The sequence below is a fragment of the Tenrec ecaudatus genome, chromosome 18, assembly GCF_050624435.1.
Source record: "Tenrec ecaudatus isolate mTenEca1 chromosome 18, mTenEca1.hap1, whole genome shotgun sequence".
NCBI classification, from domain to species: Eukaryota; Metazoa; Chordata; class Mammalia; order Afrosoricida; family Tenrecidae; genus Tenrec; species Tenrec ecaudatus.
The window spans coordinates 12,717,264-12,787,340 of record NC_134547.1 but is presented as its reverse complement, the minus strand read 5'-3'; the positions used below and the strand labels follow the sequence as shown (position 1 = coordinate 12,787,340).

The following is a 70,077-nucleotide window of genomic DNA, read 5'->3' as shown; positions in this document are numbered from 1 at the left end:
TGAGTCCACACTCTGCAGAGACAGACCATGTGCAGGAAACATAAAGGGTCTCTTGCACGGTGGTACGCTTCATGGCCAAGCAAACCATGGCCGGGAGCACGTTGGGCTGTGGTTTTAAGTCGGGTGACCAGGCTTCCCTAAGGAGGTGACCTCTGAGCAGAGACCGGAAGGAGACCAGGGAGTGGGCCGTGCAAGGATCTGAGAACAGAAGGTGCAAAGGTCCTGGGGCGCGGGGACATCCCATATCACAGAGACACAGCAAGGAGCCTCTGGAAGCTGGAGAAGAGTAGGGGAGGGGGAGGGTGTGAAGGAGGAGAACAGAGATTCAAGCAGGGAGCCGCTTGGATGGGGCCTTGTGGGCCACTACAAAGACTTGGCTTTGACCCAGGATGAGATGGGAGCCATGGAAGGCTTTGGAGCAGAGGAGGCATATGCTCTGACGTAGCCTCATCACAAGCTCTTCTGGCTGTGTGTGAAGGACACGCTGTCAGGAGCAGGGGACAAGTAAGGGGACAGCAAGGACAGCTAGGTCAGGGTGACAGAAATGGATGAGGGACACCACTAGAGCCCTGCTTCTCCACGGACTTGCTTGCCAAGCCCCCTCCCCTGCCAGCCAAACTCACTGCCATCAAATCCATCCTGACTCCTAGCCACTCTGAAAGACAGGTTAACACTGCCCTGTGGATTTCCCAGATGGTCACTCTTTACAGGAGTAGAAAGCCTCATTGTTCTCCCTCAGTGGGACTGGTGGTTTTGAACTGCTGACCTTGTGATTCATAGCTCAACACATAACCACTTGGCCACCAATGCCCTGGCTGTATCTCCATCCTCTATAGATGTGTGCTGGTGGATTACTTCCTGCCAGTGCAGGTGGTGCCATGGATTATACGTGGGGCTAGTAGGTGGAAGGACAGCAGTTCTAACCCACTGGCAGCTCCTAGAGAGGAGAGACTAGAGGGATAAGACATTACAGAGGGAGGGAAGTCCAGGAGAATTATGTCTCCTGTCTAGCTGCCCAGCAATGGACTTTGGGGAGGGAGGTGTGGAGAAGCAGGTAGGATTTTATATAGTGGCTGGATGTTGATTTGACCCTGGAAATAATCAAGTCAGAGGATCCTGCAGCAAAATTGTCTCCAGGCTGAAAGGGCCTTTGGGAGTCACTGGGTGGTCCACACACTTGGAAGAAAGGCCTGGTGATCTCCTTTCACATACCAGCAGAAGCACCCATTGAAGGGGGCGCCCATAGCCAGACGGAATTCCGCAGCCTCCGGTTTTCGCTTTGGTTTCAGTGCTTGGTGCAGCTCTGGGAGGAGCCTGATGGCGTAGTGGTTATGCGTTGGGCTGCTCACCACAAGGTCAGCGGTTCGAAACCACCAGGAGCTCCTGGGGAGAAAGACAGCGCTCTCTACTCCTGTGAAAGTCTCGGACACTCACAGGGGTTGGGTCTACCCTCTCCTACATGCTCGCCTTGAGTGGGGACGGACTCGGGCAGTGAGTTTGGTTTGGCGTGGAGAGGAGTCTCGTGAGGAAGCCTGAGCGGGAGGGCTAGTGACCGGCTGCTAAGCCAAAGGTTGCCCATTCAGATCCACCCCGTGACGCTGCGGAAGAAATGCCTGGCGATCTCCTGATGTCAAGACGGCCGCCAAGAAAACCCCAAGGGGCAGTTCTACTTTGTTACACAGGGCCTCCCCGGGAGTCAGAATCGACTGTGATGTACAAAGAATTAAAAACATATATATTTTCTCTCTCTCAAGACTCTTGTGTTCCTAACAGTGAGGGGACGTGGAGGTCCAGGGAGCTTTATTCCCAAGCTCAGAAACTCACCCGGAGTTTGGGGTTGAGCCAGGTCTGGTGTCCCGTCTCTTGGCCTGTGCTCCCTGTCCGGGCTACCTCCTTGGGGAGCCTGGCGTCTGACTGTATCGGCACCCCCACCCTCATCCCGCATCAGCCCCGACATCCTCCTTGGACTCCCTGTCATCTCTGGGATGCATTCCAAACTCTCTCAGTGGCTCAGGCCAAACACCTTGGAGCAGTCCTTGACGCCCAAGCCCAGGCACATCCATTAGCAGACACTTCCTGCAGACCCAGCTCCATCAGCACCACCAGGTCCCCTCAGCTCCCCCGCCCTCCCCCAAGCATGAATGCTGCCGTCTTCCCTGGGGGGCTCCCTGCTTCCACCTCGCTAGGCCTTCCCAACCTGCAGATGGAGGCGTACCTCATACAAGGAAACACAACCTTTTTAAAATTGTGAACCGGGTGACGGTGTACAGAGCAGGGCTGGGTTCTATATTGGACCATGCACCTGCATTCTGATTGGACCCAGCCTGGGCCATTCCTTCTGTGGGTCATTGCGTATCCCGCTTCCTCCCTGTGTTTCCGGTTTCCGGCCTGCCTTCTTTTTAAGGGGGGCTCTGGGGACACAGCGGGAGAAGCATGGTGCTGAGAACTGCAAGGCCAGCAGTTCGGAACCAACGGTCGCTTCCGAGGGAGAAAGATGAGGCTCTCTGTTCCCACGACTGTCAGCTTTGGAAACCTGCCTGGATGGTCAGGTGGCTTTGAGTCAGAATTGACTTGATGGCAGTGAGTTTAGTTTGTGAGTTTGTTCCGAAGCCCCAGAACTTTTTATTTGTAAGTGGTTGATTAATCTGACGTGGAGCCGAGATCAGTTCTAGGCCTGAAGGGGGAGTATAAGTCAAGTCTCCATCAACCAGGAAGCCTGGCCTCATTTATGATTTTTGAGGCTCAAGCCCCCCAGTTGCTCCCCAATAGAAAGACAGGGCAATAAGACATACAGCTTCCTAAATCCTGGGGAGCAGTTCTACTGGGTCTTATTGGCTGGCTCTGAATTGGAATCGACTCCATGGTAATGAGCAATTCCCACAAAAGGAGTCCTGTCCGCTTGATGGTGAAGTGCTTGGCTGCTATCTCAAAGGTGGGTGGTTTGAACCCACCAGCCACTCTGAGAGAGAAAGATGAGGCTGTCTGCCCTCACAATGATTTACTGTCTCAGAAACCCTTCAAGAGCCGTCCTCCTCTGTCTTAGAGCACTGGTTCTCAACCTTCCTCAGGCCGTGATCCTTTCATACAGTTCCTCATGTTGCAGTGATATAGTTAAAGTTTATTGTGCCAACCTGGCCGATAAACACATGTGGGGTTAATTGCAAGGCGGAGGGATAAATGGCTCTGTGAGCCTCGCCTTTCTAGTTCTCGGGTCTCGTGCTTTCTGATGGTCGGACCAGGGTACAGCTGCCTTAGCCAGGTCCCTGCTTCAGCTGGCAAGGCTCACTTCCTGCAAGACATTCCCAAGGAGAAGCTGCATGGACCTACCCTGATGCAGGTCTGGGTGCTGGAGCAGCCGTGTGGAGACCCCTGCCAGCGCTGAGATGCTTACACATTCACTCACTCGGCTTTCCTCCTGTAGTCGGCATCACTGCGTGTGTTTTGTGAGATGGAGGAGTTTGTGGATTGGTGTTGGACATATGGGTTAATGGGTTAATTGTTGCTTGTGGGCTTGGGCAGCACTGGGTTGGGATGTTTTCTTGATGTGCACTTAACCTTTACGTAAGACTCTTATACATGAGTTTCTGTGGATTTGTTTCTCTAAAGTACACAGACTAAAACATGTGATGACCCCCCCCAACCATAACATTTTCGTTGCTACTTCATCACAATCATGTTACTACTGCTATGAATCCGGCGATCCCTGTGAAAGGGTCGTTCAAACCCCCCCCCCCCAACGGGGTCACAACCCACAGATTGTGAACCGCTGGTTTAAAGGATAACTCAACGGTATCTCTCTCTCTCTCTCTCACACACATATCTGTCTATAATGTTGTCATTTCCCCCCTTTTTATATTACTGTGTTAAACAAAACAAAAGCCCCAACCTAATCCATGGCTGCCAAGCTGATTCCAACCCACAGTGACTCTACAGGACAGGTAGAACTGCCCTATAACTTCTCCAAGGCTGGCATCTTTAGACAAGTTGACTGGTCGCTGCATCATTCTTCTGCAGAGCAGCTGGTGGGTTCCAGAGACCCACTTTCTGCTTACCCACCGGGGGTCCCCCGGGCTCCTTACAGGAGGGTGGCTGTGTGGAGTCCCACTGTGTGGCTGTGTGGAGTCCCACTGTGCCAGTTCCTTCCAGCTCCCTGCTGCCTGGTCACGTCGATCCCGGCCTTCGCTTCGTTTCTGAGCTTGGTGGAGAGGGGTATAATCAGGTCATCGGATGTCCTCACAGTAAATGTAATTGCACCAAGCATTGCTCTCCAGAAAAGAGGCACCTACGTGCATACCCATCGCAGGTGCCAAGTGTCACCGGGTGCTTCTCCAGAAGCCTGTGTTGTTGTTGCTGGGCCAGTTGGTGGCTATGAAAAGGTTTGCTCTTTGGATCGCGGCCGTGTCTCTGGGATCCTCCAGTCTCCATCAGTGGCAGTGAGATGGGGTCTGTCTGCTCCTGTAAAGACCTACAGCCTCAGGAACCCACAGGGCCAGCTCCACTCTGTCCTGATGGTCGCTCAGAGTCGGAATCCAGCCGTGGCAGTGGGGCCGGTCAAGTCGCCGGGTAAGGTGGTGCAAATGGTGTTCAGCTGCTGACCGAGAGGTTGGTGGCTCAGGTTCCATCCTGAGATGCTTGTGATAACTGGCCATGGAGGTTGTGTGAGTCTGGGTGGACTGGAGAAACAAATGCATAGACATTCCTATGTGCCTAAGAAAGAGCTTTATATACAAGAACAATTGAATATGGAGAAAATATCCCAGCCCAGTCCAGATCAAGTCCTTAAGTCTAATATTTGCCCTTACGTCTAATCTATAAAGTCCTCTTCAGACTCACTCATGAAATACATGCAATGGCACCGCATGCAGAAAGATCACAGGTCAGTGGGCGCAAAGTCTTGTGGATCCAGTGGCGGTCGCTGTCAGTATCCCAGTACCGGCACGGGTCTCCACGTGGCTCCTTCAGCTCCCAGGGCCTGGGCTCTATCAGCATAGCGCCGTGTGTCTTGTCAGTAGAGCGTCTCTCAGGGAGTGAGTCTTGTTGGTTGAGAGTCCATGGAGGTGAGCAGAGAGGGCCTCCCACCTCCAAGGAGGAAAAACAGAAGTTTTCCAGAATCCTCAGGGGAAGACCATGCCCACACAGAGGCCTCAGTGACTTTATCCTGATGGACAGGGTAGACTCCACACCTTCACTCTTAATCCTCAAATTGACACCAGATTGTGTAACTCCCACCGAGGTGGACATGTCTGACCTCCTCTGCCTTCCTCCCTGGTCCATCCTTCATTACCTCCTCCCACACCGCTCTAAGTCTCTGCTGGACTCGGTTAGTCATTGCCACGGTCATACAGAACTCACGGACAATACTCTCAATCAAGGTGGTTTATTAGGGAAGTTCAGTGGCTACTGCAAGTCGGTATCAGCCAACAAAGGATGCAGTCATTCATCTGTGGGATTACAGAAAGGTTTTTCCCCAGGTTGTTCCCCACCCACCCAGATTATATAACACATGGTAAGTGAGTGTATACTTGGAGGTTATCACCCTGAGAGTATCAGCCATCTAGAGCAATCAGACTCTAGAGTCTGTCCCATCCCAAGTAGGACCCACTCCCTGCTAAGTATAGTGGCTTGTTCCCCTGAAGGACAGCCCAGAGACAAGGTCAAGTCAACTCAAGAAGAACCAAAGTTAGGCTGCCATCTTGAATTTAGGGTCCACCCATCTTATCACATGTGTACCCCTCGCGTCTCTTCTTCCTATTACATGTACACGCCAAGCTCATCCCCTTCCTGTCGACGTATGCCTATTGTACAACCCCTTCCCATTATAATATAATCAGGGGGGCTTGCATGTCCCTGGAAATGTATATAAGCCGTGATTGGAAATATATTCACTCTCTCTCTCTGTCTGTGTGGACCTGGCTGCTGAGCTCATGGCCATTTGGAAGGTGAGCAATTGCATTCTTTATCTTGTCTGATGTCTCTTTAATTTTACCCCTCAATTACACAACTGCCCCTTGGACCTGTTTGATTGTGGGGGCTGGTACCCCACGTTGGTCCACTCAATATTTCTATTCAGCCAGCAGCCAAGTCTTTCCCCCGGTCCTCAGTCTTCAGCCACACAGCCCTTGGGCCTTTGCCTCCATGGCCCAGGAAACCAGCCTATGGCCCTACCTCACCATGTCATAGTCTCAGGCCAGAGGAGGAGAAGATGCCCCACGGTCTCAGTGCTGCTCCTTGGAGACTCTGTGCCACAGACCCTGGTGCATCTAGTCGTGGGGTCTCCGCTGCTTCAGACCAAGATCTTGGACGTGCTTGTCCCATGATCCCAGAGGTTTCTCACTTCTCTGCTGCTGCTTCAAAGAATGGTTCATCCTTCCAGCCAGGGGGCTGGTAACAAAAACAGACCCCCCCGCACTTAGTGTTCTGCATGCCCCGTTTGCATGGCTCCACCCAATCAAGTGGTGGCGGGGATACAGCGACTTGAGTAGGAGAGCCAGATAAAGAAATGTGACTACACCACAGTGCTTCGGAAGAAAGGATTGGTGATCTCCTGAGAGCAGACAGTGAAAATCCTAAGGAGCATTCCAATGGTTGGAGCCCCAACCAGTCACAGGGGTGGGGAAAGACGGGGGAGTCTTGCGCACCATCGTACATTAGATCAACATGAGTCGGGGCCAACTTCATCCCCAGAAGCCAAAGAGAGCATGTTCCGGAGGAATCCCGAGTTACTTAACCTCCCCTCCTTGGTCCATCTTTTCCTTCGTTCTCCCAGCATTTTTTTTTTTGGGGGGGGTGTCCCATGGCTTCCGGCACAGCCCACTCAAGTGTGTTTCCTGCCAGGATGTCTGGGAGCTGCTACTTGTCAGTCTGCTCTGTGATCTTGTCCTCGTTTCCGGGCCTCTTGAAATGTCAGAGGCCCTTGGGGATGGTCAGTCTTGTAGCCTCTTCTCTTTGTCTTCTTCATTCATTCCTTTGGTGATGAACAGACCCCTCCCCCAATTTTGTATGTGTGGGCTGCATTCTAGCCTGGACTCTAGACTCACGTATTCAATTGTCGAACCAACATTTCCCCTCTTCACTTGCACGTCCACTGTTGGGTTGCTGTTATCTGCAGTTGGGTTGGCACTGACTCTTGGGCATTGCTGGGTCCTGTGCCACCTTATGATGGTTGGGATGGATGTGCCCCTGGTTGGGACCATTGTACCAATTCATTTTGTCGAGCTTGCCCCCTCTGTTTCCCCAGACCTGGTTTCCGTGGTAGTTACATAATTTCATGTCAACTTGGAGTGTAGCCTGCCAACCAGGTCCTATCCTGATGGTGCCTCCTTGTGGATCCGACTGTTCATAAGGAGCATCCTGGGAACCTCCCCCCCCACCTTCACCTGGCCTTTACCTTCCTGTTGGTGGAGCCACATGGCTGAGACCTGATGGAGCCCTGCGACGCTTCCACCGCCATTGGATCCACAAGACTTTGTACCCACCGGTCTGTGATCTTCCTGCATTCTGCACCATTGCATGTGGCTATGTGAGTCTGAAGATGAACATATGGGCTAGTTTTGCACTTGAGTTGGACCGGGCTGGGATGTTTTCCTGATACACAATTACTTCTCGATACAAAGCTCTTTCTTACACATCTATGAGTGTGACTGGATTTATTCCTGTAGTCAAACAGGATGAACACAGGCAACTTGAGAAACGAAACCAGAGACACTCATAGATGTGCAAGAAAGAACTTTGTATCAAGAAGTAATCATATAGCAGGAAGGCTTCCCAGCTCAGGCCAACTCAAGTCCAGGGGTCTGATGCTACCCAGCGCCCTCTTTAGACTCATGTAGCGGAAGGTTAATCATGCAAAGAAGGGCGAAGTGAGATGCAATAAATTCACAGGTCTGTAGGCACAGAGCCTCCTGGATCCAAGGTCGGTGGGGATATGGCAGAGTGCAGACAGCTCTGAAGTTGACGCCCACAGGCAGCGGCCCACATGGGGCTGCCCTGGAGGACAGACACAGAGTCCCATCAAGGATCAAGGTGAAGGGCAAGAAACAGGAAGAAGCAGTTCCCTTGGTCTCTTATAGACAAGGCCACCCCATCCCCCGCCCAAGGAGGCGTCATCAGGCTGTGACCTGATAGGTTGGACTCTCCACCCTTATCCTTTCACACAGGGTCAAGTTGACATACAGTCTAACTACAACAGAACCTTCTCCTGAGGTTCCAAGTCTTTTGCCATTGTCCCTTCTAAGGATCCAGTGATCCATTCAACACCTGTAGCTACACACGGCCCAAACCAAACTCTCAATCCCTGCCCCCTCTACACCTGCTATGGATCTGATCCAAATGGAAATGAAGGGGAATTGATTACAAGGATCTACATGTGACCTCCTCCCTGGGGGACAGACAACAGGAGAGTGGGTGAAGGGAGACATCGGACAGGGCAAGAGATGACAAAATAATAATTTATAAATTATCAAGGGTTCACGATGGAGGTGGGAGTGGGGAGGGAGGGGAAAAATGAGGAGTTGATGCCAAGGGTTTAGGTGGAGAGCAAATGTTTTCAGAATGATGAGGGCAATGAATGTACAGATGTGCTTTACACAATGGATGTATGTATGGCTTTGATAAGAGTTGTATGAACCCCTAATAAAATTATTAATAAAAGCAAACAAATGGAAATGGAGACACCATCTTGGCAGCTGCTTCTCAGACAAAAAATCAAAAACAAAAAACCCTCTGGATCTACAAGAGAGACGGGAAATCAAAGGGGGAGGGGCAGGCAGGACAAGCAGTTAGGAGGTTTGCTACATCATTTACGATGCCAAACACAAAAGTGAGGATTTGAAATGTACCACCCCCCTCCGTAATTCACCACAAAAAAAAGTTTTTCAAAAGCTCAATAACTTTGAAGTCATTTTTGACGCCTCTCTCTCTCTCTCTCTTGCCAACTCTTCAATCCATCAGCCGATTCTGTCAGCTCTACCTTCAGAATATATGCAGATAACCACTTCTACCACCCCCACTACCACCACCCTCGTAAAAGTCCTAATCATCTCTTGCCTGAATGACTTTTGAACAAGAAAATCTTTTCTTTCCTGAAATGTATTTTTTTTTCCTTATTGGGGTGAGATTCGCTTAGCCTATCGCTGACCACTTAAACGTGTATATAAACTCACTGCCATCAAGCTGGTTCTGACTCACGGCAACCCTACAGGACGGAGGAGAACTGCTCCTGTGCACGTTTGCGATGAGCACTCTTTACGGGAGTAGAAAGCCTCATCTTTCTCCCTTAGAGCAGCTGGTGGATTTGAACTGCTGACCTTGGGGTTACCCAGCACATTTTCATCATCTGGCAGCCCAAGGACCTTAGAGGGATCCTAGCCATGTGCTCCTGCAGACTGATGGCTTTGTAAAATGTGCATAAAGGAGAAACTTCAAATGCAATGGAATAAGGTCACTGTCTTATCTGAGTCCAACTCCCCCTCCCTTTTCTCGGCGCTCTGGTGGCATCGTGGGTTATGCATTGGGCTGCTCATCAGAAGCTAGGTGGTTCAAAGCCGTCATCCACTCTGAGGGAAAAAGATGAGGCTGTCTACTCCCATCAAGAGTCACAGTCTCAGGCACCCACAGGGGTGGTCCTACCCTGCTCTTTGGGGTCCCTGAGAGTTGGTATCACCTTGCTGACAGTCAGCTCGAGTTTTCTTTACTCCTCCACTCCCCACATTTCTCCCTTTGCCATAAGTGTTGTTGGAAGCTTTCCAGGCTCTCCCTGAAGGGGAGGTGACTTAAGGACGCATTCAGATCGAGCTTAGCGAAGCATTTTGTGTGTGTGTGTGTGTGTTTCATAAATTACCAGGTCCCAAACTCACTGCTATTGGGTCGAATCCTAGTCTGAGAAACCCTATAGGACAAAGCAGAAGCTCACCTGAGACCGGAACTCTATGGGAATAGCAGGCCTGTCTTTCTCCCACAGAGCTGCAGCTTTTTTCCAACTTCTGACCTTGGGGTAGCAGCCCCAGTTGTAACCCACTGTGCCCCTGGGTCCTTCTAACCTAGCTAGTTGTCCTGAAAGGAGACCCAGGGATCTAGTGGTTAAGCACTCCACTGCTAATCCTACGGGAGGAAGGTGCGGCTGTCTCTTCCCGTCAAGATTACAGCCTTGAGAACCCCATGGGGCAGTGTTTCTCTGTGACCCTGCAGGACAGGCTATAACTGGCCCTGTGAGTTTCCAAGGCTGTCATTCATTATGGGACTAGAAGACCCCGCCTTTCTCCTGAGGAGTGGCTGGTGGTTTTGAACTGCTGACTCCGCAGTTAGCAGCCCAGTTCCTAACCAAGACACCACGACAGAGCTCCTGCTCTGTCCTCCAGGGTTCCTACTGTACGATGGAATCCGCTGGACCGCAAAGAGTCGTTGCCCTGGTTTCAGAAACGGTCCCCTGGAATGCCTTCCCTGTCCACGGTGCTGAATGCGTCTTCCACTGGAAGACGCCCTAGGCACGTTAGTGACAGAGGTGGGATAGGAAATTGGAAGTCCACGTGTACAGCTGCCCGTTTGTGTTGAAAAAAAAAAAAATCCTTTGCAATGAAGACGTTGTTGGTCTTGCAAAATTCTGCCATGCAATCCCCAGCTACTGTTTCTAGCACGGAAGCCCTATTTTCTGACTATGGCTCCTTCCTTTTTGCTTCCAGCGTTTGCATGCCAATTGCCAATCATTATCAATGCATCTTGATGGTATGTTGGATCAATGTCAGATCGAAGGCATTGGTACAGTCCTTCTATTTCTGCATCACTAGTGTTAGTGGTTGGTGCATCAATTTGAACGATAGCTGTACCCATTGGCTTTCCTTGTACGCAGCTAGGCCTTATCCTATCAGGACACCGTTGTACGTCAAGAGCAGTGGTTCTCAACCTTCCGAATACCACGACCCTTTTATACTGTTCCTCATGTTGTGGTGACCCCCCCAACCATAGAATTATTTTAGTTGCTACTTCATCACTGTCATTTTGCTAATGTTATCAATCGGGCGACCCCTGTGAAAGGGTCGTTCGACCCCACTCCCCAAGGGGTCGCGACCCACAGGTTGAGAACCACTGGACAAGAGCGATCTTGAAGTGTCCTTTTTGTGTTTGGCAGGAGAGGTTGAGGGGAAATGAGCTGACAAGAAGAAGTACAATATTGAAGACCATGTTCTAAAGCCGGTGATTGTACAACTCGTCTTGATGTCATTGAACTACCGTATATTGAATTTTGCGATATGTGAATTCTATACCCATGAAATGCTTGTTTTTTTCTTTGACGGTGAATGTGATGCCGTTCCTCTTGAACTTGGCATTCCCATCATAGGAAACCACAGGATCGCCTGATTCAAGATGCCAATAGCAGCCTGGTTTAGCTCACGAATGCCTAGGAGATCGGCCTTGATGTAGTTCATTGAATATTTTTATGAATTTTAACATCCCTAGATTCATACTTCATGTACTCCAAGTCCCAACTATGGAGAGATGTTTGTAGCTGTTTCTTCTCAGTTTGAGTGGTGCCTCACCAGCCGATAAAGGCCCCGAAAGATTAACCCCATCCAGGTCATTAGGATTGACTCTACTTTGAGTATTCTGAATGCATTCTGACCTGAAGGGCTCATCTTCTGGCTCGACCTCGAACAACATTCTGCTGCTACTGGTGAGGTTTTTCAGTGGCTAAATTCCTCAGAAGTGGACAGCCTATTATCCCTGCTTGAGTCTGTGCTTCGTCTGCAAGCTCTGCTGAAACCTAGCCCCTTTGGGTGACCCTGCTGGTATCTGAAATACCAGTGACATAGCATCCAGCATTACAGCAACACACAAGCCATCATGGTGTGACACACGGGCAGAGCAAGTGGTGGGAAAGGTGTGGAGCCAGAAGCTAGCCTGTGGGGGACATTTCCCCTCAAACAGGTAGCTAACATATGAATGAAGTATCATGGACGTTTCCCAAAGGTCCTTAAAAACATTCAATGACCTCATTTATTCGGACATGTGCAGTGGATAACCTTTTCTTACATGATAACAAATAAAAACAGAATTTGGAATAATGTAATTTTCTACAATCCCTTTAGATATGATAAGTGCATGCACCCGAAACGAAAGAAACATGTCGGAGAGACTTTTTAGGTCAAGTAAGGAAAACATTTCGTTGTAAGATTGTGGTAAAACATCAACTCTTTTTCTGATTCACAGTCAAACCACATTCTCCTGGTCTAATTGTGTGCTTGTGGATTTTGCATCTTTTTTTTTCGTAAGGAGGGCCCCCTCATTCTTAAAGGTTTTTTTTGTTATTATTTTTTTCCCTTGAAGTTTTTCATGCAAAACCTGTATCGGCTCCTGTTGACTCCTTGCCTCAAAATACAGTTCGTCTGGGGGGCTGTACTGCTCTGAGCCTGAGCGGCACAGTCGGATCACAATAGTGCCTACTTTGCAAGGTCTCTGCGAACTTCAAATAAGCCAAGGCCTGCAAAGTGCTTAGTTCAGACCTGGCACGCGAGGAGCGGAGATGAATTTCAATCTTGTCTTTGCGCTGAGATCATTCCCGGAGCTTAGGCACCATCAGCCAAATCACCGCACGCACGCGCACGAGGCCCTCGACACCCCGCCCTCCTTCACGCAGGCGCGGCCTACCACGCTGCAGGGGGTGATAGGCGGGGTCAGGAGGCTACTTCCGCGTTTATCTGCCCCGCCCCCTCCAGGGACCACCCTCTTTAAATGACTGGCAGCATGCGTAGCCAGTAATCATTGGAGAGGAGATTGACGCCAGGGAACTTCCCGTACCCATTTGGGAACGCCCCTTCTGAATGAGCCAGTTGCGAGCCTGGGAGGGCGGGTTCTCTTCCGAGGCGGGACCGAGTGACGGGCGTCTACCTGGACTAATGGCAGCTTCGTTGCGGGGACGCTCAGGCCACTCAGAAGCGGGAAGGCCAGATCCTGGGCGGGGCTTCGGGTTTCGGCAGTTGAACCGCTCGAGAGGAGGGGTGGCCGTGGAGAAGGTGAGCGGCGGCGAGAGCGGCGGATGCGCGGGCTGGGTCGCCATCCCGCGGGGGAGGGGGCGCCCTGGGGGAGAGTGGGCCGCAGTGGGCAGCGGGAGGATGGGGGTGGGGGTGGGGGCGGCGTGCCCGTGCCCTTTAACTCGTGTAGGCGCTTTCAAGTTGGCCTGTGAGGCGTGAGGCTGGGGTCTGTGTATTTCCCGGGAGGCTCTTTAAAGGGGAAGCATGGGAAGACGGAGCAGGGGGTCAGCAGATGGCCAGACAGAGAGACGCCCTGGTCAGCGAGGGTTGCGATTTAATGGTGGAATTTTAATAGCTTAGCATAGAGAGTCGGTGTGTGTGTGGGGGGGTCTCTGCGCTGAATTATCAGCTTTGCTTTGGGAGGTGGGGGTGGGGCGGGGAGTATTGGATGGAGGGGCTGTGAATGAGCAAATGAGAGGAGAGGAGAGGAGAGGAGAGGAGAGAGAGAGAGAGAGAGAGAGATTGTGTGTAGGAGTGTGGGAATGGGGTTTCCCTGGGAATGTGCAGGTGAAGGCATAGGAGAAGTGGTGTTTCCAGGGGTTCCCCTACCGGTGGCCTAGCGTCATGGTCCTGGATGGCAGCTTGGCTCTGTCACTGTCTTGCCCATAGAGTGGCTTTGGGTGCGTGTCGCTCGCCATCAGTAGAATGATCTCATCTCGACCCCTCCCACTCGCTGGGTAGCCCCTTCTCTAGCGGGATCGCTCCCCTGCAGCCCCCCCCCCCACCCATGTGTTCAGTGGTCAACTCCTGCCTCTTTTCTGAAGCCCACCTGACATTCAGACTTAAACATGTTCTTGACATCGAACCTGGGGTTTCCACCTGCGGCTCTCTCACTGAAGTTGGTGGTGCAGTACGATCCTTGTGGAGGGATGTGAGGGACCCAGGACAAACATCTTGGCAGTTGACCTCTCCTCCTGACTTGGGTTCAGTCCGTCAGCCCTCCCTGTGACTCTGTCTTCAAAGCACCTTTGGACTCACATCTGGCTACTGCTCTGGGCCAGGCCAGGGCCACCTCACCACTCTCCCTGCTTCCCCCTGTCTGAGGGGTGGTGCAAAAGCCTGTGGAAATAAATATCAGAGGGGACTGACCCTCTCTGTGCAGACCCTGTCAGGCCTGCGGCTTCATAAGGCCTCACACAGCCCAGCTCCCCCCTCCTGGCTGCCCTTACTGACACTTTGCAGCCTACACCACATTGCTTCAGCCACACTGGCCATCGTGCTGAGAGCGGAGCATAGCAAAGACATTCCTACCCCAGGGCCTTTGGACCTGACATTCTCTGCCCCACCCTGTCCCTGCCAAGATGTCTGGGATGTGTGACTTTCCCCCTCACCACCCTCTGGCCTCTCTCTTCATGTGCCCACTCCTAATACCCTGGCTACCCAGCCAAGGCTCTCTGTTGCTTGCAGATCCCTCACTTGATGGCCCCTACCTGACACAGATGACTTCTGGTTTATGTCCACTGGGCTTCTAAACCCCTGCCCCAGAGAGTGGGTGCCATGTGCCTAGTACATCCCAAAATATAAAACCCAGTGCCAGCGAATGGATTCTGACTCATCACCGACCCTAGATGGGGTTTCTGAGGCTGAAGCTTGTAAGGGAGTGGGCAGTCTCTTCTTTCTTCTGCAGAGTAGCTGGTGGATTTGCACCAGTAACCTTGCGGTTAGCAATACAACACCTACCCTGCAGCACCACCAGAGTTCCTGCTTGGCACACAGGTGTTGAGGAAGTGTTACTCCTACGGCTACTGCTGTTCCTGCCCTCTCAGGGGTTCTCTGTGGCAAGGGGCAGGGTGTTGAGATGGGGAGATCTTGGGGTGGGTGGTGGGGTCATTTTGAAGTAAAAAACTGGACAGACCATATTGTACCAGAGTCAAGAGTGGGAGCCAGCTTACATCTGGATGGGTCCTAAATGGTGGTTGTGTAATTGAAGGGAAGAAATTAAGAGGCAGACATAAGTTTTAGGGATCAGGTCTGGGCAAGAAAGAGACTGTATTCTTAGAGGAGGTAACCCCCCCACCCCCCAAAATAATGGAAAAAAACTCCTCTAGGCGGAGCTTTCGTAGTGTGCATTTTTCCCTTTAGTGAGCATCAAACAATTTGCTCTGAGTTAGTGCATTCAGTGGCGTCACCTGGGAAGGTTCTCTCGTCACAGTGAATTTTTTTGTAAAAGCAGTTTCGCTGGAACCTTGTTTTTTGTGGTGGCTGATTTAAGAGATCAGCGGGTGGCTGTGAAATTTTGTTTCCTGCTTGGGAAAAATGCTGAAGAAACTAGTGATGTTGAACACAACTCAAGTGTATGAGTGGTTTTCTCCTTTCAAAGGTGAAATGTCAATTGATGACTAACCTTGTTCTGGATGCCAGTCAAGTTCCCGAACTGATGAAAATGTTGACTTGTAGTGCATTGGGAGTTTGTGCCACTAGGTCAGACTGTGAATCAAACTTTCTGTGTAGAGGTTCTGAAAAGATTGTGTAACCGTGTGCAACAAAGAAGCCTGATTTGTGCCAGACGTGAGATTGGTTTTGCCACAGTAACAATGCACCTGCTCACGCAGGCATCTCAGTGCGCCAGGCTTCTTACATATGAAAGAAAATAAAGAGCTTGTCTGCATGCAGTCTCTTCCCGGTCCTCAGTGTCTCACGGCCGAGGGTCTCAACTCTATTGTCTGGGGGAATCCTGGCCCCGCCCCACAGAGGTTCTGACCCAGTTGTTTTGGGACAGGACGCAGAAACCAGCATTTTCACCAGGCTTTGTTTCATCCTGATAGAGTAGGCCTGTCCCGAGGTTTCCCAAAGCCTTGGTGGTGTGGTGTAGTGCTTACCTGTTGGGCTGTTAACTGTCAGGTCAAGCAGTTTGAGACCACCACCAGCTCTGTAGCTCAGGGGCTTTCTACTCCTGTAAAGAGTTACAGTCTGGGAAACCCACAGGGGATCCCACCCTGCCCAGTAGGATCCCAGTGAGTCGGCATCAACTCAGTGGTAGGGAGGTTATTGCATTTTTAAAGTTTAATTTTCAGAAGCCCACGGTCTTGTCTGTTGGCTGGTGGGCTCAAAGCACCGACCTTTCAATTAGCCTTTGAACGCATCCAGCGGTCCTGGTGTCTGTGGCTTTCACCTTGGGAGACGCTGCTGTTAGGCGGGCTCAGAGCTCTGGCTGGAGGGAAACGGTTCCCTCTGCTGGGCGGTGCTGGCAACGCAGGTGGTGAAGGAGCCAGCCCACTGTTCCAGTTTGGGACACGCGAAGGGCGACCTGACGGGGACATGGGACCGGACACCTGGAGGATGACCAAGAGTGAACCGTGGGGAGGAACTTGGGTATATCCACAGGATCTGGATCCCCATTTGTCTGGCACACCCCAAACCACATCAATTCTGACTCAGAGTGACATTAGGACAGGGTAGAATTCTCCCTGTGGTTTCTGAGACCGTAAATCTGTACGGGATCAGACAGCCTCATCTTCCTCCCACAAGGGGCTGGTGGCTTTGAACTGCTGATCTTGCCAATAGCAGCCCAATGTGTAATCCACCACACCACTAGGGCTCCCCCATTTGGCGGCACCTCCCACAAACTCACCAGCAAGCCCTGATCTGTGCCTGGTCCCAGGTGCTGAATTGATTCCAGAGTGACCCAAGTGGCCCTGTCCTCACTGGACCGCAGGCTGGAGGACAAGGTTAACAGTCTCCAGTGAGCTCACAGTTGGTCACAGCTGCCCAAATGCTCCTGAGCCCTGGTAGCATAGTGAGTACGAATTGGGCTGCCAACTGCAAGGTCAACCATTTGAAACCACCAGTGGCTCTTTGGGAGAAAAATGAGGCTTTATAATCCCTTAGAGTTACAGCCTCAAAAACCCACAGGGTGAGTTCTGCCCTGCCCTGTAGGGTCACTATGAGTCGGAACTGACTTGTTGGCAGTGAGTTATTTGAGTTAATTGAATTTTCACCCCAGTCCTGTGAGGGAAGTGCTCTTATGCCTTCCCCCATTTACTGATGGGGGAAAGGTCCAGAGAGGGCAAGTGCCTTGCCCCAGGTCACACTGCAGTAAAGATAAGCCGGGGGATTTGAACCTAGGACCCAGCTTACAGGTGTGCCAGGCTGAGGTCAAGTCCAAACTGATGGCAGGAGGGTAAGTTGGGTGGCTGGGTGGGGTGTCAGACGTGGTCAGTGGTTATTGAGTAAGGGAGTCTTGTGGGACGCTGGACCAGCTTCTGTTTCAGTCTGCAAAAACGGAGACCCTGGGTGGGGCAGGTGATAGGTGCTCACTGCTGGTGGCTCAGGACCACTCAGGTGCCCTGCGAGAAAGGCCAGGAGATCTACTGAAAAATTGGCCCTGGAAATCTAGGCGGAGCACAGTGGGTGGAGCACCGTTCTACTCTGACTCACAGCGGGTGCTGTGAGCAGGACGCAGTGGAAGGGGCTTCTTGAATGCTGGGCATGTCTAGGGGTGGTTAAGGAGAAAGCTTTGTGGGCCAGCGGGAGGATACCCCAGGTGATGATGGAGAGAGGGCTTCCACGTGGATGCGTTGTGGGGTGTCCAAAAGGACGTTTTGTGTGTGGCTACATTCCAGGGGACAGCACAGCATGCTTTGATGTACTCTGTGAGTTGTGAGTGGTGTATGTGTGTGTGTGGTGTGGGGTGTGTGCGGGGGAGATGAAAGGGATGAAGTGAAGGGTCTTAGTGGGGAAGTGGGCCAAGGAGGGGCGAGCTGCGCTGGGGAGTCCACGTGGGGGTCATTTGTGATGGTAGTGGTGGTGGTGGGGGCTGCCCGCTAGGATGTGTGCTGTGGGTAGCGGTGGTGTGGCCCTGGCCCTGGAGGGCCCGGCCTGAAAGCTGTCAGCTCGCTGCGTGCAGTGCAGGGGAGGGACGGGGAGGAGCCACAGGCTGGGAATGGGGGGGGGGGAGGGACCGCCTGTGTGCCTACGCTGTGTTCGGATGGGATGTGTGTGGTGGGTCCCTGATGACATGAAGCACAGGCCCAGAATGGGACGTGGGTATGTTCGAGGGGTGACGTCACGGGCTGCCGAGGCGGGGCCGTGGAGGCCGGGCTGGCTCCGGTGGCCGAGTGTTGTGGGGGCCAGCTCCGAAGCTGAGGTGCAGAGGAGCTTAGTCCACACGGGCTGGACTAGACTGGCGGTCCCGATGGACCAAGGGTGCAGGGAGAGGGACTTAGCTGGCGTTGGGGGGTGGGTCCCGGGGAACCCCAGATTGGGGAGTGGCGTGTCCAAGAGAGCGCTAACCACCGGGAAGTGAAGTGGAAAATGCGTGTGCGGGAGTTTCACTGAATTGGGGTGGGGGGTGGCAGAATCCAGGTGACATGTGGGGGTGACAGGTACTGGGTGAAAGTGGAGGGCTTGCGCGGAATAGGAGTGGAATCTCAATGGACTAATGCGGGGCGGAAAGAATCCGGTAGAAGAATCTCCTGTAATGATGGGGGCTGGTGTAAGGAGAAGGGGGGCTGCGGCTGACTCCCCTGCCCCCCTCTCCAGTGTGGAAGAGCCAGATTGGGGGTGTGTGTGCAAAAGGGGGCACATGCTGAATAGGGAGGGCATGCTGCAGAAGGGAGGAGAAGTGAGGCCAGGATGAAGAAGAGGAGCGAGAGCCCCGAACCCTGGCAGTTTGAGGGGTGCATGGTGGGGAGCCTGGGAGGGGTGGGTTAAGGTGTGTTTGGGAAAAGGAGCCTGCGAAGTTAGCGGGGGTGAGGGAGGCACGAAGTTGAGATAGTGGCTCCCGGGAAAGATGAAGCTGAGACCCGGGCTGGGCTGGGGGTGGGGTGGGGTAGGGTCCAAGGGGGTGGTGGTGGGGAAGACGGTCTACGCGCTGGCAGGTGTTGCACCGGCCACCCCTGTCGCCTTGGAAACCAGGACAGCACGGCCTCCGATTGGCTGGTGGAGTCTGAGGGGCGGGGCTGAGCCGCTGGATTGCCCTGGCAGGGAGGGGCCGGTGCAGCCTGGCGCCGCCATGGGAGTCACTAGGTTTAGGGATACCTGGAATTCTGGGAGGATTCCTATGCACCAAGATCTGAGCTCTCTTCCTCGTCCCGCCCCCACGCGGAACCACAATCGCAAGGGTGTGAATTTACCGTGGTGGTGGGGTGGGGTGGGGAGGAGTCCCTAGATTTCCCTCGCCTTCCCCCAACCCCACTCCAAAGTCTCAGAGATCTCTCCCGCAAAATAAAGTTGACCGTTCTGGGACATAGTTCACTGTTAGACTCTAAGCAGGACTTTCAGGGGGAAATGTGCCAACTAGCCAAGGTTACGGGAGGAGAGGAGAGGAGAGGAGAGGAGATCCATGGTTGGGGGCAGCACTGGTGGTTCTGTGTAGAGCAGCTGTGGGACTTTGGCCAGGGCCCTTTGCCCAGCTGAGACTCAGTTTCCCCTTCTATCCACCGGAGAGAAGAGGAGGGGCTGCCCTGTCACTAGGGCCTCCTTTAGGGCTCTCACAACAATGGAGATCTCAGCAAGCATTGCGTGCTTGTTACGTGTGCCAGGCAGTGGGCAGTTTATTCAGGGGTGTTGGCAGGCCAGGGAGGTGGGCACTGCTGCCCACAGATCATTGTGCAGCCCTGTCCCCACTGCTCTCTCCCTTCCAGCCCCACCCACCTCCTTTTCTGTCCTCAGAACCAACCAGTGACCTTCCATCTCTGAATCTGTCCCCACTGTTCCTCTGTCTGCACATGGTCCTTCCACCCTCCCAGCCTCTGCTCCAATGGTCTCCCACAGAGAGGCTCCCTCCCCACTGACAGCCCTGCGCCCAGAATCTCCCTCCCCCTTACATTGATAAACTCCTGTCTGTCCCCAACAGTGGCGTAGTTCCGGTGTGCAGCTCCGTCTTTCTACTCCAGTAAACAGTGACAGTCTTGGAAACCCAGAGGGGGCTTGCTGTGAGTCAGCACTGATGTGATGGCAGTGAATTTGGTTATTGGGTTGTCCTCAAGGGCAGGGACATCATCGGATCCCCAGTCCCCAGGGCGGCATGTACTTACACCTGAGAAATCTGGTCCCCAGAGAGGTTCAGCCACTTGTCTGAGTACATACAGCGGGATCTGGACTCGAACCCAGGATTGGACTCCAACCCCGAAGAGTTCAGTCTGAAGGTGGAGGGCCGGCCCACTCGCGTGTCTGCCTGCCTGTGGAGCTCATTGTTGGCTAAGAGGATGCCCCTAGGCTTCCAACAAGCAACCCCCCAAAACAGCTATTAATCCCAGGTCAGTGTCTGGTGTGGGTGGTAGAGAATAGGGCCCTGAGCTGGAGCACTTTCCCCAGGTAAGCACCGGCTCCCTCCTCCTGCTACAGGCCTCTGCTCAAGTAGCACCTCCTCAGCAAGCCGCTGACCCCCCCACCCTGCCCTGCCCTGTATTTAAATCTCGGTCCCACCACACCCCGCTGGCATTTCCCCCCATGATGTTTCTTAAAGAACAGGCAATAACAAGCGTATTCATGAGTGCTGAGCATCTCAGTGTTGGCTACCAGAGGCGCCCTGGAAGACAGGCTCCTGAAGGTCATGGCCGGGCCTTCCCTGGAGCAGGCCTGCTCTGCACTAGTGGGGTCGCCATGAGTCAGATAAACACCAACATAGGTGCATCGTTAGAATGGTGAGTAGATGGGTAGAGAGATGGGTGGATAGGTAGACTGGTAGGTGAATAGGAAGGTAGGCAGGTGAGTATGTAGATAGGTAGGCAGATGAACAGATAGGTAAGGAGATAGGTGGGTAGGTAGATACATAGGTAAATAAGTAGATAGGTAGGTACATAGAGGTAGGTAGGTACGTAGGTGGATAGGTAGGTGGGCATATAGATAAGTAAATAGGTAGGTACATAGGTGGATAGGTAGGTGGATAGGTAGGTGGGTAGGTAACTAGATAAGTGAGTAGGTAGGTAGAAAAGTAGTTCAGTATGTAGATGGGTAGGTAGGTACATAGGTGAATAGGTAGCTAGGTAGATAGGTGGGAGGATAGCTAGGTAGGTGTATAGGTAGGTATACAGATAGTTGGATGGATAGATGTGTAGGTAGGTAGGTAGGTAGGTATATAGGTAGGTGGATAGATAGATGTCTTGGTAGGTATGTATATAGGTTGTTGAATGGACAGGTGTATAGGTAGGTAGGTCAGTGTATAAATAGGTCGGTGGATCGATTGGTATGCAGACGGCGGGCCGGATAGAAAGATAGCTGACTGACTCACAGCCACATGTGTATACAACAGATGCACACATTGCTCGGCTGCGCATCATCTGCACAGATGCTGGCATGTTGGGGTCCATCCCTGGGTGTCAGTCCGTCTCACAAGGGTCTCCCTTACCCTCGCTGGCCCCCTCCCTGAGCAGTTGATCCCTCCTGATGACATGTCCTGAGTAGGGAGCCGGACCGTGTTCTGTGGGACCCACGAGGCTTTCATGGACTGGGTTTTGAAAGTAGATCGCCAGGGCTGCCTTCCTAGTTTGGTTTAGCCCCGAAGTTCCATTGAAGCTGGCCACAGGTGAGAGTTTCACCTGTAACAGGTGGCCCTGCAGGTATTTCAGATACTGACGGCCTAGCTCCCGGCATTGACAACAACACACAAGTCACCACCGTATGACACACTGAAAGACTGATGGTGGCTGTATTAGGTTTTTTGGGTGAGAAATACCTCGGTCCTTGGTTTTGAGAGAGAAAGAATTCACGCCGAAGCCTGGTTGGTGATCCAAGTGAGTTTTTTATAGAAGCAGTTTCAGGCGTTAGAGTAAACTGAACACAAGCCAGAGAGAGAGACTGCGGCACAGCTGTGCGGGACCGTGGCCTGGCTGCGCTAAACTGTGTAGGAGCCGCTGGGAGATGGTCCAAAGTTTCTGGCTTTTCAGCCTCCCCCCCCCCCTTTTGGAGGTGAGGTTGATGGTACTGGTTGACTCCATTGGCTGAATTCAGCCCACCTGGCCTAGATGGGGCCAATCCAGGTGTACTGCCCATCTAGGTGTACCGCTCCCTGGCTCGGTGCCTGAATGTAAGCATGCCCTCCGGCCCCTATGGCTGGCTGGTTTTGCCTGATTCTCTGCAGCAACCTCCTGTAGGGGCACCTTGGCATCGAGAGAGACAGCTCTCTCTTGGGCTACCAAAAGACACTGTGTATAAGGGTTAATACATTAATAAGCAATGGGACTCATGTTTCTCACCCGTAATCTCTGTCAGCTGGCATGTCTTGAAAGAGCCTTGGTGTGATGACCCAATGGGCTAAAGCCTTGGACTGCCAGGTTGGTGGTTCAAGCCCACCAGCCTCTCCATAGGTGAAAGAGGAGGCTATCTGCCGCTGGAAAGACGGACAGTCTCAGAAAGAAGCAGTTCTACCCTGTCCTGTAGGGTCTTTATGAGTCGGAACTGACTCAGTGGCCGTGTGTTTGATTGTTTTGGAGCTTGAGCATGTATTGAACATCACGAATCCTCCGGAGGAAAGGTGGGCCATTTGCTGGTCATACAGACTCCCTTCCCCCCAATAACAGCATGGCGCTTAGTAATCTACACAGGATACAGCTTTTTCATGTTGGGTCTAGTTTAGTTCTCAGGGCCAGTGAGGCGGGTCCCACTCTTGTGCCCATTTTCCAGACGAGGAAACCATGTCTGCCCCTTCCATTAAGGTGCCACATCCGGTAGAGGACGAGGCCAGATCAGACGCCTTGAGAACCTAGATTCTCAAGCGCCGTGGCTCTCTGCTCCTGCTCCCATCTCCAGGGACCCCGGTCATGGACCAGCCGGCTGGCCTGCAGGTCGACTACATCTTCCGGGGCGTGGAGCACGCCGTGCGGGTGGGGGTCTCCGGGCAGGTGCTGGAGCTGGAGGTGGAGGACCGGATGACGGCGGACCAGTGGCGGGGGGAGTTCGATGCCAGCTGTGAGTGTGGTGGGCTCTCCTCCCCCCACAGGCCAAGGCCTCTCCCAGGGTGGGGAGGGGGAGGGCCTGGGGCTGGTCTGTTAGGCCCCTCTGTGGGAGCAGAGGAACAGGTTCTGGGAGTGGTGGAGAACCGGGATACTGTGGGGCTGGGCAAGGGGGTCAGATCACGGAGGGACTTCTCTCCCATCCAGTCATCGAAGACTTGACCCACAAGACGGGGAACTTCAAACAGTTCAACATCTTCTGTAACATGCTAGAGTCTGCCCTCACCCAGGTAGGGGCCAGGGCCGGTGCTGAGGGGGGTGGTGGGGGTGGGCCAGGTGGGCTGTGGGTTGGGGTGGGGTATGTGTGTGGGGAAAGGTCTAGTCCCTGTGTAGGGGGGCCACAGCTCTTCATCTGTCTGTCCCTCTCTTTGCTTTTTTCCCAAATGTAAATGACTTTCCTTGTTTCATTTTGCCTCTGGTGTCTTACACCCTGGAATGCGCACCGCAAGGTCAGCGGTTCAAATCCACCAGCCACTCTGTGGGAGCAAAACAGGCTGTCTGTTCCAGTGAAGAGTTACAATCTCAGACACACCCACAGGGGCAGCTCTACCCTGTCCGACAGGGTCGCTATGAGTCGGATGGCCAATGGCAGTGAGTTTGGTTTTTATAATAAGTTAGAAGCCAGAGTTGATCGACGCTATTGGCTTTCCCCCCTTCCGCCTTGTGGCACCTGTTTAACTGCCTTCCATGTGGGTGCCCCCCGACCCAGCCCGGTTCCCCAGATGGCTGGAGGGCGTGGAGGAAGCCCCCACCGTTACAGCTGCACCATGAGTGTCCAAGGGAACCGGCCTCCAGCAACCGAAGGGCCAGAAGGCGCAAATATACAGCGATGATATATAAAGATGAGGGTAAAGTCATAGAGAATAAGAAAGATAGGAGAGAGAGTGAAAGAAAGGAGGCAGACACATTTTATAGGATGCTCACCTCAGCTCCTCTGGATGGACCACGTGGAACTGGAAGAAGTGAGAGAGAACCTTTACTATCTTGGGACATTTATAGGTACCCGTCAGACATGCATATTCAGTGGTTACATGTGTCACAAGGTGGGGGGTATCTACATTGAGGGCCCTGAGCTCACAGGTGAGAAAACCGAATACTTGCATTGGGGGAAGGTACAAGGGCACGGGGTCATGGTCATGGCGGGAAGAGAGACAGGATGATGTCTGCTTCTCTAGCGCTCACTTTCAGGCAGCTTAGCTGTTCAGGGGAGAATCTGCGGGATGGTTTATGTACTTGGACTTGACCTCTAACTTACCCAAATGGAGGCTTTCCTACCGTGGAAGACCAGCTTTCCAGATTCCCTCCGTGATAGCTTAGGGAATAGAATCCTTGTCCTAGTTCCCTCAGACTTAGTTTCCCACACATTAGTGCAAATGCCAACACAGCTGAAAAAGGGAAACTAATGATTAATGTTAATTTGAAGAGAGTTTGATCTTGTGGAGCCCCGGAAGGGCCTCCGGGGATCCCCGAGGGGCCTACCCACAGGAGCTTCCCCCAAGGTTGGACAGTTAGGTCTTTCCCCATTCTCCTGCTCCTGTCGCTGCCCTGTGTCGGGTCCCCCCTCCCCCACACTCTGCCCCCCCCACCCCCCGCGTGGCAGCTAGGATAGGGCCTGCGGCTTGCCACGGGCCCACGCCAGCTACCAGGGTAGCTCTTCTCTCCGTTTCCTGACAGAGCAGCGAGTCGGTCACCCTCGACCTGCTGACCTACACAGACCTGGAGTCCCTGCGGAACCGCAAGCTGGGGGCCCGCCCAGGCCCCTTGGCCCCGAGATCGGCCCAGCTCAACTCCAAGCGCTACCTGATCCTCATTTACTCGGTGGAGTTTGACAGGTGGGGGACAAGGGGTTGTTGGGTGGGTCCGGCCAGAGAGCGGGAAGGCCAGCCCCCCCCAACTAATCACGGGTTTGATAGGCGAAATTGTACGGCTGAGATACATAAAGATCATAATAAAATCAGAGAATAAGGAGCGAGAGAAGAGAGATTGAAATAATGGAATCAGACACAGTGCCTGCCACAACGATGCTCTCTTCTCGCAGAACCAGATGTCTCTTAGGTGCCCTCTGCCCAGCTATTCCATGAAGGGCCCAGGCTCATTCTTCCACTCCCCCTGCCATCCTGAAGCGTGCTGCCATTTTATTTTTGCCCGTGTTAGCCCTTCATTGCCACAAACCCGGCTGCAGTGCCCGCAAGCTTTGCATCTGGGGCAAAGGCAGGAAAGGGGCCCTGGCTGTTTGTTTTTGGTTTAAATCTAGAGAATAAAAGCTTTCCCCAAGGCCCCCGAAGAGATTTCCTGTAAGTGGTCACATGGCCTTGCTTAGGTGCAATGAACATTTATCTTTCTAGCCAATCCTGGGAGGCAGCTAGGGAGGAGGGAGCTAAAGTTGCCTACTTGGTGGGCTGGGGGACCGTATCTGCCACACTGGCTGATAGCTCCTGAATTTTCTAGTGGGAAGTTCTCAGTCTTCTTTGGAATAGGCTTGGGGGACGGCAGTTAACCCCTTGGCCAAGGAATGACTCAGGCCAACTGGGGACACCCCCTTACCCCCCCACCCTGTCATGGGATCTGAATTAGGAGTGTGCTTGGCTGCAAGTAGGAACCCTGGGTATATAGTGCTTACAAGTTGGGCTGCTAACTGCAAAGTCGGTAGTTCGAAACCACCAGCTGCTCTGAGGGAGAAAGATGAGGCTTTCTGCTCCTGTGAAGAGTGACCGTCTGGAAGCTCACAGGGGCAGTTCTACCCTGTCCTGTGGGGTCACTGTGAGTCGGCATGGACTTGATGGTAGTGAGGTTGGTTTGATTGGCCAACGTTGATCTCTTCTAACAGCATGCGTGAGGAAAGGTTCTTCACACAGTGCTTCTGGGGTCAACTAGCTAAATGGTTCTGACACTACCAGGTGGGTGGCAGGCTGAGAGGAGGGGCCTGGCATCAGGGGTGGGGCTCAGATTGGAAGAACAGGGAGGGCAGTGGTGACCGCCTCATGGGCTCTGGGTCTCTGAGATGCTGAGGTTCTGCCCTCCTCTCCTCAGGATCCACTACCCGCTGCCCCTCCCGTACCAGGGCAAGCCGGACCCCGTGGTTCTCCAGGGCATCATTCGCTCGCTGAGGGAGGAGCTGGGCCGCCTTCGAGGGCTGGGCGGCCAGGAGACCCGAGACACCCGGGACTCAGAGATCTGGCACCTGCGGGAGCAGTGAGTGTGCTTGGGAGTGGGGTGTGGGGAGTGGCGGGTGGGGGGAGTCAAGGGGGGATATATCCCAGCATGCACTGTGGGAGACCTGAACCCCAGCCATACGATTGAGTCGATTCCCACTCAGTGACCTTGTAGGGCAGAGTAGACCTGCCCCTGTGGGGTTCCAAGGTTGTCAGTTTCCATGGAAACCATCTGCCTCATCTTTCTTCCAAGGAATGATGGGTGGGCTCGAACTGCCGACCTTTTTGCTAGTGGCTGAGTACTTAAGCCCGTGCTAGCAGGCATGCTGGCTGTGTGCTGTGGACGGGCTGGATTGGTGATTCTGCCTCCACCTGGCTGAGGCCCGGCTTCGGGGCACAGGGGGACTCATAATATCTTCAGTAATAGTAATACTTTGTTGTTGTTGTGTACGTGTGGAGTTGATTCCAACAGCTAGCCAGCCATCCAGTGACCGCGTAGAAGTGCCCGGGAGATCAGAATGGCCATTTTTATGGAAGCCAGCTGCCACACCTTTCTTGTGTGGAGTCACTGAGTAGGTCCCAGCCACTTACCCTTGGGGTTAACAGCCCAGCACTTCCGGGTGGCTCCACTAGGGTCCCTTCATGGTCATGGCCACCACCATCATCACACTGTAACAGTATGGCGCAGGCCCAAGCAGGTGCTATACATTGGGTTGCTATGAGTCGAATCGGCTCCATGCCAGCCACCAGCAACAATGTAGTGAAGGTAACAGTAGCACGTCTGAGCGTTTGACAGTATATGGGGACTCTGCCTGTGTCTATCATGTTTTCATCCATCCCCTTATCACCACCGCAGGCGGTGTAGGCACCGCTATCACCCCCACATCCCAGTGGAGGTAGCGGAGATTCTGAGAGGTTAAGGAACTGCAGCCTGTAATGTGGGCAGGCCAGACCTTGTATCCAGGCAGCCTGCGCGGCTGCTATGTGCTGTTAGCAGTTGCCAGCCCAGGGCTTAGTACTCACTGCTGATGGGGAGGACCAGTGCCTGTCCAGAGCCTGGAGAGCCCCACGGGTCCTGACTGCATGGGGAGGCAGAGAGGAGGGGAGGGGCTGGGCAAATCCCACTCAGGCTCCAGCCTCTGGTCTAGTTGCTCTCAGGCCGACCACAAGGTGGCGCCACCTGCCTTTCAGAACCAGCCTCAGATGCTACTGCTTGGAGGCGGTAAAAACCCAAAGCCCAAACTCCCTGCCACCCGGTAGATTCCCACTCACAGGGCCCTTTCAGACAGGACAGGACTGACCCTGGGGGTTCCTGCGACTGTACATCTTCACGGGAGCAGAAAGCCTCGGCTTTCTCCCGCAGAGGGGCTGGTGGCTTCGAACCACTCGCCTCTGTTAGAAGCTCCGTGGGCCGCCCATTAAAGCTGGTGCAGTGGGTCAGTACTCATCGTTTTCCTCCCACTCTGAAGTGTTCGGAGATTCCGGGGCCCATTCTTTCATGGATCTAGGCTTACCAAGTTCACACGGCCTGGCACAGACCGTGGGCCAGATGTGGGCTCAGCCCTCTTCAGAGAACCTTATCCGGAAGGGTTGCCCTGTATTCCATAACCCTCAATCCCAGAAGAGAAAACGAAGGCCCACAGCCCTTTTGGAAAGAAGACAGTCTTGGAAACCCTGGGGTCGCAGTGAGTGGGATTCAGCCCAACAGTAGGGGTCTCTTAGAGCTGGATACAGAGCTCAGGAGCCTGTGCACGCTGAACCAGAAAGTTAGCAATCCCATCCTTGCCAGGGCCGGGGAGCCAGACAAGAAACAGAGAAGCTCACAGATAAATGACAGTTCTACATGGGCCTCAGGAGCCCTGCTTGTCTAGTGGTTCCTGCTGGGATGCTAACTGCAAAGTCAGGAGTTCAAAACTACCAGCCGCTCTGCAGGAGAAAGAGGCTTTCTGCTCTTGTAAGGAGTCTCGGAAACACAGGGGGGCGTCTACCCTGCCCTATGAGGTCAGAATGGACTTGATGTCAGTGCGTCTTTATTTTTGAACCAGCCCCCTGGAGATGGAGTCCCAGGGGGACAGCTGGGGTAATGGGCCTGGTGCCCCGCTGGTGGGGGAGGCCAAGGGTGATGGGGTCAGACGTTCGTCCCTCAGGGTTGCACGCCTGTCCTCGGAGAAGCGGGAGCTGGAGCAGCAGCTGGGCCGCACCCGGGAGGAGGCGTTGGCAGGCCGGGCTGCGCGCCAGGAGGCCGAGGCGCTGCGCGGGTTGGTGCGGGGCCTGGAGCTGGAGCTACGGCAGGAGCGTGGCCTGCAGCACCCCCCTGCAGGCGCAGCCCGCCGAGGCCAGGACTGTCGCCGCCTGACCAAGGAGGTGAGCGGCGGGGCGGACTCCGGCTCTGGGCTGGGCGGGGAGTGGCCGCCTCTGAACCTCTGCACCCCTGTCCCCGCCTGGCAGCTCGAGGAGGTGAGGGCGTCGGAGCGGAGCCTGCGTGCGCGGCTGCGGACCCTGAACGGCGAGCTGGCCCAGTACAAGAGCGGGTGAGGCCCGGGGGCAGGGGAGGCCGGCCTGGGGCCCAGTGGGCGCCCCGGACCTGCCGGTGGGAGGGACCCTGGTCTGGAACCGGCTGGTGAGCTTGGCATAGGGTGGGCTTTGCCCAGGAGGGTGGGTAGAGCCTGGGAAGGCCGGGCTGAGCCTGGAGTTAGACGACTATTGGTTCCCAATAGTTTATGGAGATTCCATGATCCTTGCACCTTTTCATTGAGCGAGGGGGCGGGGCTTAGATGCGAACCTGTGGCCAATGGGGTTGGAAGCTGCGTGGGGCCGGGGGTGGGGGGGGGTGGGCCGTGCCTAATGGCAGGTGGGATGGGGAAGCACTCAGTGCTGGCGTGGGGGCGGGTCTGTCGGAAGAAGGGCAGGGCTTGGGGAGGTGGAGCCTAGGGAGGGGCTGTGGGTACCAGGTGAGAGAGCTAGGTGGCTTCTCCGCAGGTCAGGGGCTCCAGGGCCGGGAGTGTTTTGTAGGGAGCCTGTGGGTGGGGTACCTGGGATCGCCGCTGGTGGGCGTGAGCACATCTAGACTGCTAGGTGGAGACCGTGCCCTTAGGACCAGGCTTGAGGCTGGGGCTCCACAGGTGGGTGAGAACGTGACCCCGGGCCCTGTGACCCCCCCAGGAGGCGGACTCCGCCTGTGGTGCCGCCCTCGTCCAGGGACTCCCGGGAGCGTTCCACGTCGCGCGGCCGCGGCGCCACCCGCTCTTCATCCCGGGAGAGCGGCCGCGGGGGCCGGGGTCGGGGCCGCCCCACCCACCCGTCTCCCTCGCCCACAGGTCCGTGCCGCTCAGCCTAGGGTTGGGGTCTGCGGTGGGGGGGCGCTGGAGCTGGGAGCTGAGGTCCTGTGACTTCCTCCTTCTCTGCCTTAGGTGGTCGCATGACCCGTTTCGACCCCACGGCCTTTGTGAAGGCCAAGGAGAAGAAGCAGAAGGAACTCAAGATGAAGTTAGTGCCCACTGGGGTCCATCCCAGAGCCCCCTTATCCCCGCCCCTTTACCCAGACCCGCCTGCCACCGCCCCGTATCTGTGCTGGCCCTCTCCTGTCACCTGCTCTTTTCCCACCTTTCTCATTTCCCCCTCCCATTACCTATCCTGTCAGTGTCCCCAAGGGCACGCTCCCCGGCCTGGTGACCTCGGGTAGGGACCGGCGTTCCCTGGGACTCCGGTCATGGCAGTAATGGACGGGGCCACCCTCCGCAGTAGCTGACGCCCAGGCGGGTCTCATCTCCTCCCCAGGCAGCAGCAGCGGAACCGACTGGGCAGCGGGGGCAGTGGGGACGGCCCGGCCATCTCATGGTCTCGTCAGAACCGGCCTCCTCTGCCTGTGACTGGCCGTGGGGACGCGGCTAACCGCTCGCGAAACCGCAGCTCGTCAGGTAATGAACGGGGCTAGTGCGAGGGCCGCGGGTTGGGGGTGGGGGGGTGGGGGTGCCCCTGCTGTCGGGGGTCGCTCCCCAGCCTCATGCTCACTTCCCCCTCTAGTGGAGAGTTTCCGCAGCCGCTGCTCGACTGCCAGCTCCTGCAGCGACCTGGAGGATTTCTCGGAGTCGCTCTCCAGAGGGTAAAACTTGGGCTAGGGAGACCAGGACCACCTTGAACTGGGCATCTGTAGAGGCCGGGAGGGCTTTGAAACTGAAAGGCGGGCAGCGGCAAAGGCACCTCCCCATCTGTCCTTGTCCTTTCAGGGTTCGGCGCCGCAGGAAGCCTCCCAGCCCCTCTACCTGGAGTAGGTCGAATACGGTGAGCACCTTTCAGAGCTTCAGAGCGGGAGGTATGGCCGGGAGGCAGCCAAGGTCACCACCTCCCAGCCCTCCTGCGGGGTCAGGTTGCAGAGGCAGCTTCGAAATGCTTCCAGAAGGCTGAGTGTTGCCAGACGCAGTGGTGGAAGGGGCGGGGACACTGGCTAAGACTTTAAAATCTTACTAACCCTTCTATCACCCATGAGGTGGGGCCGAGGGCAGTTTCTTAGCCCCCAGCGTTGTTATCTATGCAATGGGAACGGGTGACCTCCGCCGCCTGGGGCTTGCTTAGTGGTCTGCTGCGACTCCCCGGTTTGTGTCAACCCCCTTGTTTCTGAGGACCTAGTTTTGAGCATCCAGTGGAGGGAAGGGGCCAGAAAGACGGGGAGGGCGTCTGATGCCCTTCCGTCCCCTCCCTGTCCCAGCAGCAGCAGCAACAGCAGCAGCAGAAGTCCACCGCCCTGGAACGCAGCGGCCACCGTCAGAGACGCCTGGGCAATTCCGGGGGCTGGGTTCCCATGAAAGGTGAGCCTGGGACTCCCTTTCTCCCCTACTGTCAACTTCCCTCCACCCTAGCACGCTGGGGTGGGGGCAAGGGCATCAAATTGGGTCCCTTACAGCCAGCCTCCCACCTGCCTGCCCATCCCCACAGACTACAGCTCAGACTACCAGGCGGCCGACATGGCTGAAATAGACGCCCGCCTGAAGGCCTTGCAGGAGTATATGAACCGGCTGGACACACGGTCATGACCTCACGCGCTGGGAGTGTGTGTGTGTGTGTGTGTGTGTGTGTGTGTGTGTGTGTGTGTGTGTGTGTGTGTGTGGTTATGACATGGCAACAGGGCTGAGCTGCCTGCCAAGCCCGGCCTCTCCTGGAGCTCTGGGCTGGTCAGGTGAAGCCCTGCCCACCTCTGCCCCCACAAAAATGTCTGTTGGGGGGGATTTGTGCCTTTTGTAAATAAACACATTTGTTCTTGGGACCCCTCAAGTTATGACTGAAGTAGGCGTGCAGAGGGGGAAAGGAAGACTTGGGGTTCAGGTGAAATCAGGCCCTGTGTGTCCGTCTGGGAGACAGGTTCAGGATCCCGAGAGAAGCCTGCGCTTTGAAAGGGGTGACCCTAGGTGTGGTGGTGAGCTGCCAGTCCCCAGGGGGATCCCAGAGTGGCCACGCAGCCTGGCGTATCCCCCCTGTCCCTGAGCTGCTGGACCTGATGCAGCTAGGCTGGCGCGGTGCCTAGCCCTGGGCTCTGACCCGAGACCTCTGGGTTCTGAGCTGTGATGTGGCTGCTGAGCTGGGATCTCTGGGGACTTGGTTCAGAGTCGGGGTCTCTGGGTTCTGAGTACCAGCGAGGACCATGTTTCGGGGAGGAACGGGACTGGGATGCAGTCAGTGCCTGGCGGACCGAAGTGAGAGCTGTATCTTTATTGGCAGAGAGGACAGCGGAGGGGCTCTGGGGAGAGGGGCACGGGGTGGGAGGCGCCAGTAGGCTGGGCTTCACTCGCCACGGTAGCGAGGCCAGGTCTGGATGATGGCGTAGAGCTGATCTCCGGGGGAGAGTGTCTGCTGCACGTCCCGGTGCCCCTTGACCTCGTACCGGGGGCTCAGGGCACCTCGGGCCACGCCGCAGGCCAGCAGGTTCTGGGCTGCCCGCAGGGCCCGGGCTGGAGGCGCCCGCTCTGGGGGAGGCAGAGACGGAGGTGAGGTCGGGCTTTCCAAGGAGGGTGGTGGTCGGCGTGCGTGCATGTTTGGTTCTAGTCAGGACCCAGATGGAGGCTTTGCCATTCTCTGGCAACAACAATCTCTCCGTGCCGCAGTTTCCTCCTGCGTGCCTGGCACTTAGGAAGCCCCCAGCAAGTGTCCACGTGGTTAATGCACATTCTTAGTTTGCCGCAGACGTCTGCGTCCAGCCCAAATGATAGCTGATGTTTTACGTGCCCCAGACTTTTCACCTCAACCCTCTGGCTGAAAATGACCCACCACGGATCATTTAGTGGGTTTCTATTGAGCTGCTAACACAAGGTCAGCTGTTTGAATCCACGGCCACTCTGGGGGAGAAAGAGGAGGCTGTCTCGTCCTGTAAAGAGTTGGTATCCTGAGAGCTCACAGGGACAGGTCTACCCTGTCCTATTGGGTCGCCATGGGTTGTAATCGACTCCATGGCAGTGAGTTTGGGGTGGTTTTGGTCCAAAGGAAAGGCATCTCGGTGGTGCAGGGGGTTAAGCACTGGGCCCATAACCCAAAGGCCAGCAGTTGGAAACCACCAGCTCCTTCCAGGAAGAAGGCTGAGGCCGACGGAGATTCGTGAGATTGACATTCAAAGCCAAACTCACTGCCTGCGAGGTCGGTGCTGACTCAGCGATCCTGTAGGACAGACTAGAACAGCCTCTGTGGGTTTCCAAGACTGTAAATTTTTTTTTAAAGGCTGTAATTCTTTACGGTAGTAGAAAGCCCCATCTTTCTCCTTACCTATCACACCCCCCAAAGTAACCACTAAGCCACCCCGGGGCTCCTTGGGAGAGATTCACAGCCTTTAAAACGGGAGGGAGCGTTTGCACCCCTCTCTTCTGCACCAGAGAGGGCGCTGTTGAGTCGGAATCGACTTCACTGGTCATCCACAGGAGGAAAAGTTTGCTGCGCTTGCTTAGGTGAAAGCAACCTTTTTTCTGATTTGTGAGAGGCAGGATTGGGGGAGGGTGCTTCCACCAGGCCTCCCCTGCCTTGGCCATGTTCCCCCACCCCCTGCTCAGGCCGTATGGAAGGCCTGTATCCTGCCCCAGTCACTCACCCATGTAGTTGCCCATGAAGGTGATGCCAATGGATATGGGGTTCCAGATGGATCCTGTGTGGTCGCCCTTGATGTTCCAGCCCCGGCCCTCGTACACCAGCCCATCTTCTCCGATCAGGAAGCTGAAGGGGTGGGGATGGGGGTGGGGTGAGGTGAGAGGAAGGGTCATTGATGAGCCCACAAGGGCTTTCTGGGGGAGGCCTCCAGCCTCGGCCTCTTCTCCTCCCCACCTTTACTGTTACACGGGAGCCTTGGTAACATAGTGGTTGTGCATTGGGCTGCTAACTACACGGTCAGCAGTTCAAAACCACCAGCAAGCAGCTCCTCGGGAGAAAGATGAGGCTTTCTACTCCCTCAAAGAGTTATAGTCTCAGAAACCCACAGGGGGCCGTTCTACCCTGTCCTGTAGAATCAGGTGAGTCAGAATTGACTTGAGCTGGCAGTAGGTGAGTTCCTGTTACACCCCCTTTCCCTCGCACCCCCTAATCTTCCGTCAAACTAGTAATGGCAAATAGTGGTTGTTTGAGCCCCTGCCATGTGCCAAGCACACTTGGCACCTCTCCCTGCAGCATAAACCCAGCATCAGCCGGGTCACCCAGCCAGGCAGGCCCAGAGCCGGAACTTGACGCCCACCCATGTGGTCTTTTATTTCTCTCTCCTGCCACCTGGAGGATCTCTTGAGCTCCGGTTTTGCTGAATCGCCACTTGGCAACCCCCAAAGGTAGGTACCATGGCACGGGTGTCTCTCTGTTAAGCTCGCGGAAGCAGAGCCTCAGAGAAATGAGGCGACTGGCCCAAAGTCACCTCACCGAGAAGCGTGCTCCCACCCCCGCCTGCTTTCTAGCCTCCAGGGTCACCTGGCTCAGGGCTGCGCTCACACCGACCCTGGAGCTGCCACCTTGGGCCTCCTGGGAGTTCCCCAGACCAGGAAGTCAACCCGTGGGACCTGTTCATCTCTCCCAGCCGATGGAGCCTGACTCGCCACTGGGCGATGAGCCAGGCGACCAGCCTCGTGGAGCTGCAGGTCTCTGACTCACAGGGTCTCAGGGTAGGGTGGCGGGGGCGGGGAGGTTATGCACCGGATATCAGAGGGCTCTCAGGACATGAAGCTGCTGCTTAGAGGAGACCAGACTATCACAGTCTGGCTGGGAGGCCTTGTAAGTGCTCACGTTGGCGGCCAGCGCAGGGCTGCCGAGGCCTGTCCCAAGGCGTGTCCCGCCTTTCTCCCCGCCCTCTCCCCCCCGCCCCCCCCGCCGTGGATTTGGTAAATGGTTGCAACCATCTTTAAAACGAGCGTGCCCAAGGCAGACGGCCAACAAGGAAGCGCAGAGAAGAGTCGCTGCCTTTGGATAATGGTGCTGGTGAAGTATGTGGACCATTCCAGAGATCTGCCTTGGAGAAGGACCAGTCCGAACAGAGTGCTCTGTAGAAGCCAGGACGGCGGGGCTTCCGCTCAGCCCCTGGAGAAGGACATTCTGCTCGGGAAAGCCGAGGGGCAGCGAACACTGAGGAGGGCCCTCGACAAGATGGATTGACCCTGGCAGCGACCATGGCCTCCGAGATGATGGTGCCAGGCTGGGCCGGGTCACGTCCTGTTGTCACGGTAGACTGTGACAGCAGAGAGAGAAGGCGACATTGACAAGGGGCCTCAGGGAACTTTACAGTGCGACTCAATCCTGAAGTCTGAGAGTCAGCTTTCTGGTGCACTGCATTATGGAAACACTGAGCCTGAATGATAACATCCCCCCACCCGGTGGCTAAGGGGTGTTGTGGGCACCCCTGAAGGACCCCAGTCGGTTGCCTCGGAAGCTGGTGACTATCAGCCCCCCAAAGCAGATCTCACACTACCCCCTTCTTCCCACGTTAGGCCCTGCCTCTGCCTCCAGGCTGTTTGCCCTGTAACCACCAGAGGTGCACACAGGGAAACAAGCTCATGCCCTCTCTGTTCGGAGTCCTTCGGGTCTCGGTCACCGGGTCCTGCACCTGTGGATGCACGTTACCATTCTCTCCCACCTCTTCATTCCTCCTCCAGCCATTTCTAAGACTGGTGGCACTGTGGGTTAGGTGCTGACACGCTCACTGCCAGGCTGGTGCAATCCCATCACCCACTCGGCCTGAGATAAGATAAGGCTGGGACCAGGCTGGCTGCTCCCATGAAGACCGGGCAGTCTCGGGACCCTGGTGTTGGGTCACTGTGAGTCGGGACCAACTCAGTGGCTGTGGGTGGTACAACCACTATCAGTCAAAGTCGACCTAATAACGTCCCCTCCTCTGCCGCCAGCCACACTGCCTTCAGGTGACCAGTCCACTTGACCTGCCCTGGCCCCTGCTTACCACGTGCTCCCCTCAGCCCTCTATCCTAGAAACTGGGGCTAACTCAAAGCCGCCACCTCAAGGAGGTCCCCCCCCCCCACTTGAAGAGTAATCCCGGTGGGTCCAGATCTCCCTTCCAAGATGACCATATCATTACCTTGTCCTGTGGGGGAATCCCCTCCCCCCAGGTTTCTAAGACTGTAAATCTTTGTTGATTTGCCCTGAAGGTGCAGGGGGTTACGAGTTGGGTTCCTACACCCAAGGCCAGCAGTTCAAAACCCCACAGCAGCTGCTGCTTGGGAGAAACGCAAGGTTTTATGCTCTTGTAAATAGTAGCAGCCTCAGAAACCGACGGGGGGCAGTCTGCCCTTGCCCCGTAGGGTCGCTATGAATGGGAGTCCACGGGATGACAGTTAATGGGTGGTGTGCCAGATTGCCCGAGTAGTACAAAGGGTTAAGTACTCATCTGCTACTCAGAGGTGCTTCCCAAGAAAGCCTGTCGATCTATTTCCCAAATCCCCACCATGGAAGACTCTGGCGTGCAGTTCCACTCTGACACACCAGAGGTCACTCTAAGCCATACGTGAGTGGACCATCACTAGAACTGGTCCGGAATGCGGATGCCAGGCAGGGCCAGAAGGGTGAGGCTCTAGTGATCAGGGGCCCACCAGCCTAGGGACTTGGCCTAGCAGGAAGCTGATGCTGAGAGCAGCCACCAGAGCACCCGGAGTCTCAGCCCTCCAATGCCCCTCATTTCCAGTCCTCTAGAGACCCTCCACTTAGAGAGACCCCACCTCCTCGTCCCCCTTCCCCCATCCACTTGGAGACACATGACAAACACTGTCAGCCAGCGGCTTCTGGCTTACGAAACTCAACCTCACTGCCCTGGGGTTGATTCCGGCTCACAGCGACTCTATAGAGGACCCAGTAGAACTGCTTCTGTCGGTTTCTAAGACTAACTCTTGGCAGGAGTAGAAAGCATACTCATTCTCCTGGAGAGCGGCTGGTGGTCCCGAGCTGCCGACCTTTTGGATAGCAGCCTAACATGTAACCACTATACCACTTCGACTCACAGTGACCTTTCAAGGGGTTTGCCAGACCTATCATGAGAGTAGCGATACTAGGAGGGGGCAGGTAAGGTGGGAGGAGAAGGGGAACCGATCACAGTGATACATATAGCCCCTTCCCAGGGGGATGGACAACAGAAAAGCGGGTGAAGGGGGACAGTGGTCTGTGTAAGACATGAAAAAAAGATTTTTAAATAAACTATCAAGGGTTCATGAGGGAGGGGGAAAATGAGCTGATAATCAAGATCCCAAGTAGAAAGAAAATGTTTTAAAAATGATGATGGCAACCTATGTACAAATGTGCTGATAACAATGGATGGATGGATGGATTGTGATAAGAGCTGTAAGAGGCCCTGATAAAATGATTAAAAAAAAGAAAAAAGAAAACAACACAATAGAATAAAAATTAAAAGGGTTTGCCAGCCTGCAAACCTTCCTGGGAGCAGGCAGTCTCCTCTTTCTCTCACAGAGTGCCTGGGGAATTTGATCAGCTCACCTTGGGGTTAGCAGGCCTCACCGTTAGCCAGCCTGTTTTTCTACCACCTCACAAGGCACCAGGGTCCAATCGGGCTCCTGCCTCTAGGGACAGAGTTTGGCCTTGTGCCCCTCCTCCACACACGGAGGCCCTGGGTGGCCACACTGGGGAGAAAGCCAGGCCCGGGAGCCCCGTGGGTGGCCCAGGTGGGCGACAGCTTGACTCCAGGGAGATACCTGCCCTCTTCCTTACCCCCTTCACCTCCTGGTGGGGACACTCACTTGTAGGCCACGTCGCACCAGGTCCGTTCCCGCATGTGGAACTGCTGCACGTTCCGCGCCTGCTGCTCGCACAGGGCCGGGCTGTTGCAGGTGCTGCCCGCCGTGTGCGACACGATCACGTAGCGCGCGGGCAGCTGCAGGGTCTGCCTGCACTCGGACGCCAAGGCCCTCCACTCGCGCCGGGGCACCACGAAGCCGCAGCAGCCATCGACCTGGTTGCTCTGGGCCGCCTCCAGGCCCAGCAGGAGCCCAAGGAGGGCCGCGGTGAGCAGCGCGCAGCGGGACATGGTGTGCAGGGTGGCTAGGAGCGTGCGCGCGTCGTGCTCGGCCGGCTGTCTTTTTTATGTCTCCGCGGGCCAGGAAGGAGCTTGCTTCACAGCGACCCCCACCCTGGGCTTCCTCTTGTAGCTGGGAAGGAACAGGATACCTTGCGGTTAGATCTGGGTTTGGGGCCCAGAGGGCCCTCACTCCGTGCCAGGTGGGTGTGGGTAAGGCGCCGGGTGGAGGACTGTTTGCTCGGCCCTGCGGTTTCTGGATTCCAGCCCTGCCTTGTTCTCTCAGGGGGACATTGGGCAAGGACCACGGGCTGACACCGCAGAGAGAGGCCCCGAAGCAGGCAGGTCTTGCGATGTCACTGCGTGCTTTCCTGCAGGGACCCTGGTGACAAAGGCTCCCTTATGCAAGCACGGGTTCAAGCCCGGGGCGGTGGAAGGGAAGCGCCCACAGCAGCATGAGCAGGGTGGGAAGGGAGAAGTCACAAGCCCAGGGGGACGGGCTGCAGGCAGGAGGCTCCTGGTAGTGCAGGGTCTGAGACTCTGAGCGAGGCAGGCAGCCTGCCTGCCTTTCAATCTGGTTACTTTCTCCTGGGTCGGGATGGAAAGTAACATATTATTTATTATACAGTGTCAACAGCAGTTATGAAAAGTAGCTAGATTAGGGATAAAAGGGGTGGGGGGTGTATGTGTGTGTGTGTGTGTGTGTGTGTGTGTGTTTCCAACGAATGCCTACTTGCTAAACCCAAATAAGCTGGCCCTGGCACAATAAAGGGGTGGGAAAAGAATCAGGTGCACCTTGAACACCTATGGGAAAATCCAGGACAGAGCATGCGCAGACCCAAGGCCACGGTGGAAGCATTGGTCCAGTTTATCGAGGACTTTCCTCTGCTCTCCTGATTCTCTACTTTCCCAAGCATGATGTCCTTCTCCAGGGACTGGTTTCTCCTGGCAGTCTGTCCGAAATATGTAAGATGAAGCCCTCCGATCCTTGCCTCTCAGGGACACTCTGTCTTCCAAGACAGATCCGTTTGTCCTTTTAGCAAGCAGTCCATGACACTTAAAGCCTTCTCCAGCCCGGCAATTCAAACGCACCCTCTTCCTTGTTCTGTGTCCAACTATTCCCATGCTTATGAGGCTATTGAAAACACTGTGGCTTGGGTCAGGGGCGCCTCAGTCCTCCAAGGAACATCCTCATACTCTAAAGAGGTCTTGTGCCTCAGAGTTACCTGAATGCCACACCTACAGTAGGTACCAGCAAGACTGCATCACACAGGTGTGCCGAAACTCAGCCAATAAGATTGGTGAAAACCCTCAGCCACGCCTCGCCAGCCAGCGGGGATTGGAGGGTTTAAACACCTGACTGAGTGCAGGTCACTCACTCTCTTGCAGGTCTGTGGGTGACATCCCACCCCCCCACCCCCACTTTCCACACGTGCGGCCTCGCAGGGATTTCCTGCTTTTGGTTCCTCATGCTGGTTCCCCTCTCCTGTTCAGGTACTCTTTCCATGTGTTTTTCAGCGCTCCCCCGAAGGGGCTGAGGGGGACCATTTCCTTTCCCGCGCCCCCCCCACCATGTTGCCTCCCCCACTTTCCAGAGACAGCGTGCCCTTTCTGAGACTGTCCTGCCTGAAACGTCCCTTTTCCTCATGAAAGTTCCTTGGATCGACAAATCGGCTTCTGCGGGGCGAATTCTTTTCAGCGGTGAGAAGCAAGACCCGAGCCGAACCGCCCCAGAAACCTAACGGTTCCATTCTGCCGCGAAGAATAAGAAGCTCGATTGCAATGCGGGCTTGGTGCTGGGCTGCTAACCAGAAGGTCAGTGGTTCAAACCCACCAACTGCTCCAACAGAAAGAGATGAACGTATATGCTGCCATAAGGATTTAGTCACCTATATAGGATCACTATGAGTCGGAATTGACTCCCTCTCCACTTGCCCAGGATCACCCAGTGGTTGGGATCCCCTGTGGGGGCTGAGCGCTTTCCTGGGGACTTCTGCCCTACCCGGTGAAGCTGTTCTGCACCCAGAGCCGGAAGAGCCATAGAGCTCAGAGAAGCCTGGTTTGTGCCTCCCTCTCGTTCCTACTTGGGCTGGTTACAAAAAAAACAACACCTAAGTGGCACCTGTGAGTGGTAATGCAATAGCTCGATGGATGCGAGATGGCACTCAGCACGCCTACCTGAAGCAACAGGTGGACACAGCGTGGCCTGCTTCCTTCCACCTCCTCTTTTTATTTCTTATTCATTTATTTACTTTTTTAAAACTCATTTTATCGGGGGCGCATCCAGCTCATCACAATCCATCCATACATCAGTTGTGTAAAGCACATTTGCACATTCGTTGCCCTCAACATTCTCAAATCACTTAGTTATTTTTTCACCTTAAAATATTATTTATTTCCCCCTTTTATCTATTTATCTATCTATCTATTTATTTATTTCCACCTCCTTTTCTTTCTTTTTTAATGTCCAGATCGATAGCCACACATTTATAGAGCCACCAACAGGACAAAGGTGGAGACAAAGACAAAGGCAAATCATCCCACTGAGGGAGGCCGTCCTGCAGTCCAAGGGCTCACAGCCTTGAGAGACCACCTAAGAAGGACCCCAGAACAAAGGACACTTACAAAGCCTGACTGGTTGCTGACCAGGCCCCCTGCCGTGCAGTTGGTTCTGACTCATGGGGACCCTGTAGAGCTAGGTTTGCAAGGAAGCAGATGAGCACTTCTTTCTTCTACACGGTGGCTAGTGGGTTCCCATGGCTGACCTTTGGGTAAGCAGCTGGGTACTTGACCAGAAACAAACCCAAACTCACTACCATGGAGTCGATGTCAACTCACAGTTATAGGACAGGGTAGAACTGCCCCTGGGGGTTCTGCGACTGTAACGGAAAGCCCTATCATTCTTCCAAGGAGCGGCTGGTAGTTTCAAACTGCTCACCTTGGGAATTGCAGACCAACCGGTAACTACTTGGCCCCTACACGAGGCCTGCTTAATAGGTACTACCAGGTTGTTTCTCAGCAAAGGTTGTTAACAGTTTCCATTTCCTGGAGACAGTAACTGGATTAATGGTTCCTTTTTGGGGGTATGACAGGGGAGGCTGGGGGGAAATGAGGATCCAATCACGGTGAGCACAGGAACGAAGAAAACGTTCAAAAATGGATTGTGGTGATGGAAAGAAGATCCAAATCCTCGCAACTGGACGGATAGGTAACATCACGAGAGATGGAGAAAAGATTTGAAGTTGTCCATGAAGGGACTTCAAAAAGCTCGTAGAACATATGAGGGGCTACCCCAAAAACCCCTCGGAATTGTGCTGGGTGGAACGGAACTTTCATAGTATGTGTTTTTCCTGATAGGTGAGCATCAAGCAATTAGCTCTGAGTTAGCGCATTCAGCATCACCTGGGAAGGTTCTCTCTGGTCACAGGGAATTTTTTTTTTTTTTTTTTTGTAAAAGCAGTTTCGCTTGAACCTTGTGTGTGTGTGTGTGTGTGTGTGTGTGTGTGTGTGTGTGTGTGTGTGTGATGGCTGATTTAAGAGCACGTGCGGCTGTGAAATTTTGTTTCCTGCTCGGGAAAAATGCTGAAGAAACTGTTGTGATGTTGAACGCAGCTCACAAAGACAGCGCTATGGGAAAAACTTTTTCTCGTTTCAAAATGAGTGGTTTTTTCATTTCAAAAAAGGTGACATGTCCAACCTTTGTTCCTGACATCTGTCAACTTCCCAAACGAACAAAAATGTCCACAAAAAATGTTGACTCTTAGTGCATTTGGAGTTCATTCCACCAGATCAGACTGTTAATCAAGTTATTTATTTAGAGTTTCTGAAAAGATTGAGTAACAGCATGTGACAAAAAATGCCTGATTTGTGGCAGACGGGGCACTGGATTTGTCAGCAGGACAGCACACCTGCTCATGCAGTCATCTCAGTGTGCCAGTTTTGGGCAAAAAACAGCATTCCTCTCTTGCTCCACACACCTTACTCACCTGGCCTCACTCTGTGGACTTCTTTTTGTTTCCGCAAATGAAGAGGAACATGAAATGACAGAGATTTGATGACATAGAAGAGGTGAAGAAAAAAGCGAGGGAGGTGCTGTCAGCCATCCAAACAGATGAGTTTGAAAAATGTCTCCAAGAATGGAGTCACAGATTTGACAAATGTATTAAGTGTCATGGAGAGCACTTTGGAGGTGACAAGGTTGTTTTGTAAAAAAAAAAAAATACATAGCTTTGAAAAAAAATTTTTTTTTGGTACAAGCCTTCGTGTGTATTTGTGTGTGTGTGCATGTGGGTACACACTTTGGTTCATATATATATGTATTTATACTTTGGTTTCTGTATTTATCTTGCCTTCAGAAGGTTTTTCTTACTATAAGATTATAGAACTTTTTTTTCTATTTAAAACTTGTTATCTTATATGCTCGAGTATAAGGCGACTCAAATATCAGCCAAGGCACCTAATTTTACCACAAAAGCTGCATTAAAAATGTGCTGACAAAACTCGGCTCATATATGGCACTTTGTTTTTAGTTTTAGACTTCTGGTTTGTCTGTAATGTATAGTTGAATATACTGTGAGGTAGGGGGTCTTTGATGGTTTCACATTGTGGGAGGTTGTTGTTGTTAGGTGCAGCCAATTGGGTTTCAACCTATAGTGACCTGACCTTACAACAGAACAAAACACTGCCCAGTCCTCCACCGTCCTCACAACTGTGATGTCTGAGCCCACTGTGGTAGCCACTGTGTCAGTCCATCTCACTGAGGGCAACCAACCTGTGGATCGTGTCGCTAGAGCTCGAGGTTCCTTCGAGACCTGCTAGCTTCGCCACATGTACATCGCTTGAGCTTGAGGCTGGTGGATCCTGTCTGCTTGCAGGGCTTGAGTTCGATATCCCATCCTGGCCTGTCTCGCTGAGCACCTGAGCTGCTGACTGTTGGTGACCCACCCTGCTGTTTGCTGCCTGTGGGAGGACTCTGCCTGCATTGCCGGAGGGAAGACTCAGCTGTCGGCTTCCTTGACCTTGGACCCAGTGGCCCTTGTGAGTTGAAGGACATCCAGTGTATTAACTGTTCACAGAAGTGAGGTGAACTGAGCCCTCTGTGCTGCTGTGTGGACTAATTAGCTGTCATATTCCTTATTGCTGTATAAACCTCTCAATATATGTATATATTTAAATATATGTATATATATGTATATACACATTCACATATATAATCGTAAGTGTCCTGGTTTTGTTTCTTTTCTTTAAAAAATCATTTTATTAGTGGCTCATACAACTCATCACAATCCATACATACATCAATTGTGTAAAGCACACTTATACATTCATTGCCCTCATCATTCTCAAAATTCACCTTCAGCTTGGGTTCCTGGAATCAGCTCATTTTCCTTTTTTACCTCCCCCTCCCTCCCCACTCCCCCCTCCCTCATGAACCCTTAATAATCTATAAATTATTATTTTATCTCCTCTTACACTGCCCAGCATCTCCCTTCACCCACTTTTCTGTTGCCCATCCCCCAGAGAGGAGGTTACATGTAGATCCCCTGGCTTTGTTTCTTTAGAGAACCCTGCCTAACAGCTGGTGTGAGACAGGGGTCTACCTCTGTTACTTATTATATAACGTAGGTATGCACTTGCGATTGCTGCCTGTGTGAAGTAGGGGTCTAGCTTCACTTGCTTCATGTTATGTGAGGCAGGGGTATGTGTGTCCTGCTTTTGATCATTTCCAAATGGCTACCCATTGGTCCCAGAACCATTTATTGCTGATCGTTAGATCTGGTTTTACATTTCAGTCCTGGAAGTCAGCATGCAACCGAGTTGACCACTTCCTTTTTGAAATGGTCACTTCCCACAACTCTTGTGACATGAGGCTGTCCTGGATTTCCCTCTGTTTCTCTGTCTGGTCTTCCTCCTTCCCCCCACCCCCACCCCTTTCAAACTCATTCGTCTCAACCTGGCCTTTTCTCCCAGGCGACGCTAACATTTGTGGCTTTGCCCACCACTGGCATGCAGGTGACTCAGGTTTCTAGGTCCAGCCTGGAGTGCTCTCATCTGAGCCCCAGGTGATAAGCTCACATCCATCTTGCTTCCTTGACATCTCCACTGGACCACCCCGCAGGCATCTCCAATGGAAGATGTCCAAAGCGACTCATGGTTTTCTTTGAAAAACATCAGCTCTTTTCTGTTTGAGGAGTCCTGGTCTAAGCAGATGGTACCAATAAAATCATTTTATTGGGGGCTCGAACAATGCTTAGCACAATCCATCCATCCATGCATGCATCCATCCATGCATGCATGCATCCATCCATCCATCCATCCACCCATCCACTGTGTCAAGCACATTTGTGCATAGGTTGCCATCATCCTTCTCAAATCATTTGCTTTCTGCTTGAGCCCTGATATCAGCTCCTCATTTCGCCCCATCCTTTCCTACTCCCCCTCCCTCATGAACCTTTCACAATTCATAAATTATCATTATTTTGTCATATCTTACACTGTCCGACATCTCCCCTCACCCACTTTTCTGTTGTTCATCCCCCAGGGAGGAGGTTATATGTAGATCCTTGTAATCGGTTCCCCCTTTCTCCCTCACCTTCCCTCCACCCTCTGGTGCCACTATCTTCTAGGTACGAAACTCTGAAATATGAGCACCATCCTTGACCGATACTAGCCCCTCACTGCCTCCTCCTCCTCTCTCTTCTCCTCCTTCTCCTCCTCCTCCTCCTCCTCCTCCACCTCCTTCCTCTGCCTCCTCCTCCTCCTCCACCTTCTCTGCCTCCTCCACCTCCTCTGCCTCCTCCACCTCCTCCACCTCCTCCTTCTCCCCCTATTGTTGTTAGGTGCCGATGAGTCAGTTCTGACCCACAGCGGCCTTAGAACACACTGCCCTGTCCTGCGCCATCCTTACCATTGCTTCTGCACTTGAACCCATCGTTGCAACCACTGTGTCTGTCCATCTGTTTGAAGGCCTTCTTCTTTTCCGATGTCCCTCGACTTTCTCAAGCATCATACTCTTCTCCAGGGCCCGCTCGGCCCTGGCAACATGTCCACAGTACGTGAGACTGAGTCGCATCACCCTTGCCTCTCAGGAGCCCCCTGGGTTTCCTTGTTCCCTGTCCTGGCGGCTTGCTGGCACTTACACACTCTTCTTCAGCGCCCTCACTCCGATGTGTTGGTTCTGTTCTGAGCGTCCTTATTCAGCATCCACGTTCCCATGCACATGAGGCAATGGAAAGCACCTTCACGGGGGGTCAGGCACACCTTCATCCTCAAAGTAACCCCCCTGCTTTTCAACCCTTTGAAGAGGTCTTCTGGGACAGATTCACACAATGCAGTGCCGGCTTTGAGCTCCTGAGTGCTGCTTGCCAGGAGCATTGCTTGTGGATCCAAGCAAGATGACATCCTTGACCATGTGAGCCTTCTCCACTTCTCATGACATGACCTTGGTCTCCCCTGAAGGCCCCGTGCAAAACAGATGCTCCATAGATAATAAGGATCGACCCTCAGTCATCGCTGGACATAGTCTAACAGGATGCATCTTTCTGGAGCATAACTTTGGCGGCTTCTCCAAGAGTTAAACATGGAATCACAATTACCCACTGCCGCCCGGTCAATGAGCCCAGCTGGCATCGTGGGTTACTAACTGCATGGACAGCGGTGTGAACCCACCTGCTGCCCCTTCTTGGGGGAAAGAAGAAGCTTTCTGCGCCCATCAAGATTCATAGTCCTAAACAAACAAAACAAACAAACAAACAAACAAACAAACAAACGTGAGAAGCATGGTCTTGGAAATCCGGGGGTTGGGGGATGAGGGCAGTTCTGCTCCATGCTGGAGGGTCGCTGTGAGTTGAAACCAACTCAGTGACAGTCAGATTATTTTAGTTTATTTTACCAAGTGTTGCCCTGGCGCCATCTCTTGCAAACCTGACAATAAAATTGTGCCTTCTGCTTGTCACCTCTGCGTGGTCACTGGCTTTGGTCGCCCGGGCCAACAGACCCAGCCTTTATCGGGCACTGTCCCCAGTCACTCACCCCTGCAACCTTCTCTGGCGGTTAGTTTCCCCAAGTTTTGGCGGTGCTGTCAGGTAAGGGTGGGACTGCTAGCCCCAAGGTCGGTGGTTCAAACCCACCAACTCCTCCCTGGGAGAAAGCTGAGGCTGTCAGCTCCCATAAAGATGCACAGTGCCCACAGAGGGTCGTCAGAGTCAGAACTGACTCCATGGTAGTGGACTTTTTTGTGGGGGTAGGGGGTGAGGGATGTCCCCCAGCCACCCTGCCTTTCTCGCTGCCCTGGAAGACACCTCTCCCACCCTGGCCCCCACTGGGTCTTTGTCCACACGCTGGATGCATGTGAAATAGAGGAAACTTGAACAACACGGGAACTTTGAACCTTGCCGGATGTAAGATGACAAAACACAGTCAGTGTTTTGTAACAAAGGCGGGGGGCTATGTGCACGCTGCTGGGGGCAAGGCTTGAGGGAGCTGAACATCAGCCATGTTGGCCAAAGCCTTCTTTCTCCTCTGGTTCTTGTTGGGCTGCCTTTGAGAGATGCTCCTGGGGGAGGGTGGGGTGGTGGTGGTGTGGTGGTGGTGGTGGTATGTGTGTGAGTGTTTCATGGTCTTTCACCTTTGGTTTACTTAAACAAAATCCAATACCTTATTTGTTAATCCCAAACAGCATATCCTTGCTTGACTAATACAGAAAGGAAGCCCGGCATGTCAAGGGCATTTCCACACGTGTTGGCCCATGTGTTGTTGAGTAGAATTGTGCCATGGTTCTCTTGGACATTATCCTTTTAAAAAATCCTTTTATTGGAGGCCTGTACAACTCTGATATCCATCCATCCATCCATCCATCCATCCATCCATCCATCCATCCATCCATCCATCCATCCATCCATCCATCCATCCACTATGTGTCAAGCCCCTTTGTCCATCAGTTGCCTTCATCCTTCTCACCTTTTGTTTACTTTTTAAATGTTTCGTTGTCATTTGGGTGGAGGGTGGCTGGGCCATGTGTACCCGTGCAGTGGCTCGGTGGCTAAGCAGCGGGCTGCTAGCTGCAAGGTCAGCAGTTTGAAACCAGCAGCCGCTCCTCGGGAGAAAGAGGAGCTTTCTACTCGAGTACAGTCTCAGAAACTCACACGGGCAGGTCTACCCCGTCCTATAGGGTTGCTGTGAGTCTGCATGGACTCGGTGGGGGTAAGTTTGAAGCTTGTTTTGTGGCTCTGGTTGTGACCCTCCCCCCCACGCCCCAGTGTAGCAGCGCTGGGCCACTTCCTCTCTGGCTTCCTGTTTCCATTTGTACATCTTCCCTGCCTCCCTCTCGCCTTCTGATCTTGCTTTGGGGGGAAAATGCTACTCATTTGGTCTCTGATGGCCAATGTCGAGGAGCATGTTCCTCTCTGGGGTTATTGTTCACTTCATAGCCCTGTTGGGTGCACCCCTGAAGGCAGCCTAATGGTTATGCACTGGACTGCTAACTGTAAGGTCAGAAGTTCAAAACCACCAGCCACTGGGCAGGAAAGAGAAGGGGCTTTCTATCCCAGAAAGAATTACAGTCCCAGAATCTTGCAGGGGCAGTTCTACCTTGTCCTGTAGGGTCACTGAGCATTGGCATTGACTCGATGGCAGTGGATTTTGTTGTTGTTGTGTGGCTGAAAGTTGCACCCCTGGGCGGTGGGGTGTTCAGTTTCAGGCTTGTGGGGTGTGGTGTCTGAGGTCCTTTAAGTCATGCTGGTGGCACGTTCAGCTAAGGGTTGGACTGCTGTGATAGATAGGTTTATTGTGCCAACCTGACCAATGAACACATGTGGGATTAATTGAAGGGCGGAGAGATAAAAAGCTTGGTGAGCCTTGCCTTTCTTGTCTCTTGCTCTTTGATGATCGGACCAGTGTGTGGCTGCCTTAGCTTGTTCTCTGACTCAATTTGCAAGCGACACTACCTGTGGGGCCCCTAACCAGTGGACTGTGTCACTGTGGTTTGAGATTTCTTCAAGACCTGCTTCGCCACGCTACTGGAGTACACATCACTTGAGCTGGGGGCTGTCGGACCCTGTCATCTGGCTGACTGTGGGTGACCTGCCTTGCTGTTTGCTGCCCGTGGCTGGATAGCCTGAATTGCTCTACAGAGGACTACCCGGTGGCCTGCAAGACTTGGGAACTTCTGTCGGCTTCTCCTCCAGACACCTGGGAAATCCACGAGACAAGACACCTGCTTTTTTCCCTCCTCATCCAGGAAAGGGACAGCGGTTCCATGTGTTGCTCATTCCTTACCTCATCCAGGCACGTCCTGAAGCACCTGAGCAAATGCTACAGGGGTCTCCCGGTCTTACCTGGGTGACCTCTGGTAGGAACCTCTGCTTCCCAGTCTCCCCCCAACTACCTTTCAGCAGGCAGCATCCTTTAAAATTCAGAGGAAGTGGAGGTTGGAAGACGTGATGGCCACTGAGCAGCCTTGGGTACTTTGGAATTCTGCACAGGATCCTGGAGGCACCGGAAGATCTGGCCCTGGTTCCGCCCTGCGGTCTGCTCCTTTTATATCCCGTATACCTCCTCTCATGGCATGGTGGGCGAGGCACTGGGTTGCTAACTGAAAGATCAGCAGTTCAGATCCACCAGCCGCTTCGTGGGAGAAAGACGAGGTTTTGCAGGTGAAGATTGACAGCCTTGGGCACCCACAGAGGTAGGTCTAACTCTGTCTTACCGGGTGGCGATAAGTCATGATTGACTTGATGGTTGTGGATTTGTCTCGCCACGGGAGTCTCCTGTGGACCCTTCCCACTTGCTTCCCAACTGCCCAAAGTCCACAGATGGCTGCCCTTTGAGGTTAATGGGTTTGACAGCCTCATCTCTCACCCACGGAGCATCTGGTGGTTTTGAACTGCTCACTTGCTATTGGCAGCCTAACGCACAACCCACTCCACCACCAACCGCTCCCTGCTGGGTTCCCAAGACCTCAGAAGACCCTGTATGGTCATCCTTAGCCTCCTTCCATGGCCAGCACAGGGCCTTTCTGAGCCAGTGATGGGGCCTTGGGTGATGTGTTCATCTAGGTAGACTAGAGAAACAAAATTCATAGACACTCCTATGTGTATAAGAAAGCTTTATATAAAGAGTGACTATATTAAAATATTCTAACCCAGTCCAGGTCAAATCCATAAGTCTGGGCCTAGGGGGGCTTGAGTACGATCATGCTCAGTTTGGGGTCTTCATAGGCGTCTAAGGGTTACCTGATTTCTTTCCAACTTCCTCTGTGGGGACCCTTGCAGGCATGGGAGGGACAACCACCCCCTTCCCCCCCCCCTAAATCTAGCTACCTAACAGTGTGCTTCTCCCATGTGGACTTGGTTGACATCTCTCTTAGATAGCTGCTTGTTTGGAGACAATCCTTTAAGAGCGCAGACACGGTTTTATCTGATCGCCGGGCACCATCTAAACTTTTGGCCACATTATGCTTCAGCGCCCGGATCTTCTGTGTTCCTTCCCTGAGGGCGGATATCGAGCCGGGCCATGCTGTAAGAATGAATTGTTCTCAAGTTGGAGCTAGGATTTAGTGGGAACCCACGACCCATTCCTGGAGTGATGTTCCTTTTTTTTCCACTTGCTGTAACTTGGGAAACACTTGTGGGAAAATCCAGAACTGAGCAATGGCAGACTACGCTCAGCTAAGTACAAGTGCAGGTCAACCTTCACAGGTCAGTGTCACAGGTGTGCCTGAACTTAGCCCCTGGGAATGGCAAGACCCTCAACCACGCCCCCTCCTGTAGGGCAGGAAGGGACAGAAGCGGGGCCCAAGGGCAGTCGCTCTCTTGCTTCCGAACTCTTGTTCCGAACTTCAGTCAGCAGACTCATAAGCGGTGTCGCTGCTGGGCCTTGGACGCTTTCTCGCGTGTGTGCTGAGACTGTCATACCTGGAACTTCCTTTTTCCTCAGGAAAGTTACTTGGATCGACCAAAGTGCTTCAGCCGCATGAATTCTTTCAGTGGTGAGAAGCAAGAACCGAGGGGAACCACCCCAGAAACCCAACAATTCCACAGGTCAATCGCGTCAAAAGGAATTGTACAGCTGCTTCCGTAATCATTCTCCTGACCTGCTTTTCCTTCCGGGACTTCTTGACATCATCTTCTTCTTAGCCCATCCCCCCCCCTTCTAATCCCCTTAAGGTAGTTAGTTTATTGTGCCAACATGGCTGATAAACACATGTGGGGTTAATTGAAGGGCGGAGGGATAAAAGGCTCACCTTTCTAGTTCTCCGGTCTCTTGCTTTCTGATGATCGGACCAGGGTGCAGCTGCCTTAGCCAGTTACCTGCTTCAGCTGGCAAGGCTCACTTCCTGTAAGACATCCCTGAGGAGAAGCCACATGGACCTTCCCCCACGCAGACCTGGCTGCTGGAGCAGCTCTGTGGAGACCCCTGCAAGTGCTAAGATGCTCACACATTCACTGATTCGGCTTTCCTCCTGCAGTCGGCATCATAGTGTGTGTTTTGTGAGATGGAGGAGGACTTTGTGGATCGGTTTCAGACATATGGGCTAATGTTGGACTTACAGGCTTGGACAGCACTGGGTTGGGATGCTTTCTTAATGTGCACTTACCCTCTACAGAAAACTCTCTCTTATGCATGTGGATTTGTTTCCCTAGTCTTCCCAGACTAACATACCGCTCTTGGCACAACTGTCTTCTGCTTCCTCAGAAACCATGTATTTTCTGGCTGACGTCCTTAGGTTCAAGTGTGTCTGAGATAGAGCCCAGCTCACCCAGTGGAGTTCCCGTATGGGATCTCCCCAGTGCAGCCCCTGGAGCATGCCGTGTACCCCGAAGATCCAAGATTCAGTGTCCCAGCGTTCCAGTGTCCCTGGTTCCCAGGATACCCCAAGATGTCCTAGGCCAGTGGCTCTCAACCTTCCTAATGCCGTGACCCTTTAAGACAGTTCCTCATGTAGTGACCACCCCCAACCATAAAATTAATTTCGTTGCTACTTCATCACTGTCATTTTGCTGCTGTTATGAATCGGACAACCCCTGTGAAAGGGTCGTTCGATACCCCCAAAAGGGTTGTGACCCACAGGTTGAGAACCACTGCGCCGGGTTGATCTGCCCACGCGCTGCATGCCACTAAAGAGCCCCCCACTTGATGAACTCAAGAGCATCCTTCTTCTCCCCCCACCTGGAGGTCAGTCCTCCCTCCCCTCCCCTCAACAGATGTAAACTGGTGTTCCTCCAAACGTGACCGTTCCCTGTTCCCTTTCCCCTCCCCTGGGTGCCCCTCCGATCAGTAGGCCTCATCTCTCTCCTTCCCCGGGGGGGCGGGCTGTGTGTGAACTCATCCCAGATCCACAAGGCTGCCCCTCAGCAGACAGCACCGTCCCCCCACCCTCTGACCAATCGATCCCAGCTGTCAAAGAAGATTTTTCGCTGACTGTGGTCCCAATTTCTTCTCTGTTCTCTCAGTGTTCATTCAACATGACAGAGATGTTCTTAAATGTCCAAAGTCTAAAAAAAGCCCTGGTTTCCCAGTCTTTGCCCTTTGGCCCTGAGTGAGACCCTCCCCCAATGCCACACCATGATGCCTACAACTCTGCTTCCTGGAGAAGCTCAGAGACTTAAAAAAAAAAATCATTCGATTGGAGGCTCATACAACTCTTATCACACTCCATCCATCCATCCATCCATCCATCCATCCATCCATCCATCCATCCATCTAGTTATCCATCTATCCATCCATCCATCCATCCATCCATCCATCCATCCACCCATCCATCCATCCATCCATCCATCCATCCATCCATCCATCCATCCATCCATCCATCCATCCATCCATCCATCCATCCATCCGTCAAGCACATTTGTACATTCGTTACCCTCATCTTTCTCAAAACCTTTGCTTTCTACTTGAGCCCTTGGTACCAGCTCCTCATTTTCCCCCTCCCTCCCTGCTCCCCCTCCCTCATGAACCCTTGATAATTTATAAATTATTATATTGTCATGTCTTACACTGTTCGATGTCTCCCTTCACCCACTCTTCTGTTGTCCGTCCCTCAGGGAGGAGGTTATATGTAGATCATTGTAATTGGTTCCCCCTGTACCCCACCTTCCCTCCACCCTCCCGGTATTGCCGCTCTCACCACTGGTCCTGAAGGGATCATCCACCCTGGATTCCCTGTTTCCAGTTCCTATCTGTGCCACTGTACATCCTCTGGTCTAGCCAGATTTGTAAGGTAGAATTGGGATCATGATAGTGGGGGGAGGAAACATTTAGGAACTAGAGGAAAGTTGTGTGTTTCATCGTTGTTACCCTGCACCCTGACTGGCTCATCTAGCTCAGAGACCTTTCAGAGGAGCAAACCCAGTGTCCTCTCGGATATTTCCTGAGTGTGTGCCTGGCCCTGGGCACTAGTTACACCGAACCCTTCCCGTATACCCAGTGGCCCAATGACATTTCCTCCTCAGCCTCCTTTCCTGCAGTCCTGGGCCTGCTGCTGCCTTCCACTCCCCACATACCCCCTCCACCCAACTGTGCCTTGGTCCAAGATGACACAGGTTCAAGTCTGTTGCCACATGTTGCTGTCACCCAGCTTTGTGAGGGAAACAAAGGTCAGTTTCTGTGTTGATCCCCAGGGAAAGAGCTGCCAGGCTGGTGACCTATGCACCCCCCTTCCCCCCAATACACACACAACCCAGTATTTTAATAGCAAAGCCCACGCGAGGCCCTGGCTGCTGCACCAGGCTGCACCCACCAGGAATGTGCGTTCTCATCTCCTCAGCTGCTACTTCTGTGTGGATTGCGGGGCAGTAGACGGGTGAGTAAAGGCGTCTTGATGCTCTGATAACACATTTCACCTGCCTCCTCTTCTTCTTGATATCTCCGGTTCACTTTATTATTTATTTCTCCCCACCTCACCCAATAGTTTTATTGAAATAGAATCCAAATATCATACTCTCCCGTAGCTCACTTGTATTAAAAAAAAGACTTGTATATACATCACCACAATCAGTTCCAGAATGCCCCCCTACCTCCTGCATTCCTGATTTCCTTTCCTTCCTTCCAGACCAGACTGGGTCACCCACTCCCGCACCCCTAGTCTTCCCTTCTCCCTTCCCCCTCACTCGCTTTACCTGTCCTCACCTGTTTTTCCTTCTGAGGTGAAGCAGACCCGATTAAAAGTGAAGATAATTGAGGCAAAGAAGAAGAAAAGGGATGAGGGGGATGGTAGAGTGTGTGTGTGTGGGTAACAATCTGGTCCCATCCTGGGGCACAGGAGGATGTCACGAACCCAACTTTCCCTGGCTGGTGGCTTCAGCTCCGGAGTAGAATCCGAGACTGACTCTGGTTGGGTGTCCTGGGGATTGGGCTTGGTAGTGACAACCTGCAGGGAGGCCTCCGGTCATCAGGACTGAGCTTCTGAACTGCGCAGGTGGAGCGAGAGGGAGGGGTTTGCAAACAGCAATGACTCAGGTGATGAGGTTGGAAGACTACCATGGGACAGAGGAGAGAGAGAAGTCAGTCTGGAGGTGGATGGAGGAGACAAGTGACGCTTCGGGTGGGCTTGGGGCTGGGGTGGACGGACAGAGGACTCCAGGCATCACGTGCCAGGAGCTGCTGCCTGGGCAGTTGATGGCCGAGCAGGAGAAAAGGCTGAGACTGTTGCTTTGGCGTATATCCTGGTGAGTTGGCATCAGCTCGCTTGCAGTGAGTATGTACTGAGAGAGAGAGAGGGGAATGATTTCAGCCACACTCAGGGAAGCTCTCTATCCGATGCCGCAGAAGCACCAATGTTGTTAGAAAGGGGCGGGAGACACCCTTCCTAACCCACCTGCCCCACGTCAGGATAAATGTCACCTGGCGGGTTTTCTGATTTGTGACTCCTGTGGGCACCTTGATTGGATGCCTCCTAACAAGGGGAAGCCAGGCTGTGAAAGAGCCCCAGGCTCTCCCCGTTTCCTCCTCTCTCACTAGCCCCACGTGCTCACTTGTGTTTTCCTCCTGAGGTGAAGCTTCCAAGTTCAAAGATGAACTTGGAAGGAACTAGGTGGTCATGCCCAAGGGGCTCAGGATGATGCCACTGAGCTCCTTTTCCTGACTGGTGACAACCGCTCAGAGTAGATCCTGAGACTGAGTCTTGGGTGGGTGTCCTGGGGTTTGGGCTTGCTGTAAGCGTTAAGATTCTTTGATGTCTGATGTATCAGGCATCAAAGAACAAAAAAATCATATCATTGTGAATGAGGGGGAGTGCGGAGTTGGGACCCAAAGCTCCATTTGTAGGAAACTGAACATCCTCTTACGGAAGGGTTGCAGGGAGGAGACGAGCCAATCAGGGTGCAGTGTAGCAACGATGACACATAAAATTTTCCTCTAGTTCCTAAATACTTGCCCCCACCCCCTGCTATTTATGATCCCAATTCTACCTTACAAATCTGGCTAGACCAGAGGATGTACACTGGTACAGATAGGAACTGGAAACAGGGAATCCAGGGCAGATGATCCCTTCAGGACCAGTGGTGAGAGTGGCCATACTGGGAGGGTGGAGGGAAGGTGAGGTGGAAAGGGAGAATGGATTATAAGGATCTACATATAACTTCCTCTCTGGGGGACGGACAACAGAAAAGTGGGTTAAGAGAGACGTTGGACAGTGTAAGATATGACAAAATAATTTATAAATTATCAGGGGTTCATGAGGGAGGGGGGAGGGGAGAAATGAAGAGCTGATGCCAGGGGCTTACGTGGAGAGCAGGTGTTGTGAGAATGAAGAGGGTAACAAATGTACACGTGTTTTGTACAATTGATGCATGTATGGATTGTGATAAGAGTTGTACGAGCCCCTAATTAAATGATTTTTAAAAAAGAGTTAAGATTCTGCAGTGTGCAGGTTGAGGAGAGAGAGAGCGTGGGAGAGAGATGGGGATGTTGTCAGAGATGAGTCTGAGATGATTATGAAACTAAACATCCACAACTGAACAGGGGGGAGAGAAGTAGGCCTGGGGGTCGGAGCCGTGTGAGGGAGGCAAAGCGCCTCATGGTGGGCGGAGGACTGGAGTGGACTTACCGGAATCTGTGAGCAGCATGCTTTCAGACCAGGCTCCCGGGCAGCTGACGGGAGAACAGGAGAGTGGATTCCAAGCCTTTGCTGCGGCTTGTATCCCGACGTGATTTCCGCCACACCCAGGAAATTTCCACCCCCCCCTAAGAAAGGACATGAAGAAGCCTATCTAGGTATAAGGAAAATACACTCATCCATGTAACAGAAGGATTAAAAAAATTACTTTTATGATTTATTTCTCAAGCAGTTTTATTGGCACATACTCCACATCTCATCCGATTCAATAGTTCAATCTTATCAAGAAATGCTGTACAATCGTCACCATAATCGACTTTAGAACATTTTCTTCCTTCTGGTCCACATTATTTGCCCTCCATCCTTCCTGGCCAGACCCCCAAGGAACCATTAATCCAGGTGCCCCCTCTGGAGGTTGACCTAGCCTGCATTTCATAGACAGGAAAAACGCCAAGACAGCAACCAGAGAAACTGACAATGACAACAAGGTAGCACAGCAAAAACCAAACCAAAAAACCTCTGTAGAAGAGAAAGTAAAAAATAATGAAAACTACAACAACTTTAAAAATGGGTCAAGAGGGAGATCAAATGATACGGTGCGAAATTAGAATGGAACCTAACTGCCTCCGCAAGAACGCATTTTCTGATGCATCCCGGGAGCTGCCAAGGCAATTTCACATCCCTGGCGTGTGGTCAGAAGGGATTCGTCAGAGGCTTCATTCACATGTGCTTCTCCCCGCATCTTCTTTTTAAGCAGTTTTATTGGCACGTTGCCCGCATCTCATCCAACTCGATAGTTCACCCATATCAAGAAGAGTTATGCAATCCCTACCACAATCGCTTTTAGACCATTTTTCTTTTTGCCTCTCCTCCTGGTCATCCCCACCCCCATGATTTTGGCAGAAATTAAACACGACAAACCATTCACTAATCGCCTTGACTTTTTGGTTTTCAAACGGAAACAGCTTTGAAACGGGTCAAACGGGAGAGCAGATGATGCGAGTAGAAACTCAAAAATCCACGTGCAGGGTCCACACCTAGATTGAATCGCCTTGTCATTTGATAGCCCGGGAAAGCTGATTAGAGCAGACCTAGTTAGGTTAAGATGAAACAGCTCATCAGAAACCTAAGCTAGCTCCCCAACTCCCTGCAGGTTTCAAAACTGTGAATCCCATTGGTCTTATTTGACCACTGATGAGGGGTCACCCAGCTGTGAAAGAGCCACAGCCGCTCCCTGGTCTGCGCGCAAGCACAGAACCAACCACGGGCTGTTTCTAGCCTCCCCACCCTCCTCCACCCTGGAAGTTTCCAGAGATCCCTATACTCTACATCTCAACCCACCTGCAGACCTGCCGTGTTTACCGCCCCTCAGAGTCATTTGGGGGACATATGAGAGCTGCAGCATCGTCTAGAGCAAGCGTCCTCAAACTATGGCCGCGGGCCACATGCGGCCCGCCGAGGACATTTTTTTGCCCCGTTTTGCTTTTTTTACTTCAAAATAAGCTATGTGCAGTGTGCATGGGAATTTGTCCATAGTTTTTGTTTAACTACAGTCTGGCCCTCCAATGGGTCAGAAGGACAGTGAACTGACCCCCTGTTTAAAAAGTTTGAGGACCCCTAGTCTAGAGGAGCGGGGGACGGAGGGGCTGTGAAAACCCCACTGGGGAGACCAACAAAGGCATGCGGAGGGCCTTCCTGGTTCCTGGCACAGACTGAAAGGCAGCGTGTTTGTAGAGTGTCCGGTCTGAAGGAATTGCTCCTCCGTGCCTCCTATGGCTGCCCCATGGTTGCCATGGAGATTGTCTGTGTGGGGAGGTGCAGTATAGTTTTAGTGTGCCCTCCGTCCTGTCAAATCGCAGTGAGGAGAGCGAGTGAGGACAGGAAGGCAGGCGTGCCCAGGGCTGTGAAAGGATCTTGTTCGCTTGTTGCTGACTCTTCCGCCTCCCCTACTAGGGGTGTGTTCGATCCTAGTGTCTAATTCACGCCCACAAATGAGCTATGTCCTCCTGCGCGGGCTGCCATGTACGCTCCTCCTTACCGGCATTTCTCCTGCGCTGGCTCGCCAGAGAGAAACATTTCTCCTTGAGGCCCCGCCCGCTGACCTTGAGCAGCTGCTGGAACACAGCCCCGAAGCACCACCATCTCTCACCTACCCTGGTTAGCACGGTGGCCCCGAGCCAGCCACCCAGGGGCGCATCGCTGCACGGGATAAAGAGCTAATTGCATATGACCTCATGGGGGAAAAAAAAAAACAAAACCTAGTGACTGAACAAATTCAAGAGGTAATGGTGGAAAAATCACACGGATGCTATAATGAAAACTACTCTTAACTCTATGACCCAGTTTTCCACTCCTGGATGTTGATCCTAGAGAAACAAGAACATACGCTTCTGAGAGATCAAGTATCCACAGATTCTTTAACACTGTAACTGACAGCAAGCCAACTGCGCATCATCAGGTATAGAGTGGAGAGCCCAACAGGCACACTGGTACCGGGGGACACTCCCCCAGACCAAGCCAAACTTCCTTTCATCAGGTCCATGCTGACTCGTAGCAGCCTGAGAAGAGAGGCTAGAACGACCCCCGTGAATTTCTGAGACCTTGCCCCCCCCCCCCCGTTTGTTTCTGGGAGTAGGAAGCTCCGTCTTTCTCCCTTGGAGCTGGTCGGTGGTTTCCAACCGCTGACCTTGTGGATCAAAGCCCACGTTGGAACCAGCACGGTGCCACCGCGACTCCTACACCGTCCAACAGGACTCAGCAGTTAGAAACAAGCCCAACTCCAAAGATTCCGTAAACTAGGCTTCCATGGGCACATCGTTTTGGAAAAGGAAAATCTAGAAAGATCTGTACACACACCGTGGGGGTGTGGAGGAGGGTGTGACCACAAAGGAGCCTCACGGAAGGTTAAGGAAGCTCGTCTGTGGTTGCATCTCTATAAAGTTGTATGTTAAAACTTAGAGACGTTCATCTATTTAAAAAAAAGTCAACCTACTGTTTTATTCTGAAAAACAAAAATAAGAGCATGTAACATAAATTCACTGCTTTTGCTCACTTATATATTCACACAAAGGGTCCTGGGTGTACAAAGGGTTGGCACTCAACTATTAACCTAAAGGTTGGTGGTTCAAACCCAGCCAGTGGTCTGGGGAAGAAAGGCCTGACAGTCCGCGTCTGTAAACCTCATGGAGCCCTTGGCAGTAATTTAGAATAGATTCACGGGCAATGGCAACAGGTCGGCTTCAGGTGAGTTAGTCCCAACGACTGAATGCCTATTGGTGTCCGTTGCTGTCCTAGGTGCTGAGCATGCAGCTGCGAGTTAAACATGGGGCTTCCGGTTTACTCTGGGGAGAAAGAAAACAGATAACAAAATATATGCTCTCTTTTTTTCCTTCTTTTTTTCCCCTGAAGCTATAAATCTTTTAAATTTTATTTTAATAAATCATTCTATTGGGGGAATCTTACAGTTCTTATAAAATTCCATACATCAATTGCATCAAGTACATTTTTACATCTGTTGCCATCATCATTTCCAAAATATTTTCTTTCTACTTGAGCCCTTGGTATCAGCTCCTCTTTTTAAAAAATCATTTTATTGGGGGCTCGTACAACTCATCACAATCCACACATACATCAGTTGTGTCAAGCACATTTGTACGTTCATTGCCCTCATCATTCTCAAAACATTTGCTGTCCACTTAAGTCCCTGGTATCAGCTCCTTATTTTACCCCTCTCTCCCCCTTTTCCCCTCCCTCATGAACCCTTGATAATTGATAAATTATTATTTTGTCATATCTTACACTATCCGAGGTCTCCCTTCATCCACTTTTCTGTTGTCCGTCCCAAAATATATGCTATGTTATCAACTGACTGGGTGGCTTGGTGCACTGAGCTGAGTGGTGGCCCCTGATTGGTCTGTCTAGTCCTCATCCTGGGAATGTGAAGGTGACCTTATTTGGAAACTGATCTTTGTAGATGCAGTTAGGGATCTTGAGTTGAGAACATCACCCTGGATTATCTTGGTGGACCCTAATTCCAATGACTAATTCAACCATCTCCCAAGGATCCATGTCAGAGACACACAGCAAGGAGGAGGAGGCAGTGAACCCTCAGCAGCAGGGACTGGATCGATGCAGCCACAAGTCCAGGAATGCGGGCAGCCTCAGACGGCAGAGGCTGAATGTACATATATGGAGCTCAACCCTGCCTGCCTGTTGAGCTCAGACTCTGGCCTCCAGAATTGTGAGGGAGTATGTTCCTTTTGTTTTAAGCCACTAATTGTTGGTCGGAAGCCATTGAGTTGATTTAGATTCATGGTGGCCCCATATGCCTGAGTCGAATGATCCATGACGTTTTCTTGGTAACATCTTTTAAAAAAAAAATCATTTTAAGTAATATTTCTACATTCATTTCCCTCATCATTCTCAAAATATCCGCTCTCCACCTAAGCCTTTGGCATCAGCTCCTCATTTCCCCCTCCTTCCTCTCTCCCCACTCCCTTATGAACCCTTGATAATTTATAAATTATTATTATTTTGTCATGTCTTACACTGTCTGACATCTCCCTCGCTTCACCCACTTTTTAATTGTCTGTCCCCGAGGGAGGAGGTTATATGTAGATCCTTATAATCAGTTCCCCCTTACCACCCCACCCTCCCTCCACCCTCCGGTATCACCACTCTCACCACTGGTCCTGAAGGGATCATCCACCCTGGATTCCCTGTGTTTCCGGTTCCTATCTGTGTTGGTGATATCTTTACGAAAGCTCATCTTTCTTTGATAGGGTGGTTGGGTCGCTTGAACAGCCTCCTTTGGGTTAGCACGTGAGCAATGAAGTCATTTGTGCCACCAGGAGCCCATCGTGGTTACTCATTGGGCTGCCATCTGCAAGCAGTTCGAAACCCCCAGCTGCTCTGTGGGCAGAAGATGAGGCATTCTACTCCCGTGAAGAGTTACAGCCTCGGAAACCCACAGGAGCACTTCTGTTCTCTCCAGTGAGGTCACTGTGAGTCAGAATTGACTCAAAGGCAGCGGAGTGGACTTGGGTTGGTCATGGATCGATACTGTTGAGTCAGTTCTGACTCCGAGACCCACATCCCCCTGAATGAAGCACTGTCTGCTCCTGCCCTGTCCTCACAAGCACGGCTATGTTTGAGGCCCTTGTTGCAGCCCCTGTGTCCATCCAGTTTGTTGGAAGATCTTTCTCTTTTAGCGGATCCTTTACCTCTTGCTAATACTATGTCCCGAATGTGTGAGATGCATCCTCTTTTTGAAGGCTTATGGTGGTTGGATTTCTTCCAGGGCTGATTTATTTGTTCTTTTGGAACTCCGTGGTACAGTCAATATTCTTAACCAGTCCCGTGGCTCAAAGGCAACACTTCTTCAACTATCTTCCTCTCTCCTTGCTCAGCTTTTGATGTGCCTATGAGGTCATTGAAAAGACCATATGTATCATGATCCCAATTCTACCTTACAAATCTGGCCAGACCAGAGGATGTACACTGGTACAGATAGGAGCTAGAAATACAGGGAATCCAGGACGAATGATCCCTTCAGGACCAGTGCTGAGAGTGGTGATACTGGGAGGGTGGAGTGGAAAGGGGGAGCCAGTTACAAGGATCTACATATAGCCTCCTCCCCGGGAGATGGACAACAGAAAAGTGGGTGAAGGGAAACATCAGACAGTGTAAGATATGACAAAATAATAATTTATAAATGATCAAGGGTTCATGAAGGAGGGTTGGCGGGGAGGGAGGGGGGGAAATTAGGAACTGATACCAAGGACTCTAGTAGAAAGCAAATGTTTTGAGAATGATGATGGCAGCAAATGTAATAAATGTGCTTGACACAATGGATGTATGTACAGATTGTGATAAGAGTTGTACGAGCCCCCAGTAAAGTGATAAAAAAAGAACTAATTCAATGGTAGAAATCAAATAAAGGCTTGATTTACTTTGGTGATTAAAACAAAAAAGAAAGAAACATGTCTGTGAGTCTGGGTAGACTAGAGAAAGAAATTCATAGATACACACATATGTGTGTATAAGAAAGAGGTTTATATACAAGAGCAGTTGAATATTGAGAAAACATCCCAGCCCAGTCCAGATCAAGTCCAAAAGTCCAATATTCGCCCATATGGTTGATACCAATCTGTAAAGGCCTCTTCAGACTCACGAAATACAGGCAATGATACTGAGTGTAGGAAGATCACAGGCCAGTGGATACAAAGTCAGTGGCGGCAGAAGCATCTCAGCACTGGCAGGGTCTCCATGTGACTCCTCCAGTTCCCAGGGCTGCACTGGGGTAGGTCCATGGGGCTTCTCCTCTGGGATGTCTGGCAGGAAGTGAGTGCAGAGAGAGGTAGTGTCTCCTGCCTCCAAGGAAGAAAATCAGGAGTTCCCAGAATTCTCAGGAGAAGGCCATGCCCACATAGAGGCCTCATTGGCTATGACCTGATTGACAGACTGGACTACACCCCTTCACTCTTAATCCTCTCAAGTCCCAAATTGACACCAGATGATGTAACTACCACACCAAGGCTTGGTTCAGGAGCATCTTATTCCTCAAAGTCACATTTTCACCCTTTAACACTTTAAAAAGAGGTCCGTGTGTCAATGCAATATGTCATTTGGCCTCTTGACTGCTGCTTGCTTCTCTGGAATCAATTTATTATGGATCCAAGGCACCTAGTTTGTGGTATCTATTGCAGCCACCTAGAACCTATTTAGCTCCAGAGGTTGGCATAATAAAACACCATCCAGAGTGGGCGGCATAAAACACAGACATTTATTTTCTCATGGACTGGAACATTGGTTCTCAACCTTCCTCATGACATGACCCTTTCATCCAGTTCCTCATGTGGTGGTGAGCCCCCCCGCCACCAACCATAAAATTATTTTCGTTGCCACTTCATCGCTGTCATTTTGCTACAGTGATGGATCATCATGTAAATATCGGATAGGACATATTTTCATGGTTACAAATGGAACATCACGAAAGCAGAGTGACTCATCGCAAAAGCAATATGTCATTCTATATTGCGAACTATTTATTTCTAATGACAAATCAATGACATCTTGTCTTGAAGCACGGTGTCGGATGGGTCAGAGTCTCATAGGTGGGTGTATCTGCATGACGGATGAAGGAGCCGGGTCTCGGTTCCTAAGACCGTAGGAAATATGCGTTTTCCAATGGTCTTAGGTGACCCCAAAGGGGTCGCGACCCACAGGTTGAGAACTGCTGGTCTGGAGTCTGGGAGTCTAAATTCAGGGAATGCATGTCATCAAATTTGTTTGATCCAGCACAAACTTGTCATAGTGCAGCAGCTTGTGTGTTGCTGTGCTCTTACTTTGAATAGCGACTTCTTCAGTTTGTCCATTTTCTTGACTTCATCACTGAGATCCTCCCTGAATTTTTTTATCTGAAGACATCTAAACCAATGTTGCCTACTTGGACATCCTGCCGTGTTCATCACCTTCTCCCCCCGGCAGGGAAGCCACGAACCACACAGCCAGCTGGCTGTTGACTCCGGACTACTGGAGACACATTGAGGCAGTTGAATTGCGTTGCCGGTGAAGAACATGGAACACACCGGGGACTGTGAAAAGAGCCCATCCGAGGAGGCCTGTCTTGGAAGAAATCTAGAAGGAAGGGTCCTTCGAAGTGAGGATGACACAACTTCATCTCGTGGACTTTGGATGTGTTCTCAAGAGAGACAAGTCCCTGGACAAGGACATCATGCTCAGCGAAGTAGAGGGGGCAGTGGCGTTGAGGAAGGTCCTTGACAAGATGGATTGGCACAGTGGCTACAACAATGGGTTAGGACCAGGCGAGGGTTCACTCTGTTGTACGTCGGTGGCAATAAGTCAGAAACAACTTAATGAAATGTCACAACAGCCACGCGGGGTGATTGAGCTGGGACTACCCTAAGGGAGGAATATCAGTTTTAATTTAACTTTAATTAAAATACATATGTCTCCAGGTACCTTTCTTGGTCAGCACAGTTGGGATGCCAACCGTGAGGTCAGCGGTTTAAAACCACCAACCCCCGTGAGGGAGAAAGATGAGTCTGTCTGCTGCCGTAAAGAGTTACAGTTTCAGAAATTCACAGGGGGTCAGTTTTCAGTTCTACCCTGTCCTAGAGGATAACTATGAGTCAGAATTGACTTGATGGTAGTGAGTTTTATCAACTCCATCAAGGCTGCGCTGGGTGCAGTGATTCAATTTTAAAACAGTTACAAAGAAATGACATGAGTCAGTCCCTCACTTGACCCATCACGTTTATGTGTTCCATAATCCTATGTGTCTACAGGAGACCCCACTGGACAGCTCAGACAGAGAATATATTTATTTACTTAGTAGTTGGGAATGACTACATATGACGTCATTCCATATTGGAATTGTACAATTGCCACCACAATCAGTTGCCACGCATTCTTGTTGTGAGCCCTAGCGGGGTAGTGGTTTCCTATTGGGCTGGGAACTCCATGGTCAGCAGTTCAAACCCACCAGCAGCTCTGTGGGAGAAAGACTGGCTCTCTATTCCTGTAAGCAGTTAGGGTCCCATCGGGTGTCACTATGAGTCAGCATTCACTCGATAGCAAAGAGTTTTAATGTCTCTGGATCAGGGGTCTCCTCCTCCTTCACCTCACGTATCCTCAGGGAGTTCGAGGGTTTCATTGTCTGCTGTCATGCTTGGGAGACCCTTCTGAATGGAACTGCAAAATATTGCAGTGGGTGCAGCCTGGCAGCCTGCAATTATTAGAGCATATCATATCTTACCAAGAAAGGGACGGGGAGGTGGTGGTGTGTCACTACTACTCAGGGCTGAAGAGCCTGCCCAGGCAAGTTCTCAGAATTGGTATTGTTTTTGGAATCAATACAATAGAATCATAGAGTCCTGTCTTTTTCTGAGTTCTCTACAGGAGAAAAATGAGTGAAATACATCCACACACATAAATACAATGCCTATGTATATTACATATATTTTAGAGCAAGGAAATGGGCCGCACAATTGTAGGGGCCTAAAAAAAGAAACCAAAACCAACAAACCAAAAAACAACACACAACAACAACAACAACGAAAACACCTCATTACCATGGCGTCGATTCTGAATCAGAGCGGCTTTATAGGACGGTGGTGTTCAACCTTCCTCATGCGGCTACCCTTTAAGACAGTTCCTCATGTTGTGGTGACCGCCCCACCCCCCACCCAACCCATAAAATTATTTTTGTTGCTACTTCATCACTGTCATTTTGCTACTGGTATGAATCAGGTGACCTCTGGGAAAAGGTCATTCAGCCCCCAAAGGGGTCGTGACCCACAGGTTGAGAACCGCTGCTCGAGGACAGGGTGGAATAGCCCCTGTAGGTTTCCAAGACTGTAAGTCTTTATGGGAGTAGAAAGCCTTGTCTGTCTCCTTTGGAGTAGGCTGGTGGTCTCAAACTCCTGACTGTGCAGTTTGCAGCCCAATTCGCAACCACTTTGCTACCAGGGCTTCTGGGTAGGGACCTGGCAATTCTCTAATCAGTAGATGAGGTGGCAGGCTGGGGCCTCTGCTAGCTCGGAGGATTGTAGGGGGCTGGAAAATTCAGTTGTCTGTGGGCAAGGCAGTAGTCTATCTAGAGGTGTTAAGAGGCTTGCCTTCCAATATTGATAGGTCAGGCAACAAGAAGACCACAGGGTTGGTCATAATTTACTTATATTCTGGGGGCAGGCCACATCCCCAGGAAACTCTTCATTCATCTGGCTGGTTGATCAGATCAGTTCGCATCGTGGAAAAATGTTTACATTGCATTACGAAACCGCAGCCAGCCCAGTTGTCTGCTTCAAAACCACTGAGAATCACAGCCTGTGTTAGTCCAGGTTGGTGGACTAGAGAAACAAATTCATAGACACTCATTTGTGTATAAGAAAGAGCTTTAACATAAAAGAGTAATTATATGTCAATAAAACATCTCAGCCCAGCCCAGTTCAAGTCCGTACGTCCGACATTAGCCCATATGTCGGATACCAGCCTATAAATTCCTCTTCAGACTCACGCAACTCATGCAATGATACTGAATGCAGGAAGATCACAGGCCAACGGGTGGAAAGTCTTGTGGATCCAGTGGCGGTGGAAGCATCTCAGCGTTGGCGTGGGTCTCCACGTGGCTCCTCCAGCTCCAGGGCTCTGGCTCCATCTGCTTGGCTCCAGGTGGCTTGTGAACAGAAATGTCTCCCAGGGAGAGCGTGTCTGGCCTCTAGTGAGGAAGACAGGAGTTCCCAGAATCCCCATGCTCACACAGAGGCCTCATTGGCTGTGACCTGATTGACAGGCGAGACTCCACCCCTTGGCAAGTTGACAGAGTATGTAACTGCCACATAGCCTCACCATGTTGCGCATACAAATGCACCATCACAAGTCCCTTATATACTATCATTTCAGTTAATTCTTCCACTTGCATGCTCCTTTAAGCCATGTCCCCGAGGGACCATTCTCAAGTAGAATCTAATCATCTGAGCCCTTTGCCCGGTCCCTTTTGTTCTTCACACTCCAACGAATGCTGGGAAATAAGATGATGGCTGTCATTGTTTCAGCCAAAGACAGAGAGCCCGTTTTGACTCGAGAAATTTATTTTCCCAACTGCTCGACCGGAGGAAACAGTGGCGTTTGCTACCTCCAAACGGCTTCCAAGATTCAGTGAAAAAGCAGCAAGTTACTTATGTACTTGAAGCTCTGCACCGAGAAGCAGGCTGTGCAGTCGTCCCAGGAGATCATGAACAGGTTTGACAAGGATCCAAGAACAAATGGCACAAAGGGAGCAAGGTTCACAAGAAAACAGTCTATACTTCCCCAAGGGATTGTCAGATCATCAACTGATATTTTCATTACTCCAGGGGCTACCAGACAGGTACCCCCCTAAGGTTTCAGGCTCCCTTGCTTATTTCAATGGTCTTGCTTGCCTCCAGAGACAGAGCATCCTTACTGATTCAGTCGAAAAGGACTTTTTCACTGCCAGGGAGGGGACTGTTACATCTAGGGTCCCTTAGTTTACACCAGTGGTTCTCAGCCTTCCTAATGCCGTGACCCTTTCATACAGTTCCTCATGTGGTGGTGACCCCCCGAACCATAAAGTTATTTTTGTTGTTACTTCATCACTGTCATTTTGCTACTGTTATGCATTGGGTGACCCATTGAAAGGCTTGTTCGATCCCCAAAGGGGTTGAGGTAGGTAGTTAGTTTATCGTGCCAACCTGGCCAATAAACACATGTGGGGTTAATTGAAGGTCAGAGAGATAAATGGCTCAGTGAGCCTCACCTTTTTAGTTCTCGGGTCTCTTGCTTTCTGATGGTCGGACCAGGGTGCAGCTGCCTTATCCAGTTCCCTATTTCAGCTGGCAAGGCTCACTTCCTGCAGGACATGACTGAGGAGAAGCCACATGGGACCTACCCCGATGCAACCTTGGGTGCTGGAGCAGCCGTGTGGAGACCCCTGCCAGTGCTGAGATGCTCACACGCTCACTGATTAGGCTTTCCTCCTGCAGTTGGTGTCATTGTGTGTGTTTTGTGAGATGGAGGAGGACTTTGTGGATTGGTGTCGGACATATGGGTTAATGTTGGACTTGTGGGCTTGGGCAGCACTGGGTTGGGATGTTTTCTTGATGTGCACTTACCCTTTATATCAAACTCTCTTATACATGAGTTTCTGTGGATTTGTTTCTCTAAAGTACCCAGACTAACACAGGGGTCGAGACCCACAGGTTGAGAACCACTGCTTTAAGTGAATGAAATCTCAACAGACCAAATCCCAGACTACGTTACATTTCCAGTAGTTTGATTAACACACAGCTCTTTCACCCCCTCTATCCCAAGCACCCACCTTCGTTTTTTTAATTCTTTAAATTGGCAACAGGTATTTTATTGGTTGTTTTGAGGACCAGTACAGAGAATTACAGACAAGTTAGACATAATTCTTTGTTGTTGTTAAGGATTGCACTGGCTGCATTTCTGCTGTTTTCCGACCACCTTGTTGCCATCTGCTGAAGATGGTCTTGAAAACTGACTTAGCCCAGTGTCCACAGCCTAGGGGAGATGAGAGTTCTGTTCCGTATTTCCAGCCTGCTGGGGATCCCCAGCTAGCAGTCACATTCTGATCAGGTTGGCAGAGTCACGGGGTTGGGGGTACCAGCTCAGCTGTAGGTAGTAATTCAGGTGTCCAAGACAGAATCCATTTCTTGCTAATAGGGCTGGTGAAGTTTGGAGACATCTCGGAAGAGTCAAGGTCTTCAGCTTGTGAAGCTCCACCGTCTCAGCCACCATCTTGTTCGAGATGTGCTGAGATGGTGTCAAAATTCGAGTGGGCTACATTCAAGGTCATATTTTGACTCTGGTGGATTTTTTTGGGTTTGTTTTCATCTTCAGCTTTATCTTAAATATACACAGCAGCAATTGATGGTCTTGTGCTGTCCAGCCTCACAATTGAGTGGGTCAAGCTCTAAAGCTCAGGACAGGCAAAACTCATCTACGATGATTGGGCTCAGAATATTGATTAAGTTTGGGGTAGAACACTGATTAGGAAGGGGAATGAAGGGAGATGTAAAGATGATCTTATTCTGCACGGGCCTTCCACATCTATGTAAAAATCCACATATCGGTATCCCTGAAATTTGTGCATTTTATTTAAAAATGTTAAGGGAGCCCATTCCCCACCGGGCGAAAGACCAGGCGAGCCTGGCCTGGGGGCGCGGGCTGTGGGAGGGGGCCGTGGACAAAAAAAAATGTTAAAGGAAAATTTTTTTTGCATTGAAAAATTTCTTCTATAGCCATTAATCCTAGTGTTTTCTTGGTAATGATTTTCCTTGTTTTCTTAACATTTCCAGACTTGAAGAAAAACCTCATATTTCACATTTATTTTTCTCTTGAGGTAAGGTTAAGGAAATTAGAATTTTGGGTGTGGTTTCTACACACCCTTCCCCTGTAGAACTAAAATCTTGCAATCTGTATTCAGTTAGCTTTTTTTGGACCGATGTCTTTATAGTCATTGCTGAAACAATGCTTGACTTCTCTTATGAGTGATGAGAGATTTGGAGACTTATAATTGGGATCGTAGCACACACGAAGACCACAGTTAATATTGCTGAATTCATACATGTGTGGTTGTGGACTTGGCTCTGAATCACAGCAGATCTATAGACCATGGAACAGAATACCGCCCAGCTCTGTGCTATCATCACAGTTGTTCTTCTGTTTGCGCCAATGTTGAAATGGAAAATGTTATCTCACACGTATAGTCAGCACAAGAAAACCCGCCACCTCCCAGACCAGTCACGACGATTAAATTGTCCAGTCTTAAAGAAAATGGGAAAGTTGGAGATACGAGGAAGGAACGGTAATTGGAAAATGTAGTCTTGGTGTGATGATTAGTCTATTGTGCTAACTTGGCTCCTGTAGGAAAATGTGGCCAGAGTTTAATCAGGTCCCAGTTTGATTGGAGGGTGACTGAGATAAATGGTTTTCCGTGGCTGGCCTCCTCATCTCTTTCTTCTTGGAGGAGGGGCCACACAATCTCTCTGCCTTCATCTTCTTGTTGACAAGCCATGTGGAGACTTGCTGAAGAGAATGTCTCTCTCTCCGTTTCACCTTCCTGCTATTGAGTCACCAGAGAACTCCCAGAAGCACACTGAAATCTGTGAGAGCCCTGGAGATGTTTCCACCACCACTGGATCCACAAGACTTTGCACCCACCGGCCTGTGATCTTGGTGCGTTCTACATCATTGCATGTAGCTGTGTGAGTCTAAAGAGCTATTTATGGACTAGTATCAGACTTATGGACTTGATTTGGACTGGGCTGGGATGTTTTCTTGATATCCAATTACTCCTTGATATAAAGCTCTTTTATTATTATTTTAATCATTTTATGGGAGGCTCTTACACAGCTCTTACAACAATCCATACATCAACTGTATTGATCACATTTGTGCATAGGTTGCCATCATCATTTTCAAAACACTTTTTTTCTACTTGAGTCATTGGTACCAGCTCTTCCTTTTCCCCCCTTTCTCCTCCCACCCTCTCACCCTCGTTAACCCCTGATAACTTATAAGTAATTGTTATTTTCATATCTTACACCATCCGCTGTCACCCATCACCCATGTTTCTGTTGTTCATCCCCCTCAGGGTGGGGATAGGGGTCATGTGTTGAACATAGCTATCGGTGCCCCCTTTCTCCCCCTTCTCCCTCCACTTTCTCCCTACCCTCATGATATCACTACTCCCATTACTGTTCCTGAAGGGTTTATCTCTTCTGTTGAGAGCTCTTATCTGTACAACATATATACTCTGGTCTAGCTGGATTTGTAAGGTAGAACTGGGTCATGAAGGTGTGTGGGGGTAGAAGTTAAAGAATTAGAGGAATATTGTGTGTTTTGTCAGTGCTAAAGTACACCCTGGTTGACTCATTCCTTCCTTGTGACTGCTCTGTGAGATGTCCAGCTGTCTACAGATGGGCTTTGGGCCTCTACTCTGACCCTCCTCTTTCTCATCAATGTGATTGTTTATTTTGGATCTTCCAGTGTGATACTTGATCCTGTTGACACCTCATGATCACACAGGCTGGTGTGCTTCTTCCATGTGGGCTTTGTTGCTTCCCTGCTAGATGGCTGCTTGTTTAACTTCAAGCCTTTAAGACCCCAGACCCTATATCTTCTAATAGCAGGGCACTATCAGCTTTCTTCATCACACTTGCTTATGCACCCCTTTTATCTTCAGTGATCTTGTCAGCTAGGTGAGCATCACAGAATGCCAGGTTATTAGAACACACCATTCTTGCATTGAGGGAGGGCTTGATGCATGGAAGGAAGATGGAAGAAATACATAGTCACCGTGTCAAAAAGAATTGGTTGACAACCAACCATTTCATGAGGTAGCATATGGTCAAGAACCAATGGTCCCTGAAGGAAGAAGTCCAAGCTACCTTGAAGGTATTCTCAGAAAACAAGGCTCCAAGAATTGACAGACTACAAATTGAGGAAGTGCTGGAGACATTCTCTACATTTTTCCAAGAAACTTGGAAAACAGCTATCAGGCCAACTGACTGGAAGAGATACATATTTGTGACCGTTCCACAGAGAGGTGACTCAAGAGAGTGTGGAAACTATCAGACAATCTCGTTACATCGCATACCATGGGAGCAGATTGTCTGTAGATGACCTCTGGGAAGGGAAAGGAGCATGTGCCCAAACCTCTCAACACGGAGATCTTGATGCCAGATTCTCGGAATGCAGAGATCCTGGAACAGAACGCTGTCTTGGGCTTCCAAGTAGCAGAGTGCCTTTGCCGGACATCTGAAGCTCATGTCCTTCTTCAAGTAGGATGGGACCACCACCTTCCACGGTTGGTGCTGACCGCTCAACTCAAGGAGCTGATGCACCGGATGGTCTGACCTTCGACTAACTTTTTATATGTTTTTTATTTAAATCATTGTATTAGGGGCTCATACA

At 51.8% G+C, this 70,077-nt stretch overlaps 2 protein-coding genes across 3 annotated transcripts; one reads left to right on the top strand and one right to left on the bottom strand.

Moving 5' to 3' along the window:
* The first annotated feature begins 12,958 nt into the window (after window positions 1-12,958).
* Window positions 12,959-31,327, top strand: CCDC61 (coiled-coil domain containing 61). Of its 2 annotated transcripts, none has more exons than XM_075537189.1 (14): window positions 12,959-13,004; window positions 22,713-22,871; window positions 23,063-23,145; window positions 24,590-24,747; window positions 25,946-26,107; window positions 28,215-28,431; window positions 28,516-28,598; window positions 29,230-29,384; window positions 29,478-29,553; window positions 29,845-29,984; window positions 30,091-30,169; window positions 30,294-30,348; window positions 30,776-30,872; window positions 31,000-31,327. In XM_075537189.1, the coding sequence occupies exons 2-14, from the start codon at window positions 22,724-22,726 to the stop codon at window positions 31,095-31,097; spliced, it is 1,551 nt and encodes a 516-aa protein (XP_075393304.1). In that variant the 5' UTR covers window positions 12,959-13,004; window positions 22,713-22,723; the 3' UTR covers window positions 31,098-31,327. The 2 variants fall into 2 exon arrangements, with proteins under 2 accessions (XP_075393304.1, XP_075393303.1); XM_075537188.1 differs by having other exon boundaries at window positions 30,773-30,872.
* A 515-nt stretch (window positions 31,328-31,842) lies between these two features.
* On the bottom strand, window positions 31,843-37,556 carry PGLYRP1 (peptidoglycan recognition protein 1). The gene is made up of 3 exons (XM_075536609.1): window positions 37,270-37,556; window positions 33,134-33,255; window positions 31,843-32,024 (listed from the first exon to the last, which is right to left on the bottom strand). The coding sequence occupies exons 1-3, from the start codon at window positions 37,554-37,556 to the stop codon at window positions 31,843-31,845; spliced, it is 591 nt and encodes a 196-aa protein (XP_075392724.1).
* Between the last annotated feature and the right edge of the window lie 32,521 nt (window positions 37,557-70,077).

Coding starts and splice junctions, on each gene's coding strand:
- CCDC61 (XM_075537188.1), top strand. CDS start 22,724: ATGGACCAGCCGGCTGGCCTGCAGGTCGACTACATCTTCCGGGGCGTG. Junction 30,349..30,772: donor CCTGGAGTAGGTCGAATACG/GTGAGCACCTTT, acceptor TCCCTGTCCCAG/CAGCAGCAGCAACAGCAGCA. Junction 30,873..30,999: donor GGGCTGGGTTCCCATGAAAG/GTGAGCCTGGGA, acceptor CCATCCCCACAG/ACTACAGCTCAGACTACCAG.
- PGLYRP1 (XM_075536609.1), bottom strand. CDS start 37,556: ATGTCCCGCTGCGCGCTGCTCACCGCGGCCCTCCTTGGGCTCCTGCTG. Junction 33,256..37,269: donor TGGTGCGACGTGGCCTACAA/GTGAGTGTCCCC, acceptor CCACCCCTTCAG/CTTCCTGATCGGAGAAGATG. Junction 32,025..33,133: donor CTTCATGGGCAACTACATGG/GTGAGTGACTGG, acceptor TGCCTCCCCCAG/AGCGGGCGCCTCCAGCCCGG.